At 42.2% G+C, this 72,089-nt stretch overlaps 1 pseudogene; it reads right to left on the bottom strand.

The window, feature by feature from the left end:
• Positions 1-5,294: 5,294 nt before the first annotated feature.
• LOC145076379 (zinc finger BED domain-containing protein RICESLEEPER 2-like) lies at positions 5,295-58,415 on the bottom strand (annotated as a pseudogene).
• Positions 58,416-72,089: the final 13,674 nt, after the last annotated feature.

Genomic DNA, 72,089 nt, shown 5'->3' on the forward strand with positions numbered 1-72,089 from the left:
TTCATACTCTCAATATTTTTAATAAAAATATTTGCAAAATTTGAAAAATCGAACGTTTCAGATAAATTAAATGCAAATCTTTAAACGCGATTTCCTAAAGTTCTACAACACGAAAAATTAATCCGTTTGGGTTTCCAGAATCAGTGTCCTTGGCTCTATTATTCGCCACTTTCAAAAAGAATATTAGATGTCGGGATGTGATCCCACGAATGTAGAATGCTATTTTAAGGCATTTTGATGTCAAAAGTGTAACATCCCTTGGATTGTACTATTAGCGCATGCATGGACTTGAATGGAAAGCCTCAGAACGTCATGCAATCATCCCTCTTTCATCCCCACATTTTCTTCTACTCTATCACACACTCTCAAGTAAACTTGTAATAGAATGGAATAGACTTTTGTTTCTAATTTTCAATTAAGGTACTAGTTATTTGACTTTAAAAGCATAACTATCATGAAAAGAACTTCCTGCACCCTTCCTCACATTCCTACGTTTTCTTTCTCTCTAACACTCCTAAACCCATTCAAACTTAGTATAATGAATGATTAAAGGGATATGACATTACTTCTAGTTTTTAACCAAAGTGCATCAACCTTAGAAGCATAAGTGGCCAGATATTAATGGTCTTTCATTCAGTAGATTTCAGCCCCAAAACACACTCAAAACACCTCCTTTCTTTTCTGCATCAATTCACAACCAAGAACACACCTTGGAGGTGTTGTTTTCTCGGTAAGAAACAAGAGGCAACAGCCTCTTGATCCACCCTCGTTTATCCTTTTGTTTCTGCCAAGCAAAGAAAACAAACCACCCCTACAGGAGGTGGGTTTTTCTTGTAAAATTCAAGAGGCAACAGCCTTTATTTTTTCCCTTCTCCCTCTCGCCGAATGCAACAAGCAAAACATCCCCTTGGACTACTTTTTCAGCCTGCTTTCCTTTTCCCTAGTTGTTCCTACTCAAAATAAAAAAGAAGAAGAAGCAAGGACGCTGCCAGAGTAGCCCCCTACTCTCTTGTTTCATTGCTCCCTTTCTTCCCATCTCTCCTTCGATTGTGCTATTTATAGAATAATAAAAAAAAGAAATCGACAAAGAGGCTGCTAGTGCAGACCCTTCCGCTCACCTGCTGCTGCTGATTGCGTTGCCTCACCGGACCAACCCTCCTCATCCCTTTAAATACACTGTTAGAGCAGAAGAAGAGCAACTCTGCTGCTTCCGTTCCTTTCCTCCTTCGGTCAAGTCGAGAAACTAAGGTCTCCTCTCTCGATGATGATGAATCAACCGTCGGACTTGTGTCCTTGCCGCCTTTGTGTTTTTTTCTGTCTAGTTTCATTTGTGCCCTTTTGCTCGATCAAACAAGGAACCCAAAAAGCCCCGATCCCCTCTTCATTTAATGAGTTTTCGCATAACTAACTCCTCTATTTGTATCTTTTAAATCCAAATAACCCCCATTCGAAAAGATTGATAAAAAAGGTCATTTTTTGTTAATTAATTTACTAAAAAGGACCCTTCAACTATGTGAATTAACTAAAGCAACCCCTTTTTTTGTTAATTCAGTAAGAAAAATAGTCTTGGTGGTTTGGTTTAAACCCAATAAGGTGTAAATTGTGGTTTCTCATGATAAACTTCACAAAAGGGGCTGGTTTGTGTTAATTTGTTGTAGGGATAATCCCCTCCTTGTTATCTTCCACAACTTCCTCATGAAAATTTTTACTGTCAGAAGATTCTACAAATCCATCCACAGTCCCAGAATCAATCGAGGTAGACCTGGAAGGCTGCACAACATCCCGAAGTCGTTAAACATCCTGAACAACTATAAACTGCGCGATAAAGTCCTCATTCCGAAAAGCAAAAGACTCAACACATGCAACAACAATTTAATTCTTTCTCTTTTTTTTTAAAAAAAAGCGGGCGGGGGGGGGGGGGGGGGGGTGTACCTTTCGCCATAACGTAAAAGCAAAAGACGACAACACCCTGTCTACAAGATGCATCTCACGATATCGAAGACTCCCCACCCATTTATTGGCCAACACATCAAGGAAATCAACCCCCTTCTCAACACATGCAACACCAATTTAATTCTTTATTTTTTTAAAAAAAGAAAAGGGGGGGGGTAATAGATAAGGACTAAAGTGGCACTTAAATACCTTTCACCCTAACGTAAAACTCTGACATCTTATCATGAAGCCTCTAGAACATACTCATCCTGGTACCAACAAGCACATACTCCATAAAATCATCGGTTACCACCTAAGAAGAATGAAGAACCCTAGTCATCTGCTCCTTATCAGAATATAGGGAAAACAATTGCTCAGAGACTGAAGTCGTCCTACGAACCATGAAACCCACACGGTCAACATAACGGTTCGGCCAGTTCTTCGGGGGAGTTCTTCTGCTTCGCCACAAGAACATAACTATGCTTACGAACAACAAAGGTGTAACTTTGCCTAGAAGAAAGACGATGCAAAACATAAGAAATGGTGAAATACCCACAAATCTGGAGCGATCCCATGAGCACGATACAACATCTCGAACGAAACTACCCTATTTGTAACATCCGAAATTTCAGGTATTATATTTATTCGTTGAATTTCAATTTTTGTGGAAGAACTCGGCGAGTTGATGCATAGACTCGCCGAGTAGACACGCGAATCATTATCCGGGTGGATGGCTAGACTCGGCGAGTCGCCCCAAGGACTCAGCGAGTCCACGCTGTTTAATGAAACCCTAATTCCTCGGGTTTGGGGCCTATTTAAAGGGCCTTATGACTGTCATTTGCGGCTACCAGACCCCAGAGAGAAACCCTAAGTGAGCTAGAGCGTTTGTGAGAGGAAAGGAGTCATTTCTTGATCATTGTTAGTGTTTTTTCAAATAGAAGAGGATCAAGACAAGAGGAGGCTGAAGAGGGTGCTAACCCAATGATTCCAGGGCTCAGAGACTTCATTTTGAGGTATTCATTCGACCCTTCTTCAGTTTATGGTGTAATTCTTAGAGTTAGGGCTTTTTAGCCCCTTTAGAGGATGGTTATATGGAGTAATTGGTCCCTTCTCGTGTTGGTGCTGTAGATTTGGACCCAAAGAGGTCCAGAGACCCTTTTTCCTTGAGCTTTATGGGTGTTAATGGAGGTTATGAGCTTAGGATGTCATTTTAGAGGCCATATCTTCAAATAAGGCCTTTGAGCCTTTGCATGAGCACCAAGATGTTAGCTTTACGTGATTATAATGCTTTGGGAAGCTAGATCTATGGTTTAGAGGAGCGGATCTGACCTCAAAATGTCAGTTCAGCTTGAGAATGGCATGAACTCGCCGAGTCCAATAGCCGACTCGACGAGTAGGACGAGGGTTTTCCCGATAATCACACAGTTGGTGACTCACTGAGTTGGGGAAGCCACTCGGTGAGTCAGAGGGAATTTAGAGGATAGAGTGCACGATGGTACTCGCCGAGTCAGTAGCTGGACTCAGCGAGTTGGGTCGGGACATTTCACAGATTGTGATCAGTGATGATTTGCAGAGTTGAGGTTGACTCAGTGATTCGAATGAGGATTAGGAGAGTGAAGAACACGTATGGACTCGCCGAGTCACAATTGTGCACTCGGTGAATTTGGTCAAGGTTGACCGTTGACTTTGTTGACTTTTAGGGTTAGTCAATGTTTGGACCTTAGAGTCATCGGAAGGGTAGGATAGTCTTTTACCCTTCCTAGAGGATGTATAGAGAGAAAGAGATTAGCCTAGCCCTGAGGGTTGTATTAATTAGAGTATTTTATTTCATGTGATTAGGCAGGGGCTAGACCAGTGTTTACCGAGTCAGAGATTTACTAAGATATCTGAGGTGAGTCTTCTCAGTATACTTTACCTTGAGTAGGTAACTAGAGTTATGTGATACAGTGTTTGTATGCTATATATGTGTTATGTGTTGCACTGCATTATTCTATGTGATTTATGTTGTGCATGTTTACAGAGTTAGAACCTGAGGATTCACAGAGTTTGGGTGCACGGACCCACAGAGTTATAGCCTCGAGTGGCTAATATGTGTTATATGTGGTATTTTAGGGAACTCACTAAGCTTTGTGCTTACAGTGTTTTATGTTATGTGTTTCAGGTACTAGTGAGGATCGCGGAAAGGCGCTGGCTTGATCAGTACACACACGGGATTTTTATGTTATGAGATCTTGGGATTGATATATGTTATGAATTTAGTTTTAAACAATGATGTTTTTATGAATAATGAATGAATTATGTTTTTATAAAATGCGAAAAAATTGTTTTGGAAATTTGCGGTGTTACAAGTTGGTATCAGAGCCTTGGTTTGAGGGATTCGAGTATACCTTCGGGCGTATTTGAACTCAAACTGAGGATTTGAGAAATATTTTCAAAAGAGAACCAAGTTTTCTAAAAAGAGTAAAAGATTTTTGGAAAACGCAGAGCAGAGTCGTGTGTACAATCAGTCAGCGCCCGATCGGTGATTTCCCAAAATACCCTTATGTTATATGTTTATGAGATTGATATGATGTATTCTCGTGTTAGAGTGGGCTAGGTATTCCTATTAGGACTGGAGTGGCCTGATTTGTGATGCCTTAGCCTAGGGGGAGGTGAGCTGCTATGAGATGCTTGAGAGTAGGGGTGGCAAATCGTGCCATCGTTTCGTGTTTTTAGCTAACACGACATGACACGAATTAATTTTATCCAACCCGAACATGACACGAGATGATGTCGTGTTAGTTTTCATTAACACGAACACGAAAAAATAAAAAACACGAGAAACACGACAACACGATAACACGACAAAATTTAACAAAAAAAACAATTTCCATAATAATGCCATCGATAAGTTCTTGCAAAAATTAAGTTTCAAAACGAAAAACGCAAACTTAATGAAAAAAACAGCAAAAAATCACATCAAATAATGCTAAATATCTTCAAACTTGTCATTCCATCGCTTCATGTGTATCACTTCCCTTGCTATCCAATTCCATAATATCTTCTGTAAGATCTTGTAAACACAACTCTTCATCACCTACAAATAATAATAAACATATTATAATAGTTAAATCACTTTATAAAAATGTTTCAAAAAAAAAACTACCTGAAATCCCAAACAACCAATCTTTTGCACAAATTATAGCTTCAACATTTTTATGTGCCAACGAACTTCGAAATTTATCAAGAACACGACCACCATTACTAAAAGCTGACTCGGATGCTACAGTGGAAACAAGGATGCTTAAAATATCCCGAGCCATGGAAGCGAGTTCCGGATAATGATATTGATGAGCTTTCCAAAAAGAAAGAACATTTATATCTTATGTAATATCACTTCTTGGCTCATCTAGGTACATCTCCAATTGTGATTTTTGAGACAAAGCGAACTCCTTAGTTTCATAAACTGTGAACTCCTATAAAATAGTAAATTAGTTAGTAAATGTAAAAAATCTGAAGCATTAAATTAATAAAAATTAATTAAGTACTAAAAACAGCTTCTTCTTACCTGTAGCATTTCTCTTGTGCTTTTGCTAAGTATTGTGTCATTCTTTTTGTTGACACTCTTGCATGAATCACTTGTTGATATAGTTGATGTTTTGTAAGGCAATCCAGTAACATATTCACTAAAGAGATCATGTAACTTCTCCCGAACACGATCACTATGCTCACGAAAATTACTTCCATAGAGTTTTTTGTAAGTAAACTCAACATATTGCATCTTATATCGTGGATCCAACACCGCAGCCATCGCCAAAATAGGACTATACTCAGACCAATATTTTGAGAACTTTGCATACATTTGGCCAGCCATATTCTTCATAAACTTATCTGAACTTTTCATTTCTTCTCTCAAAGTTCTTTCAACCGTCGAAACCAAAGGAAAATATAAGTTTGATGTGCAATATTTATTTCCAGAGAAAATGCATGTAACTTCATAAAATACTTCCAAGAATCTGAAAATCTTTTCCAATTTACCCCATTCCTCATTACTTGGACAATCCAAATAATTAGAATCCATTAGTGCTAATCGGAAAAAAGCACGACGATAAAAAATAGCACTTTCGATCATAAGAAATGTAGCATTCCATCTAGTGGGAACATCTTGTCGCAAGCCTTTTTTTGGAATCAAATTGACTTGCTTCACAACATTCATAAAGTTAGTTTTTCGTACTTGGGAACCCTTCACGTACTTAATTGATTCTCTCACTTTGACAATGCCTTCATCAATAGCCTTCAATCCATCTTGAACAACTAAATTCAACACATGAGCACAACATCAAACATGAAAATAATCTCCATCACTACGAAGTGCACCTTCATTGCATAATTGACCTTTTAGGAGATTGACAAACGTATCATTACTGGAAGCATTATCTAATGTTATTGTAAACTACTTTTTATCAATCCCCCAATCGGACAATATACTAGATATTGTTTTTGTTAAGCATACACCATTGTGTGGAGGTGGCATATATTGAAAACTTAAAACTCTCTTTTACAACTTCCACTCCATGTCAATGAAGTGAGATGTAACACATAAAAAACCATCTGTATTAATTGAACACCACAAATCAGCAATTAATAAAATCCTACCAGGAAGTAACTCAAACAGATTCTTAAGTTTCAACTTTTCTCTTTTAAACAAATTCAACACATCATCTTTAGAAGTGTTTCTAGTAATGGTGATAACTTTTTCATTCAAGTACTGAAAGATTTCTCTAATTCCCTCATACTCTACAAATTTAAAGGGAAGGTCATGCTTGACAATAGCTTCACTAAGAAGTTCACGAAATCTTTCAGGTTTAAAAACAGTAGAGTTTATTGAAAAAGAACCACCTGACTTTATCCCTTTTAGGACACTTTGTGATGTGTTTTCGCATGCTACCCGTCCCAGTCCTAGTTTCATAGATGTATCCTTTTTTGCACTGATTACATTCCGCCCTTTCCCTGCCATCTTTACTAATTGGAAGTCTAGTAAAAACTTTCCAAACCTCAGACCACCTTTCTCTTTCCACTTTTACATCCTCTTCTTCACCTTCTATTTTAACATCTATCTCCACTACATCAATGTCATCAGATTCTTCAAGTTCAACATCCTAAGATACAAATGCAAGCATATATTAAAAAACTTAGAAGCACAACAAGAAATCAGAAGAGTAATCAGAAAAGAGCTTGTAAACAGAAAGTTAATAAAAAATTAAAATACCTGTGGAGCTACAGCTGCAGAAGCTGTGTCGAGTTTTGGCCTCTTCATATCAAAATTGAACTAATAGCCAAATCCCCTACAATCAGGAAGAAAAGCAAAAAACAAACTATGAAATATAAGTTGTACATTTGTGTAAAAGACAAGAAGCAATCTAGAAAATAAAAGTATGTAACCAATACAGAAGAATAACATTAAACACAACACACAATAACAAAAAAGTGTATAATCATGTAACACCATAAATTTCAAAACAATTTTTCATTTAAAAATAATCGTTTAATTCTTAAAACACTTTTCTTAAAATCTCATTCATAATCGAATTACAAAACATAACTCCATTTTTCACTTGCATAATAAACCAGGATCTTCAAAACATGACTCTTTCTCTGGTGTGTACAATCAAGTCGGTGTCGTCCCGTGATTTTGAGGGAAACCTGAAACACATAACACAAAACACTGTAAGCACGAAGCTTAGTGAGTTCCCCAAAATACCACACATAACACATATTAGCCACACGAGGCTATAACTTTGTGGGTCCATGGACCCTACTCTGTGAACCTTCCGGTTCTAACTCTGGGAACCTTCCGGTTCTAACTCTGTAAACATGCACAACATAAATCACATAGAAATAATGCAGTACAACACATAACATACATAGCATACAAATACTCTGTCACATAACTTTGGTTACCTACTCAAGGTAAAGTATAGTGAGAAGACTCACCTGGCAAGCTGGAAGCAGATATCCTCACGCTTGCATCTCAAACTCGCTACCATCTATCACATAAGGCAAAAGCTCTCTTGAACATAACTCTCGAGACTAGACTCAATCCTCTCTTGGCACCCTCTTAAGGGTAAAAGACCGTTTTACCCCCTTCTTGGTCCAAATGTCACATTGCTGACCAAACCCTAAAAGTCAACAAAAGTCAACGGTCAAACTTTGACCCAACTCGCCGAGTGCACTCCGGTGACTCAGCGAGTACACACATGTCCACTAACTCTTTGTCCCGCTTGGTACGTCGAGTCCCTCCCTATGCTCGACGAGTCATACCAGACAGGAATCGCGGGGCCACCCCGACTCAACACGCCGAGTCTCAAGAACAACTCGGCGAGTACCGCCTTGAACTCCAGTCCTCTAACCCCCTCCTGAATCACTGAGTCATCCCCCAACTCGGCAAGTCTATTCACTAAGCAATTTACGTGAAACCCTAACCTTACTCGTCGAGTCTCAAGAACAACTCGGCGAGTTCATGCCATGCACAAACTCTACTGACCTCCTGAGGTCAGATCTGTTTCCCCAAACCATAGATCTGGCCTCCCCAAGCATGAATGTCACGTAAAGTTCGAAACTTGATGCTTATATAACCACAACAAGGCATCAAAAGGAGATTTAGTCCCAAAAATGGCAACCTAAGGCCAATAACCCTAAAATGGTCCATAAAGCTCCAAGGGTCAAGGTCTCTGGACCTTTTTGAGTCCAGATCCAACGCACAAACTCGAAGAGGGACCATTTGCTCCACATAATCACTCTCCAAAGGGGTTAGAAAACCCTACATCTAATGATCAACACCAAAACTGAAGGAGGTTCGAACCATTACCTCAAAATGATGTCTCTGAACTCTGGAACTGCTTGAATCGCACCTCCTCTTTGCTCTTGTCACCTTCTTCTTGCTAAACCAAGGGTTCAAGGATCAAAAAGTGACTTCTTCTCCCTCACAACGATTTGGCTCACTTAGGGTTCTCTCAAGGGACTGGTAGCCGCAATGGGAGGCTATAAGTGCCCTTAAATAGGCTCCAAACCCGAGGGATTAGGGTTTCATTAAACAGCGTGGACTCGCCGAGTCCACTAATGGACTCGTCGAGTCCGGACGTGAACCCGGATGAACATCCTCGACCCTACTCGGCGAGTCTTGGCTCCAACTCGCCGAGTTCCTCCTCAAACTCCAAAATAATCAAATAAAATGATATACCTGGGAAATCAGGATGTTACAATTCTCCCCCACTAGATTCAGACTTCGCCCTCGAAGTCTCACTCTGGAAACAACTCCGGATGCTGCTGACGCATCTCGCGCTCCGGCTCCCAAGTAAGCTCTGACCCCTCCGGTGTTGCCACTGGACCTGCACCAGAGGCACCTCTTTGTTCCTCAGAACCTTGATCTTTCGATACCGAATAGCCATTGGTCTCTCAACGTAGTTCAGACCCATATCCACCTGAATATCCTTTAATGGCACTACTGCCGACTCCTCGGCTATACACTTTCGCAGCTGCGACACATGGAAAGTGTCATGGATCTGACCTAGCTCTGTAGGTAGCTCCAACCGGTAGGCTACCCTGCCTACCCTCACGATCACCCGAAAAGGACCGATATATCGAGGCCCCAACTTGCCCCTCTTCCTGAATCGGATCACTCCTTCCCAAGGAGAGACGTTCAGGAGTACAAAGTCACCGACCAAAAATTCGAGCTCGGACCGGCGCCTGTCCGCATAACTCTTCTGATGACTCTGAGCGGTCAACAACCTCTGCCTGACCTGATGTATCTTCTCTGACGTCTGAAGCACGATCTCTGTAATTCCCATCACACGTTGCTCTACCTCTCCCCAGCAAATGGGGTCCGATACCCCCTTCCCTACAACAACTCAAAGGGTGGCATACTGATGCACTAATGATGGCTGTTGTTGTAGGAAAACTCTGCCAAGGGCAAATACGGGTCACAATTTCCCCCCGAAATCTAATACACACGCCCGAAACACATCCTCGAGCGTCTGAATCGCTCGCTCGCTATGAAATTTCCACAGACATCACCATGGTAAACTCTAGCTCATTTCTCATATTCATCTTCGATACCGAGCACTAGGTCAGCTTTTGGCCCCATAGCTGAACCCCCAAAGGTCACACATAACATGATCTAAAATATCTCACTAACTTCCTCCCCGTGACCACTATCACGACCCAGTGACACGCAAGTCACGAAATTCCCTTTTCCTCATAAAAAAATACAATCCAATCGAAGATCGACTAAGCTCTAACCTCTGTTGTCTGCTACGCATATTCTCCCATGCGCCTCGCTGACCCTCCCGACAGAGACGGAGACCCCCGTCTCGCCCCGGTTTAACCACTAGGCTCCATAACTCAATGCTAGGGCTACTCAAGCCTAAAACTCTTCTGCATCATGCATTTATCGGAGAACACTCCATCATCACACTCTCTTGCCGTCTAGTGGGTACTATGGCTTCTCGCAACATTACGACAGCCTCTGACTAGTGAGTACTACGGCTCCCCGTAGTATCATAACGCCAACTAACTTGTGAGTACTACGGCTCCCTGTAGTACCACGACTCCCTCCCTCTGACTTGTGAGTACTACGGCTCCCCGTAGCATCACAACACCCTCTGACTGGCGAATACTACGGCTCCCCGTAGCTTCAACCTATACTCTCATTCTCATTACGACGCCACATTATGTTCACTAACTCATGCACCGAAGACTATCATAGATAGTTACACACACACACACTTGCCCCGATATGCATTATAGACTCTGGCGGCAATCGCCATAACACAGAACCTACCTCAGCGGAGATCCACTTCCTTAAATAATCTCTCTTGATGACAATACACGGAGGGCTCCCACTGGAACCGTGGATACATGATACATCACTAGTCATACTGTTGGAATAGTGTCTAAGGCTGTAACTATATTAGTCAAGTATTTGATCCGGTTGTGCATGGTCCTTTTAGGTTGCCTTCACCATAGCAACTTGATAGGATGATTTAATAAGAGAGAGTAAATATTATTAATATATTATGGGAATAATATAATGAATAATATATTGTTATTTGATTAAATAAGTCATAGAATTAATTAGAATTAATTTGGTGACTTAAAGAGATTAATTAAATAAAGGGGTATAAACTGTCAATTGTTTGATAGTTAAACTTTAGACTGTAAATCCATTTGGATATGCTATGGACGGATTCTAAGAGGTTTAGGATAGCTAAAATCGTCCATTAGAGTTATCTAGGAATGGATTTGGATAGCCTTAAGAGAAGATTATCTGTTAGGGACTTATCTGTAATCCTTAAGGAGTCTACAAGTATAAATAGACCCCATGGCATGGAGAATTCGTGACTTAACCTAAAGTAAGGAACCTCTGGTCGAAATTCCTTCCCTCTCCTCTCTCCTAAATCATCCTCCTTGCTATTGGTGTTTGTAAGCCATCAGAGGAGTGACATTTGTGACTCTAGAAGCTCCAAGACAACAAGGTCAACAAGGAATTCAAAGGTATGATTCTAGATCTGTTTCAATATTGTTATTTAGCCTAATTAGTAATTAGAAGTCTTGGATTCAAAGCATGTTTATTAGAAAGCCTAGATCCGAGCATTAGGGTTTTGCATGCGCACATAGGAAAGTTCTTATGGCGAAAACCCATCAGTGGTATCAGAGCCTAGCTTGGTTTTCTGTAAATTGTTGCTTGATTAGCTGAAACAAACCTGCAAAATTCGATTTTTAGGTTTCTGAGTCATGGACTCGGCGAGTTCCAAGGTGGACTCGGCGAGTATGCCTGACTCGGCGAGTCCCTTTGTGCACTCGGCGAGTCCAGGCGTCAGGAATGGCCAGATTCGGGATTTCTTTGTAATTATCTTATCTAATCTTTCCATAAACTAATTAGATCAATATTAATTCGTTTTTCTGATAAATATAACTGTTATCTTGATCTAGTTAAAGGTAATTATCAACTAATTAAATATTTAATTTCCTTATATGATAATTAATTAATTATTTTGATTATTTTGGTAATTATCTTAAAAGAAATCTTGAATAAATCAAATATAGATAATTAGGACATTAATTGTTAATTGGAATTATTTGTTATTTGATCCTCCATGTTTTAAATGTTTAAAACTTGCCCTCAAGTTTTGAAATTTATATTTATGATTAAAAGTTTTAATTTAGATAACTTAAATTTCAAAACCCTAGATTTTAAAAGGTTTAAAATACAACCCTATACTAATATGATATTACTAGTATAATATATATATGTATAACTAAATGCTAGTCTTACCGTTAGTAGGCCTGATTCACGAAGCCAATCTATAAGGTGGGTATAAGGTTGCGGCCTATAAAATGGCGCTTAATGGGTGTACACTCACACCCACCGCTTGCTTGATTGGTGGAGGGTCGTTAGCCGAACGGGTAGGATAGGGCAACCTGATCCTCTCATTAAAAGTATAATAAGAAATATAAAGTAACTACACATATTTTAAAAATTTCCCAATCTTAGTTACTTTAGGAAAAGTGAATTGATGCAATCCCATGAAATTACACTTTGCACCATGCTAAGAAGTTAGTGGAGCGTGTGTGGTTTACCGGCACACTAATTGGTTCTATACGAAGGTGGCAAAGGGTGATTCATTGTATATCATAGGTCGATGGAGCATGTGTGGTTTACCGGCACATCGAATAGGTGATCGTTACAATGAAGGCACCATGTGAATTTGCATGGTTATTCACACCCGCTTTGTGATCCTCGGTATCCCAGTCACAAACAAGAGGGCATATCGGGATTTAAACATGCCATTGAATAGTTTCAATGAATCTCATCCGAACCTAGGAATTCTCAAAAAACACTTAGGACTAATAGTTTAGGTTTTTGTGATGGAGAATTAGTGAATCGTCATTCACTTACCTTCAATGTATTTGCATGTTAGATTACGGCATCCGTTTTCTAATATGTAAATGTCATTGTTGGATCCTAGCCCTAATTTTTCTTATTGGGTGATAATTAGGGATTCTTATTCTAATCTATCTTTGTCCTTTTCTAATTATAGATGTCGAACGCAAACAACGCTGCTGCTAGTTCTTTCACGTTGATGAGCCTTTGCCAAAAGGTCACCTTCGATGGAACGAACTTTAGCGAATGGATAAGATACATTCGCACCATTGCTCGCTATGAGGACAAGGAGTATGTCCTTGATGAGAAGCTCGAGAAAATTAACACCGAAATCGCTACTCCAGCCGAAATCACCGCCTTTGAAACTCACGAGCGAGATGCAACGAAGGTACATTGCATCATGATTGCTACCATGAACTCCGAATTCCAAAAGTCCTACGAGGACATGTACCCGTACGAGATGCACCAAGACTTATTGGAGAGGTACCACCAAAACGCGAGACAAGAGCGGTATGAGATTTTCACTAACATGATTTCCGCGAAGATGGGTCATGGAGAATCTCTTACCGTGCACTTGCAAAAGATGCAAAGGTATGTCGACCGCCTTCGCAAGTTAAATGTTGACTTCGGGGAAGACTTGGCGATCGACATGGTGCTTCACTCTTTGCCTCCGATGTACAACCAATTTAGGATGACCTACCACATGAACAAAGAGGAGGTCACCCTAAGCAAACTCCAAGGTCTCTTGAGAGTCGCTGAGAGCAACTTCAAGGACAAGTCTGTTGCACCTACTCCCAATCCGCCCGCTGCTCCTGTCTTGGCTATTGGTCAAGGAAAGGGAAAGAAGAGGAAAGCTTCATCGAAGAACTATCGCAAGGCGAAAGCCCGAGATGGTGCCTCTTCTAGTGGGACCAAAGTTGATCCCGCTAAGCCCTGTCCTAACTCGAAGGAGGCAGAGTGCCACCACTGCCACAAGATAGGACATTGGAAGAGAAGCTGCCCAGAGTACCTGCAAGCAATCAAAGAAGGAAAGATCAAGCCATCTTTCGCAGGTATATACACAATCAAATCTAACGATTCTAATCATGCTATTTCTTGGGTCCTTGATACCGGTTGTGGTTATCACATTTGTTCTAATGTGCAGGGACTAAGAAGAAGTAGGGATGTGGAGCAAGGAAGGATAAATCTAATCATGGGGAACAGAAGATCGTCGCCTGTGACCAAGATTGGAGTGTATTCTTTAGTGCTTAGGAATAGTTTGGTTTTAGATTTGAACAATTGTTGCTATTCGCCAGAAATGGCTAGAAACATCATTTCATTTCATGGTTTATATAGACAAGGATTTAGATTTTCTTTTAATAATGAGAATGGTTCTATTCTAGCTTATCTAAATGGTGTCTTTTACTTTGAAGCTATACCATGTAATGGAATATATGAAACTGTTATGATTGTTGATAACTTAGGAAATGATGTTTTGAATATTGATTCTTCCACTAGTATGGATAAAGCATCCTTGTGGCATTGTCGTCTTGGACATGTCAACAAGAAACGCATAGCCCAACTCCAAAAGGATGGAGTGTTGGAGTCATTCGACCTTAGGGAAGATGACACATGCGAATCTTGTTTACTTGGAAAGATGACTAAGTCACCCTTCACGAGTACATGTGAAAGGGGCGAGGGTTTATTGGACCTAATACATACAGATGTATGTGGACCATTTAAATCAACCACGAAGGATGGGAACCACTTCTACGTGACTTTTACCGATGACTATAGTAGATATGGGTATATCTACTTAATCAAGCAAAAGTCAGAAACCTTTGAAAAGTTCAAAGAGTTCAAGAATGAAGTGGAGAATCAATTGGGCAGGAAAATCAAGATGCTTCGATCCGATCGAGGAGGAGAGTACCTAAGTCTTGAATTCCACGATTATCTCAAGGAGTGTGGAATAGTTTCGCAATTGACGCCTCCTAGGACAGCGCAGTTGAATGGTGTGGCAGAAAGGCGTAATCGAACCTTATTGGATATGGTTCGCTCTATGATGAGTCGTGCTTCACTACCTATCTCTTTTTGGGGGTATGCCTTAGAGACTGCCGCCCATATCCTTAACCGAGTCCCTACCAAGAAGGTTGCCAAAACACCTCACGAGATGTGGACATGGAAAGCTCCCTCGTTGGCACATATCAAGGTTTGGGGTTGCGAGGCTTTCGTAAGACGAGATACTCACGACAATCTTGAACCTCGAAGTGAGCGATGTATTTTCATCGGCTACCCGCAGACATCCTTTGGATATCTCTTCTATAGACCGAAGGACAATGTGGTCTTCGTTGCGAGGAGAGGAGTTTTCCGAGAGCGAGAACTCATAAGCCAAGGAGACATTGGGAGGCAAATCAAGCTTGAAGAGATTCAAGAGTCGATAGATGAAGGAACCTCTACCGCTGGCACTCAACCCGAGGAGGAAACTCCGGTTGAACCGATTGACGAATCCTTACCTCTTAGACGTTCCGATAGAGTTAGAGTTCTACCCCAGTTTTATGGTTTTCATATTACTACCGAAGGGGACACATATATTAGTGATGGTACACTAATAAATCTTGATGAACCTAATAGCTATAAGGAAGCCATGGCAGGCCCGGAGTCTGCGAAATGGAAAGAGGCAATGGATAGCGAGATCCAATCCACATATGATAACCAAGTTTGGAATTTGGTTGATTATGTGCCCGGACGTAAGACCGTTGGGTGCAAATGGATCTTCAAGAAGAAGACCGACGTGGATGGAAACGTGCACACATATAAAGCGCGATTGGTTGCGAAGGGCTTTACTCAAACTCCTGGAGTTGACTATGATGAGACCTTCTCACCAGTTGCGAAGATTAAATCCATTAGAGTGATGCTAGCAATTGCCGCATTTCATGATTATGAGATTTGGCAAATGGATGTCAAGACCGCTTTCCTTAACGGGAAGTTGGCTGAGGATGTTTACATGGCTCAGCCCGAGGGGTTTGTGGATCCGAAGCATCCGAATAGAGTGTGTAAGCTTGAGAAGTCCATTTATGGACTTAAGCAAGCATCTCGCAGATGGAATCTTTGCTTCGATGAGAAAGTCAAAGAGTTTGGATTTGTACGAAGCGAAGACGAATCTTGTGTATATGTCAAAGCCAGTGGGAGTATAGTAAGCTTCCTCGTTCTATATGTCGATGACATATTACTCATAGGAAACGACATCCCGACTCTGCAGGAAGTTAAGTCCTGGCTCGGGAAGTGCTTCGCTATGAAGGACCTCGGAGAGGCTTCTTACATTTTGGGAAGAAGACATTTTGGGAATAAGGATAGTGAGAGAAAGAAGTAAGAGACTAATTGGACTTAGTCAGAACACTTACTTGGAGAAGGTACTAAAACGTTTTAGTATGGAAAACTCAAAGAAGGGAGAATTACCAATACAAAGTAATGCCAAGTTGAGTAAGACTCAAAGCCCGAGTATCGAAGCTGAGATAGCAGAAATGAGCCGAGTACCATACGCTTCCGCAGTTGGCTCAATTATGTACGCTATGACTTGTACTCGCCCTGATGTAGCCTTCGCTTTGAGCATGGTTAGCAGATATCAAGGGAATCCTGGCAAAGCACATTGGATTGCGGTGAAGAATATCCTTAAGTACCTTCGGAGGACAAAGGAATGGTTCTTAGTCCTCGGAGGGAGTGATGACTTGAAGGTGCGAGGGTATAGTGACGCCAGTTTTCAGACCGACAGGGACAATTACCGTTTGCAGTCGGGCTGGGTCTTTACCCTAAATGGAGGAGCAGTGACATGGACGAGTTCCAAGCAGGAAACCGTAGCTGATTCAACGTGCGAATCAGAGTACATTGCAGCGAGAGAAGCATCGAAGGAGGCAATATGGCTAAAGAACTTCATCGGTGATCTTGGAGTCGTACCTGCCATAAAGGAGCCCATGGAGATTTTCTGTGATAACGAAGGTGCGGTTGCCTTAACCAAGGAACCGAGGGATCATGGTAGATCAAGACATATCGACAGAAAGTATCACTTCATTAGACATCGTGTAGAAGAAGGACAACTCGTAGTGAAGAGGATATCATCAGAAGATAACCCAGCAGATCCGCTTACGAAGGGACTGAGTAGGGTTAAGCACTTGCAGCATGCTAGGAGTATTGGGCTGAAGGATGATATTAGCATAGATTAGATAGTGTTAGAAACGTGTAATAGATAAATGTAGTTAACATTTGATGATTAAATAAAGGAGTTTTATTTATGAGTAATGTTACTGTCTTATGTTAATTGTTTAACTATTGTTTCACTTTGCATGTTTTGACTTCCAGAATTGTTCAAATTGTCCACAATCGTTCATATGTTGGAAGTAGATATGAATGAAGATTGTCATGAATTGGTGTGTAGATTGTCTAAATGGTGTTAGACATAGCAAAGGGTTGCTGCAACGTTCATGAGTGCTTATGAACTAGTTTTGAGCATTGGAACAAACCCGCGCTTGCTGGAATCACCTTATGGAATAAGATATAAAAGGGTGATCGCAAGACGATAATATCATATAGTCTTAAAACCTAGATATATGGTTTGTTATTTGTTAATTGGTTGTACATTGATAATGCGAAAACGCATCAGTAAATCGGTGTTATAAAACGCATTGTTGTGTATAGTTGGTTAATAAATAAGTAAATGCATATAAGTCGAAGTTTATCTGTAACTTTTATCTAAGAAGGTAAAAGCGATATCTCGGCCGCTCGATGATTTGATTTGACTGATGTGCCGGGCCCGGTCAAAACTAAATTGATGTGTTCAATTAAGTTCTATGTCAAATAAATCAGAGATCGAGAAACCTAAATGCTTGACTAACCATTCCATAGGATTGTCAGCATGATATCTAACAGAGGACTGTACGATCCCTTATCTAAAGGACAAGATTGATTAGATCAGAGTTTGACAGCGTCTTTGAGAGCTACGATTGCAAACCGAATTGTACTTGTATAGTTACTAGACTTATCCAAGTGGGAGACTGTTGGAATAGTGTCTAAGGCTGTAACTATATTAGTCAAGTATTTGATCCGGTTGTGCATGGTCCTTTTGGGTTGCCTTCACCATAGCAACTTGATAGGATGATTTAATAAGAGAGAGTAAATATTATTAATATATTATGGGAATAATATAATGAATAATATATTGTTATTTGATTAATATAAGTCATAGAATTAATTAGAATTAATTTGGTGACTTAAAGAGATTAATTAAATAAAGGGGTATAAACTGTCAATTGTTTGATAGTTAAACTTTAGACTGTAAATCCATTTGGATATGCTATGGACGGATTCTAAGAGGTTTAGGATAGCTAAAATCGTCCATTAGAGTTATCTAGGAATGGATTTGGATAGCCTTAAGAGAAGATTATCTGATAGGGACTTATCTGTAATCCTTAAGGAGTCTACAAGTATAAATAGACCCCATGGCATGGAGAATTCGTGACTTAACCTAAATTAAGGAGCCTCTGGTCGAAATTCCTTCCCTCTCCTCTCTCCTAAATCATCCTCCTTGCTATTGGTGTTTGTAAGCCATCAGAGGAGTGACATTTGTGACTCTAGAAGCTCCAAGACAACAAGGTCAACAAGGAATTCAAAGGTATGATTCTAGATCTGTTTCAATATTGTTATTTAGCGTAATTAGTAATTAGAAGTCTTGGATTCAAAGCATGTTTATTAGAAAGCCTAGATCCGAGCATTAGGGTTTTGCATGCGCACATAGGAAAGTTCTTATGGCGAAAACCCATCACTTAAACCCAAGACTCTAAATAACTCCGAAATCGGGACGCTATACGCAGAAACCACGGAACACCCTAACAGAGCATCACAATGTCCTGCCTCTACCACTGATTCCCTTACTCCCAGCACCATACACATACAACAATACATTTCCTCTAAATCCCATAATAATTTCCTATTTCACTCAATGCGCAACTTCAGTGCATCCAAACACTGAATTGGAATACCAGGAATGCGCTAACTCTTCAGAACACACTGATGATCCTCCGAAACCCTTTCCACTACTGCTCAAAATCCAAGCAAGAATACACATCCCAGCCTGGGAGTTGGCTACTCGACAATCTTCTACCCATATTTCAACCCAGAAGTTCTCAACTGTCCATACCATCATTACGAGTCTTCCACTTGAAATGACTCTGACCACCACCAGATTCCTGACCATTGACCACCCGCAGTGGAGACACACATCCTTCTCCTAGACATATACCACATGCATTATCTTGCCCTGCACCTTTCCTTGATCACCAATGACCCTGATCTCATGAATTCAAGCCACAGGTTTCTGTATCCAACCCCTAACCGCTCTTGCACAAATCTCTGGTTCTCTCAATAAACCACCCGGTTCTCCCCCACTTAGGGTTTGAACCATCACTATCTGACACATCAACAACCTCACAAACTATTTTCACCAACAATAACTCACCTGCCCCTGGAAAGTGCTACGCAACGCCCGATAATCCCCTTTAAGGAAATCAATCGATCTCATAACTTTGAACCTCAGATGAAATCCTCAAGAACATCTCGTCACGACTGCCCCTAGTCGTTCCAAGTCTCGTACCAATCCAATACCAAAAAACTCAACTGTCCAAGAACATCACTGACTTATAGAGTGGACCATGAAATCATCATACTCCCCCACCTTGACTCATCAATCGACATTCCAACACATGGATCATCCCAAGAACAGGGACCCACTCCCATATTCAATACCCAACATAGATAGAAAAACCACTGCACTGATTAACTCGACTGGACTCCCCAGTGATACCTCTACAATACGCCCTACTATACTCAAATAGGTGTAACATGATCCTCGACTATCTTAATCCCAACTGACTATCTGCTCTTGGTAAATCACTGCCTCGCGGCACACTTGCTACCTGATACTCTGATGGAAAATCATCATCAATGACAACCTGCAGGGTTTATCCTCAAACCCAAAACTTAAGCATCATGCCTCTCATGTTCCGCACACTAACATAAATAGAACCACCCAGGTCATAGAAGGTGACATCTCCTCTATCGACTGATTGCTCAATTCAGACTGAAATTCTCCCCTCCCTCTGACTCCTTACCAAAATACTCTAAAAGGCTCTCGACCTCCCTCTCAAGGGACGCCTCTTCGAACTCAATCATGGCCCACATGCCTAAAATCCATAGCGTCTAATCTCTACCTCATCAATCGTGACCGGATAACCGGAGAACCACAAGCATCATTCACTACGAACCATGGTACTCATCCCATGACATCTCTTCTCAATATGCTCCAGTGTATGGTACCCAAACCATAACATCACTCCTCCATCTGCTCTGATGTATGGTACTCGAACCATAACATCATTCCTTCATCCGCTCCGATGTATGGTACTCGAACCATAACTTCACCCCTCGATCCGCTCCGATGTATGGTACTCGAACCATAACATCACTCCTCAATCCGCTCCGATGTACGGTACTCGAACCATAGCATCACTCCTCAATCCGCTCTGATGTATGATACTCAAACCATAATATCACTCCTCATCCGCTCATTAGAACCTTCAGAATACTCCCTGTATCAAGTATGGGTCCTCTGCTTTCAGTAGTACGGGCCCATACTACCTGACACATCTACCCTTACTTTCCACACAGACTATCCCGGAGCTCCTAAGTAGCTGCTCGACCTTCTCATTCACCAATTCCGTCGCGCGCTCGCTCCCCAGCGAAATTCTCTACTCTGCCAGCGCACTCATCTGGCTAAGGCTATCCCCTAGATTCCCACACTTCTCTTCCATCAGCTGCTGAAGAGCTCCTAATGATGCCAACCATCTACAACAGAATATTGTCAAATTCGCTTAGTAGCTGACTCCCATCATCGAGAGTTACACAAAGCACGAAGCAAGCAACATTCGAGCATCGAAGAATATATATGAATCACTCTGGGTGATAACTCCGCTTGCTCTGCTCATCCTCGAAAATACCACCGAACTCTGCAACTCTTCCCCTCGCGGGTTCTAACTATTCTTTCGCTAAGTACCACGGTACTTATCTAGGTATCTCCCCTAGATTACTCCTCTACTCAGATCCCCTAAAGGATTCCAACTAAATATTATCACTCATCACATACTCAAAAGCACATCGCATATAATAGCAATTCCTAGGCTAAGGCATCACAAATCAGGCCACTCTAGTCCTAAGATATCGAATACCTAGCCTGTCTCTAGCATGCAATAATATCTCATAAAGTGCATCATAAATATCTCATAGTACAAAAGTAAGGGTATTTTGGGAAATCACCGTTCGGGCTCTGGCTGATTATACACACTGCTCTTTCTCGCTTCCTCTTTGAACTCTTATCCGCTTTAGAAAATTATTTCTTTGAAAACTTTTCTTACTTCCTCAGTTTGAGTCCAGATTTACCCGAAGGTGCATCCGAATCCCTCAAACCAAGGCTCTGATACCAACTTGTAACACCGTAAATTTCAAAACAATTTTTCATTTAAAAATAATCGTTTAATTCTTCAAACACTTTTCTTAAAATCTCATTCATAATCGAATTACAGAACATAACTCCATTTTTCACTTGCATAATAAACCAGGATCTTCAAAACATGATTCTTTCTCTGGTGTGTACAATCAAGTCGGTGTCGTCCCGTGATCCAGAGGGAAACCTGAAACACATAACACAAAACACTATAAGCACGAAGCTTAGTGAGTTCCCCAAAATACCACATATAACACATATTAGCCACTCGAGGCTATAACTCTGTGGGTCCGTGGACCCTACTCTGTGAACCTTCCGGTTCTAACTCTGTGAACCCTTCGGTTCTAACTCTGCAAACATGCACAACATAAATCACATAGAAATAATGCAGTACAACACATAACATACATAGCATACAAATACTCTGTCACATAACTCTGGTTACCTACTCAAGGTAAAGTATAGTGAGAAGACTCACCTGGCAAGCAGGAAGCAGATATCCTCACGCTTGCATCTCGAACTCGCCACCATCTATCACATAAGGCAAAAGCTCTCTTGAACATAACTCTCGAGACTAGACTCAATCCTCTCTTGGCACCCTCTTAAGGGTACAAGACCGTTTTACCCCCTTCTTGGTCTAAAGGCCACATTGCTGACCAAACCCTAAAAGTCAACAAAAGTCAACGGTCAAACTTTGACCCAACTCGTCGAGTGCACTCCGGTGACTCGGCGGGTACACACATGTCCACTAACTCTTTGTCCCGCTTGGTACATCGAGTCCCTCCCTATGCTCAACGAGTCATACCAGACAGGAATCGTGGGGCCACCCCGACTCAACTCGCCGAGTCTCAAGAAGAACTCGGTGAGTTCCGCCTTGAACTCCAGTCCTCTAACCCCCTCCTGACTCACTGAGTCATCCCCCAACTCGGCAAGTCTATTTACTGAGCAATTTACGTGAAACCCTAACCCTACTCGCCGAGTCTCAAGAACAACTCAGTGAGTTCATGCCATGCACAAACTCTACTGACCTCCTGAGGTCAGATCTGTTTCCCCAAACCATAGATCTGGCCTCCCCAAGCATGAATGTCACGTAAAGTTGGAAACTTGATGCTTGTATAACCAGAACAAGGCATCAAAAGGAGATTTAGTCCCAAAAATGGCAACCTAAGGCCAATAATCCTAAACTGGTCCATAAAGCTCCAAGGGTCAAGGTCTCTGGACCTCTTTGAGTCCAGATCCAAGGCACAAACTCGAAGAGGGACCATTTGCTCCACATAATCACTCTCCAAAGGGGTTAGAAAACCCTAGATCTAATGATCAACACCAAAACTGAAGGAGGTTCGAACCATTACCTCAAAATGATGTCTCTGAACTGTGGAACTGCTTGAATCGCACCTCCTCTTTGCTCTTGTCACCTTCTTCTTGTTAAACCAAGGGTTCAAGGATCAAAAAGTGACTTCTTCTCCCTCACAACGATTTGGCTCACTTAGGGTTCTCTCAAGGGACTGGTAGCCGCAATGGGAGGCTACAAGTGCCCTTAAATAGGCTCCAAACCCGGGGGATTAGGGTTTCATTAAACAGCGTGGACTCGCCGAGTCCACTTATGGACTTGCCGAGTCCGGACGTGAACCCGGATGAACATCCGCGACCCTACTCGGCGAGTCTTGGCTCCAACTCGCCGAGTTCCTCCTCAAACTCCAAAATAATTAAATAAAATGATATACCTGGGAAATCAGGATGTTACAAATCAGTAGCTATATCCCCTACAATCAGTAAGAACAGAAAACAAATCTATGAATAATAAGTTGTACATTTGTGTAAACGACAAGAAACATTCTAGAAAAAAGTATGTAATCAGATACAAAAGAAGAATATTAAACACAACACACATTAATAAAAATGTGTACAATCAATAGCTATATCCCATACAATCAGTAAGAACAGGAAAAAAAACTGATAAGTTCTGCAGTTGCAATCAGATATTATGTATAAGTTATACAGCAAAATATACTAAAAAACTATAATCAAGAACGTAAATCAGGAAGAAGAGGAAAAAAACGGAATCAAGAACATGAATCAGGATGAACAGGAAAAAAGGACATAACTTGATTTCTTATTAAACTGTTTAAGAAATCAAATTAAACCCTTGATTAGAAAAATGAGAAGGATAGAGCATCTAATAACTGGAATCAATTATGAATATGTCTCAAGAATCGATTAAGAGGGAAAAAACGAGTTATATAAGCTCTTAGCGGTTTAAGAGCAAACTGAGAATCGATTAAGAAGAAAATTTTAAAGAAGTTATTTTCGATTTAAGAGCACATGAAAAAAATACCTTGATTGCAATCGGTAAGAACTAACAGTGCTTCACGCCTTCACCGTCTTCACTTGTTTCGATCAGCAATGGAGGTCAGCAATGCGATGAGAAGGTATTGGAAAATTAGGGTTGATCACTTGATTGGGATAAATGTTAGAGCATATACGTGTTATTTAAGGGAGAATTGTTGAATTGGAACCCTTTAATACAATCGATTGAGCATAGTGCCGTTAACAAAGCCATCAATACAAGTATGGTGAAGGGAAATTGTCGATTGAGTTTCTAGTGCACGTTCTTTCAATTCTCAAAGGAGCCGGCGAAACTTTTTTATTTGAATACTTATATTATACGCTTAAAATATAAAATTTATTATTTAAATTATTACAAAAATAAATTATCGTGTCAATATCGTGGTTTAATCGTTTTAAAATTGTGTTTATAATCGTGTTATATTCGTGTTTATTTCGTGGTGTTACCGTGTTATTATCGTTTCGAATTACAGACACGAACACGACACGAACACGAATTCGATTTTTTATTTCGTCCCAATTTTGTTTCTTGTCGTGTATTTTTATCGTGTCGTGTCGACTTTTGCCACCCCTACTTGAGAGTGAGTAGGTAGCAGTGAGGAGCTTATGAGAGATCTGTTAGAGAGTGGATTATGCGTAATAGAGTACTTGGGACTTGGGATCCTAGGAGGAGGACTTGGGGTGTATACTGATACGGTGTGGACCGTAGTATTGGGCCCGTACTACTGAAAACACCAGGGCGGTGTACAATTCAAGTAAGAATCTTTGGGATGCCAGGGATCAAGGAGGGATGAGTTATCGAGTGCGAGTATGCTCGAGTGAGTTTCTAAAATATCGTATGTTGTATTTCAGAGGTAGATCATGGTGAGGACACGTCATGCGCCAGAGAGCAGCGGGACTAGTGATGAGGAGATCCGCCAGATCATCCATGAGGAGGTGGCTGCGGCCATCAGGGCAGAGATACTAGAGATGTTCGGGTCTATTAAGACCACGTTGATTGAGACTTTTGACGAGCGTTATGCCGCTCTTTCTGAGGCTGCTGTTGCAGCGGCCACCGCAGCCGTCGCTGCTGCTAGGCCGCAGGGGGGTGACTCGTTGTTGTTTAGGGAGTTCAGCAACACGAAGCCACCAGAGTTTGATGGGACACAGGATCCGATTGCAGCGATGAGATGGGTATCTGAAATTGAGGGGTGTTTCTATACATGCTCGTGCCCGGAGCACTTGAGGGTTCAGTTTGCGCTGAACCAGCTTTGCCTGGGGGCGAAAGACTGGTGGAATTTCGCGACAGCACACTATTCTCCAGCAGAGCTTGCTGCGGTGACCTGGGAGAGGTTCACCACCATGTTTCGTGATGAGTACGTTCCCTCGGTGGAACGGGATCGGTTGGCATAGGAGTTTTTGACCCTCAAGCAGGGTACAAAGTCTGTTACGGTTATTACCAGGATGTTTCATGAAAGGGCGATGTTTTGCCCTGAACACATGTCTACTGAGCAGGCACATATCAGCCGTTATTTGAGTATTTTGAGGAGAGATATTCGGGAGTTCGTGGCGAACTCCTCGTACCGTACATTTGCCGAGCTTCAGGAAAATGCCCGGAAGAGGGAGATCGAGCTAGAGACTCAGGCTAGGGAGGAGGTGGAGTCTCAGGGGAGGGATCGGCGACCGGCACAGTCCCAGCCGGCAGCCAAGTGAGCCAAGCGCACTGATTCCAGAGCAGGGAGCCAGAAGGGCCGCACTTGTGGAAAGTGCGGCAAGGGTCATGATGGAGTTCGTAGAGCTGGAACTTGCTACATGTGTGGCAAGGAGGGGCATATGGCCAAGGACTACCCCAAGGGGTTTGTAATGTGTTTTCACTGCAACCATACCGGACACCGGTAGGCCGAGTGTCCGCTACTACGAGGGTCAGCACAGGGAGCTTCTCAGGGGTCTGCCCCTGCTGCTGTTAAAGCTTCTGATAGTCGTCCGGTGAAGACCGAGACGCCGAAGGCTTGGGGGAGAGCCTTCCAGTTGACTACGGAAGAGGTCCACGCAGCGCCCGATGTCGTGGCTGGTATGTATTCTTTCATGTACTTATTTTAATGTTTGAGATTTTGTGCTTATATTATGATATGCATAGGTACTTTTCTTGTGAGTTTTGTACCTGCTTTGGTGTTATTTGACTCGGGTGCGAGTCGATCTTTTATTTGACTCGGGTGCGAGTCGATCTTTTATATCGTTACGAACTCCATATGCGAGTCGACCTCTGAGAGTCTCCACCACCGACGAGAGAGCAGTGTATGCCACGGAGGTGATTCGAGGATGTGTACTCGAGATTTTCGGTGTAGATTTTCCTATTGATTTGGTCCCGATTGCGATGGGGGACGTCTGTGTCATCGTAGGCATGGATTGGTTGAGCAGATTTGGAGCAGTTATCGACTACGAGCAACAGCTGGTGACTATACGAGACCCTAGTGGGGGAGTTCTTACGGTGTTTGGCGAGGGTACCCGTCCCGATTCAGCGTTTTGTTCGGCTGCTAGAGCGAGGCAGAGTCTACAGCAGGGCTGTAGTGGTTTTGTAGCGTATTTGATGGATATGAGAGTTGGTGCAGAGAGACCGAGTACGGTTGAGGAGGTCCCGATAGTGCGTGAATTCCCAGATGTCTTTCCTGAGGAGTTATCGGGTGTGCCTCCCGAGAGGCAGGTTGAGTTTCGCATTGATTTGATTCCAGGGGCAGCACCTATTGCCAAGGCGTCCTATCGCCTTGCACCTCCAAAGATTCAGGAGTTATCCTCGCAGCTTCAGGAGCTGCTGGGGAAGGGGTTTATATGGCCGAGCAGCTCGCCGTGGGGAGCACCGATCCTTTTTGTGAAGAAAAATGATGGTTCACACCGAATGTGCATAGATTATCGAGAGCTGAATAAGTTAACGGTCAAGAACCGTTATCCTTTGCCGAGGATCGATGATTTGTTCGATCAGCTGCAGGGCACATCTTGGTTTTCCAATATTGATCTGAGATCTGGATATCATCAGATGAGCGTGCGCAAGGAGGATATCCAGAAGACCATATTCAGGACTCGTTATGGGCATTACGAGTTCGTGGTGATGCCATTCGGGATCACCAATGCGCCTGCAGCATTCATGGATCTCATGAACAGGGTATGCAGACCGATGCTGGATCGATCAGTGATTGTGTTCATTGACGACATTTTGGTGTATTCGAAATCCAGGGAGCAGCATGAGGAGCATTTGCGAGAAATCCTCAGCATGCTGAGATCGGAGAGGCTTTACGCGAAATTCTCCAAATGCGATTTTTGGTTACGAGAGGTGCAATTTCTTGGTCACCTCGTTAACTAAAAGGGGATTCTGGTCGATCCGGCCAAGATCAAGGCGGTGATGAGTTGGGAGGTGCCGAAATCTCCTTCTGAGATCAGGAGTTTTCTAGGGTTGGTCGGCTATTATCAAAGGTCCATTAGGGATTTCTCCAAGATTGTTGTTCCTCTCACCAGGTTGACCCGGAAGGGTGTGGTGTTCAGCTGGGGCCCAGAGCAGCAAGACTCATTTGAGACTCTTCGCCAGAGATTGTGCGAAGCCCCGGTGTTGGCTCTTCCAGAGGGGATGGAGGACTTCGTGGTGTATTGTGACGCATCGATATCTGGGTTGGGCGTGGTGTTGATGCAGAGGGGGCATGTGATCACGTACGCATCGAGGCAGCTGAAGCCCCATGAGGCAAGGTATCCCACCCACGATCTAGAGTTGGGAGCTGTGGTGTTCGCCCTCAAGATTTGGCGCCATTATCTGTATGCAGTTCGGTGTACGATATACACGGACCACAAGAGTTTGAAGTATTTGATGGATCAGCTAAACCTAAACATGCGTCAGAGGAGATGGTTGGATGTGGTAAAGGATTATGATTGTGAGATCCTGTACCACCCGGCCAAGGCTAATGTGGTAGCCGACGCCCTGAGTCGTAGGGCAGAGAGCGCCCTGATTCGCGATATTTGTATGAGATTGACTGTGATGAATTCGGTGTTGGACACCATCAGAGGGGCTCAGGCTGAGGTAGTGATACCGAAGAACCATAACAGAGAGCGAGTTATCGGACAGGTGTCGAAGTTCGTGACCGATAGCAGAGGGCTTATGACCTTCCAGGGTCGGATTTGGGTACCGTTTTTTGGAGGAACGCATACCATCTTGATGGAGGAGGCGCATAGATCGAGGTTCTCGATCCATCTCGGGGCCACTAAGATGTTTCTGGATCTTAAAAGAGAGTATTGGTGGCCCTGTATGAAGAGAGATGTAGCGTGGTTTGTTGAGAGGTGCCTAAATTGTCGTAGGGTTAAGGCCGAACATTAGAGATCGCATGGTAAGTTGCAGCCACTAGAAGTCCCAGAGTGGAAATGAGAACAGTTATCCATGGATTTTATCACCAAATTGCCGAGAACGGCGAGGGGTGTCGATGCAATTTGGGTGATAGTAAACCGCTTGACAAAGAGCGCTCACTTTCTCGCCATTAGTGAGAGTTCTTCTACGGAGACGTTAGCAGAGATATATGTGAGAGAGGTGGTATCACAGCATGGGGTGCTGATCTCGATTGTGTCAGATCAAGATGTGCGTTTTACTTCCAGATTTTGGAAGAAATTCCATGAGGAGTTGGGTACGAGGCTGCATTTCAGTACCGCATACCACCCACAGAATGATGGTCAGAGCGAGCGGACGATTCAGACACTCGAGGACATGCTCCGAGCATGTGTGTTGGATTTTGGCGGAAGTTGGGACACGTATTTGCCCTTAGCGGAGTTCTCCTATAACAACAGCCATCATTCGAGCATTGCTATGCCACCCTTTGAGCTGTTGTATGGGATGAGGTGTCGGACTCCCATTTGTTTGGGAGAGGTAGGGCAACGAGTGATGGGTAGAACGGAGATTGTGCTTCAGACGACAGAGCAGATACAGCAAGTCAGGCAGAGATTGTTGACCGCTCAGAGTCGCCAGAAGAGTTATGCGGATAGGTGACGATCCGAGCTTGAGTTCCAGGTCGGTGATTATGTTCTCCTGAAGGTATCTCCTTGGAAAAGAGTGATTCGATTCAGGAAGAGGGGCAAGCTAGGGCCCCGGTATATTGGGCCGTTATGAGTGATCGCGAGGGTGGGCAGGGTAGCGTATCTCTTGGAGCTACCTGCGGAGTTGGAGCAGATTCATAATACCTTCCACGCGTCTCAGTTGAGGAAGTGTATAGCCGACGAGTCGGCAGTAGTGTCGTTAAAGGACATTCAGGTGGATGCGAGCCTGAACTACGTGGAGAGACCAGTTGCGATTGTGGATCGAAAGATCAAGGTTATGAGGAACAAGGAGGTGCCTCTGGTGTAGGTTCAGTGGCAACATCGGAGAGGATCCGAGTTGACTTGGGAGCCAGAGCGTGAGATGCGTGAGCAGCATCTGGAGCTATTTCAGGGATGAGACTTCAAGGGCGAAGTCTGATTCAAGTGGGAGAGAATTGTAACATCCAGAATTTCAGGTATTATATTTATTCATTGAATTTCAATTTTTGTGGAAGAACTCGGCGAGTTGATGCGTAGACTCGCTAAGTAGAGACGCGAATCATTATCCAGGTGGATGGCTGGACTCGGCGAGTCGCCCCAAGGACTCAGCGAGTCCATGTTGTTTAATGAAACCCTAATTCCTCGGGTTTGAGTCCTATTTAAAGGGCCTTATGGCCATCATTTGCGGCTACCAGACCCCAGAGAGAAACCCTAAGTGAGCTAGAGCGTTTGTGAGAGGAAAGGAGTCATTTCTTGATCATTATTAGTGTTTTCGCAAATAAAAGAGGATCAAGACAAGAGGAGGCTGAAGAGGGTGCTAACCCAGTGATTCCAGGGCTCAGAGACTTCATTTTGAGGTATTCATTCGACCCTTCTTCAGTTTATGGTGTAATTCTTAGAGTTAGGGCTTTTTAGCCCCTTTAGAGGATGGTTATATGGAGTAATTGGTCCCTTCTCGTGTTGGTGCTGTAGATTTGGACCCAAAGAGGTCCAGAGACCCTTTTTCCTTGAGCTTTATGGGTGTTAATGGAGGTTATGAGCTTAGGATGTCTTTTTAGAGGCCATATCTTCAAATAAGGCCTTTGAGCCTTTACATGAGCACCAAGATGTTAGCTTTACGTGATTATAATGCTTTGGGAAGCTAGATCTATGGTTTAGAGGAACGGATCTGACCTCAAGATGTTAGTTCAGCTTGAGAATGGCATGAACTCGCCGAGTCCAATAGCCGACTCGACGAGTAGGACGAGGATTTTCCCGATAATCACATAGTTGGTGACTCACTGAGTTGGGGAAGCGACTTAGTGAGTCAGAGGGAATTTAGAGGACAGAGTGCACGATGGTACTCGCCGAGTCAGGAGCCGGACTCGGCGAGTTGGGTCGGGACATTTCACAGATTGTGATCAGTGATGATTTACAGAGTTGAGGTTGACTCAGTGAGTCGAATGAGAACTAGGAGAGTGAAGAACACGTGTGGACTCGCTGAGTCACAGTTGTGCACTCAGCGAGTTTGGTCAAGGTTGACCGTTGACTTCGTTGACTTTTAGGGTTAGTCAATGTTTGGACCTTAGAGTCATCGGAAGGGTAGGATAGTATTTTACCCTTCCTAGAGGATGTATAGAGAGAAAGAGATTAGCCTAGCCCTGAGGGTTGTATTAATTAGAGTATTTATTTCATGTGATTAGGCAGGGGCTAGACCAGAGTTAACCGAGTCAAAGATTTACTGTGATATCCAAGGTGAGTCTTCTCACTATACTTTACCTTTAGTAGGTAACTAGAGTTATGTGATATAGTGTTTGTATGCTATATATGTGTTATGTGTTACACTGCATTATTCTATGTGATTTATGCTGTGCATGTTTACAGAGTTAGAACCTGAGGGTTCACAGAGTTTGGGTGCACGGACCCACAGAGTTATAGCCTTGAGTGGCTAATATGTGTTATATGTGCTATTTTGGGGAACTCACTAAGCTTTGTGCTTACAGTGTTTTATGTTATGTGTTTCAAGTACTAGTGAGGATCGCGGAAAGGCACCGGGTTGATCAGTACACACACGGGATTTTTATGTTATGAGGTCTTGGGATTGATATATGTTATGAATTGAGTTTTAAACAGTGATGCTTTTATGAATAATGAATGAATTATGTTTTTATAAAATGCGAAAAAAATTGTTTTGGAAATTTACGGTGTTACACTATTCACCCTGTTTAGCACCAACTTGTTAATATAAACTTTATGATAATAACTAACCTCTTGGAAAAATTCAGACGTTGGAAGACGATACCTAACATCGAAATGTTGCACATAAATGCCAACATTCCCTTTAGGTGGATTGATGAAACAGACACTCTTACCATGAAATGTCACGTCATCTTCCGGTGGAAAGCCATTCCTCTACTGAAGAAAGAAGAACATGTAACACTATAAAAATTCCAACCAATTTAAAATTTTCGAAAACAACCCGATTCCATTAAAGTTATTACAAAAAGGTTTTCAATACGACTTATTTTAAGTATTCCCAGAATCTCTTCACAACATAAACACGAGGAGCGGTACGATCACGCCTTCGCCATGCCATCGTCTCCTGAAGAACCTGAAAAACATAAAACCACAATTGTAAGCCCGAAAGCTTAGTGAGATATCCCCAAAATACCAACCACACATACCATACACGCATAACATGCCATAACATATCCAATCACAGAACAACCATGCACTTCGGGTCTACTGTGTGACTGGTCCGCCGCACCGGTCAACAGTCCACCTGGTCCACCCTCTGAGTCTAGCCATATACCTCGAGTCTGCAGTGTGATTGGTCCGCCCGCACCGGGCCTTCAATCCACTTGGTCCACTCTCCGAATCTAGCCACATACATCGAGTTTGCAGTGTGATTGGTCCGCCCGCACTGGGCCTTCAATCCACCTGGTCCACTCTCTGAGTCTACAGTATCACTGGTCCGCCCGCACCGGGCCTTCAGTCGGTCTGGTCCACTCTCCGAGCCTCGGCACGTCTGGTCCGTCCTCTTGGGGCCTACAGCCTATCCGGACCGCTCGCTGGGCCTTCAAGACAACCGGTCCGCCCTGGGTATCTTGGCCTACAGCACAAAGCAGGACCCGCCTCAACCCAACTCCAGTCCAAACAACCATGTGCTCATAAACATACAATCATATAAGCATTCATAGTCAACAAGCCGATCAAACAGATCACATAACATATCATCATCCTAACCAGGATACTGACCTACCCGGTCACTAGCATAGCATCACCCTACCTATCAGGGAACCGACCTTACCCAGGTCTCTAACATATACCATCCTAGCTACCAGGATGCAAACATATCAAAGCAATAACATAACAACAATACCCGGATCTCAATCCGATAAAGGGCCGGCCTTGGTGCCTTAGACCCTGTTGATATAGTGAGGATAACTCACCTCGAAACTGCCAACTGAACAGATAACCCAAGCTGCTCCTGTAACAACGTAATTTTTCAAACAAAATTTTCATTTCAAAATAAAGTATTTTCATTGAAAACAAGGCATAAACATTCCAAGTGTCATGTCAGAATACAAATCATATGAATCCCAAGATCACAAAACATCTATTAGTGTGTACAGATCACGCCGGTGCCTTCCCACGGTCCTCGCTAGTACCTTAAACACATACACAACAACTGTAAGCATAATTGCTTAATGAGTTCCCCAAAATACAACTTACGCACATACGCCTTTCTAGGCCCCAACCTTCCGGTCCATGTGTATCAGGGGACTTCCGTCCCTGCTGGGTAAACCTTCCGGTCCTACCCACGCCAACCTTACGGTCCACATTACATGCCTTCCGGCCCATGACATAATGCCTTCCGGACCACATAAACATACATAGCACGCATAACAATTAACTTATCACATATAGCACATATATCACATATCATATCCGACCTTCCGGTCACTCAGTCAAACCCTTCCGGGTACGGTATAGTGAGAAGACTCACCTCGTGAATATCGAAAACTAGCAAATCCCGAAGTCACTCGTGCTCGATCCGCCGAGCTACAATCTCCCTATAACATCATACATCTTTAGTCAATACTTTTATCTTCTAAGTTTGACTATCCCTAAGAAGTCAAACATAGGTCAACTCTGGTCAACGGTCAACGGTCAACTTGACCGGACTCGGCGAGTGCACAAGGGCAACTCGGCGAGTCTAGACGTATTCGTCAACTCCCTAGGATTCCCTTCTTACTCGTCGAGTGCTTCCCCTGACTCAACGAGTTCCACCTGGGAGAGTCGTGGGGCCACCCCGACTCAACTCACCGAGTCTCAAGAACAACTCGGCGAGTCCCAACTCGACTCAGACCACCTGTCGACCCTCTCTAACTCGTCCTGACTCACTGAGTCATCCCGTGACTCGACTGGATCACTCACTGGCCGATCTAAGGCAATCTTCAAGCTACTCGCCGAGTCTGCTCATCGGAATCGGCGAGTCCATGCCATGCAATTACTCAAACTCGTTTCTAAGGTCAGATCTGTTCCATCAATTCATAGATCTAGCCTTACAAAACTGATTCACCACGTAAAGTCCCTATCTTGGTGTCCAAAACACACCCCATGGCTTATAATGAACATTTTGATCTAAAGCATAAGGGTTTCCAACCCAAAACTTCCATTGATTCCCAAAAAGCTTGGGCAAAGGGACACTCTGGACCTTTAAGGGTCCAGTTCTATAGTCTAAATCTCTTAGGGGCCCAAGGGAGCACAAGATCTAGCCACAAATGGGTTCAATAAACCCTAAATCAATGAAAACCCAACATAGAAAAGAATAGCTCGAAATATTACCCCAATAGAGATGCTCTGGACTCCAAATCCTCAGAAGATGGCTCCTCTTGCTTACCCCTTGGCTGATTTCCTCTTTCCTTGCAAAATGACGCCTCCAAGATCAATAATAGCCTCCTTCTATGCTCCAAACGCTCACACTAGGTTAAGGTTTCACTCAAGGGACTGGTGAGCACAAATGATGACCATAAGGCCCTTTAAATAGGTCCCAAACCCGAGAAATTAGGGTTTCATGAAACAGCGCAGACTCGCCGAGTCCATATCCTGGACTCGCCGAGTCCAAACAAATCCCGCGTCCAGAATCGCGACCCTACTCGGCAAGTCTGAGCTCCAACTCGCCGAGTCCCCTCTCAAAACACAAAATAATCAAATCAATAAAGATACCTGGAATTCCGGGCTGTTACAATTCTCCCCACTAGAACTAGACTTCGTCCTCGAAGTCTCGCTCTGGAAATAGCTCCGGATGCTGCTCCCGCATCTCGCGCTCCGGCTCCCAGGTCATCTCCGATCCCTTCCGGTGTTGCCACTGAACCAACACCAGAGGTACCTCCTTGTTGCTCAGAACCTTGATCTTCCGATCCCTGATGGCCACAGGCCTCTCGGCATAATTCAGACTCGTATCCACATGAATATCCTCTAGTGGAACCACTGCCAACTCATCGGCTATACACTTCCTCAATTGCGACACGTGAAAAGTGTCGTGGATCTGTCCCAACTCGGCTGGCAACTCCAAACGATAGGCTACCCGGCCTACCCTAGCAATCACACGAAATGGTCCAATATACCGGGGCCCCAACTTGCCCCTCTTCCTGAATCGAATCACTCCTTTCCAAGGAGAAACTTTCAGGAGAACGAAGTCGCCGACCTGAAACTCAAGCTCGGACCGGCGTCTGTCTGCATAACTCTTCTGTCGGCTCTGGGCGGTCAACAACCTCTGTCTGACCTGATGAATCTGCTCTGTCGTCTGAAGCACGATCTCTGTACTGCCCATCACTCTCTGCCCAACCTCTCCCCAGCAAATGGGGGTCCGACACCTCCTACCATACAACAGCTCAAAGGGTGGCATACCGATGCTCCAATGATGGCTGTTATTGTAGGAAAACTCTGCCAAGGGTAAATACGCATCCCAGCTACCCCCGAAATCCAACACACATGCTCTAAGCATGTCCTCAAGCGTCTGAATCGTCCGCTCGCTCTGGCCGTCTGTCTGGGGATGATATGCGGTACTAAAATGCAATCTAGTACCCAATTCCTCATGAAATTTCTTCCAGAATCTGGAAGTGAAGCGCACATCACGGTCTGAAACAATCGAGATCGGCACCCCATGCCGAGATACCACTTCCCTCACATATAACTCCGCCAACTTCTCCGCTGAAGAGCTCTCGCTGATGGCAAGGAAGTGAGCGCTCTTCGTCAACCTATCCACAATCACCCAAATTGCATCAACTCCTCTGGCAGTCCTCGGCAATTTGGTGATGAAATCCATAGTGATCTGTTCCCACTTCCATTCGGGAACCTCCAATGGCTGCAACTTGCCATGCGGCCTCTGGTGCTCGGCCTTAACCCTGCGGCAGGTCAAACACCTCTCAACAAACCAGGCTACATCCCTCTTCATACAGGGCCACCAATACTCTTTCCTCAAATCCCGATACATCTTCGTAGCCCCCGGATGGATCGAAAACTTCGACCGATGAGCCTCTTCCATCAAAGTAATACGCGTACCACCCACAAACGGTACCCAAATCCGACCCTGAAACGTCATAAGCCCTCGTCCATCCGTAACGAACTCTGAAACCAAACGAACGACCCACTCTCTCTTCTGCATCTCTGGTCTCACAGCCTCGGCCTGTGCCCCACGAATAGCATCCAATACTGGAGCTATCACAGTTAATCTCAAACATACATCTCGCAGTGGAGCGCTCTCCGCCCTGCGGCTCAACGCATCGGCTACCACATTAGCCTTGCCTGGGTGGTACAGGATCTCACAGTCATAATCCTTGACCACATCCAACCACCTCCTCTGACGCATATTTAGGTTGGGCCGATCCATCAAATACTTCAAGCTCTTATGGTCCGTGTATATCGTACATCGAACCCCATACAAGTAGTGACGCCAAATCTTGAGAGCGAACACTACTGCCCCCAACTCTAAATCATGCGTGGGATATCTCGACTCATGAGGCTTCAGCTGCCTCGACGCATAAGCTATCACATGACCCCTCTGCATCAACACTGCACCCAGCCCCAAAATCGATGCATCGCAATATACTACGAAATCCTCCATCCCTTCCGGGAGAGCTAATACCGGGGCTTCGCACAACCTTTGGCGAAGTGTCTCAAAGGAGGTCTGCTGCTCGGGACCCCATGAGAATGCAACACCCTTCCGGGTCAATCTGGTGAGTGGCACTGCGATCTTGGAGAAATCCTTGATAAATCTCCGATAATACCCAGCCAACCCGAGGAAACTCCTGATCTCAGATGCTGACTTCGGCACTTCCCAACTCATCACCGCCTCAACCTTGGCCGGATCGACCAGAATCCCTTCCTGGTTAACGAGATGTCCTAGGAACTGGACCTCCCGCAACCAGAAATCACATTTGGAGAACTTTGCATAAAGCTTCTCCGATCTCAATACCTCAAGGACCTCCCTCAAATGCTCCTCATGCTGCTCTCTAGATCTCGAATACACCAGAATATCATCGATAAATACAATCACTGACCGATCCAACATCGGCCTGCATACCCTGTTCATGAGATCCATGAACACAGCCGGGGCATTGGTGAGCCCAAAAGGCATCACCACAAACTCATAATGCCCATATCGCGTCCTAAACGTTGTCTTCTGGACGTCCCCATCCCGTACTCTCACCTGATGATATCCCGACCTCAGATCGATCTTGGAAAACCAAGATGCTCCCCGCAACTGATCGAATAAATCGTCGATCCTCGGTAACGGGTAACGGTTCTTGACCGTCAACTTGTTCAACTCCCGGTAATCAATGCACATCCGGTGTGAACCATCCTTCTTCTTGACGAACAGAATAGGTGCTCCCCACGGCGAGCTGCTCGGCCGAATGAATCCCTTTCCCAGCAACTCTTGAAGCTGCGAGGACAACTCTTGCATCTCTGGAGGTGCAAGACGATAAGGCACCTTAGCGATGGGCGCAGCCCCCGGAACCAGATCAATACCAAACTCCACTTGCCTCACAGGAGGTACCCCTGGCAGCTCCTCGGGAAAAACATCTGGAAACTCACGCACCACTGGAACCTCCTCAACTGATCTCGGTCTCTCGGAAGCCTCCCGCGTATCCATCACATACTCCACAAAACCCTTACAGCCCTGCTGTAAGCACTGCCTCGCCCTAGCGGCCGAACAAAAAGCTGATCCTGAACGGGTACCCTCGCCGTACACCGAAAGAACTCCCCCACTAGGGTCTCGTATAGTCACCAGCTGACGCTCACAGTCGATGACGGCGCCGGATCGGCTCAGCCAGTCCACGCCCACAATGACACAGACATCACCCATCGCAATAGGAACTAGATCAATCGGAAACTCGACCCCGAATATCTCTAACACACATCCCCGGAGAACCTCCGTGGCACAAATCACCCTCTCGTCAGCTATAGAAACCCTCAGAGGCCGACTCAACGGCTCACGGCCAACGCTGATATGCTGACTAAAGGCCAAAGATACAAAAGACCGACTCGCACCCGAGTCAAATAGCACTAAAGCAGGCACAGAGTTCACAAGGAAAGTACCTACGCATAATATAACATAAGCATAACATCTCAACATCAAAATAAATACATGAAATAAAGCATACCTGCCACAACATCGGGCGCAGCGCGGACCTCCTCCGCAGTCAGCTGAAAGGCTCTCCCACGAGCCCTCGGGGCCTCGACCTTCACCGGTCGAGTCTCAGCAGCCCTGGCAGCAGGTGTAGATCCCTGAAGAAGCTGAGGCACTCGGCCTTCCGATGGCCTGTCTGGTTGCAATGAAAGCAAACCATAAACCCCTTGGGGCAATCCCTGGCGATGTGCCCCTCCTTGCCACACTTGTAGCAAGCACCAGATCGACATGTCCCCTCATGACCCTTACCGCACTTTCCGCAAGTGCGGCCCTTCGGACCTCCCGTCCTCGAATCGGCGGACTTAGTCCGCTTGGCTGCCGGCTGAGACTGAGCCGGCCGCCGGTCCACCCGCTGAGACTCGGCCTCCTCCCCGGCCTGGGTCTCCAACTCGATCTCGCGCTTCCTGGCATTCGCCTGAAGCTCCGCAAAGGTATGATAGGTGGAGTTTGACACAAACTCCCGGATATCCCTCCTCAGAACACTCAAGTACCGGCTCATCCAGGCCTGCTCTGTGGACACCAGCTCGGGGCAGAACATCGCCCTCTCATGAAACTTCCGCGTGATCACCGCGACCAAATCAGTACCCTGCTTGAGGGTCAAGAACTCCTGAACCAATCGTTCCCTCTCCACTGGGGGAATGTACTCGTCTCTGAACATAGAGGTAAACCTCTCCCATGTCACTGCTGAAATCTCTGCCAAAGTGAAGTTCGCCGTCACGAACTTCCACCAATCCTTCGCTCCCAGACGGAGCTGGTTCAAAGCGAACCGTACCCTCAGATGCTCCGGACAAGAACAAGTGTAGAAGCACCCCTCAATATCAGCGACCTACCTCATCGCAGCAATCGGATCCTGCGTCCCATCAAACTCAGGTGGCTTCGTGTTGCTGAACTCCCGAAACAGCAACGAGTCACCCCCCTGTGGCCTGGCAGCGGCCACAGCTGCGGTAGCTACAGCGGCTGCAGCCTCAGTCAACGCGGCGTACCGCTCATCAAAAGTCTCCATCAAGGTGGTCTTAATAGACCCAAACATCTCTGGAATCTCAGCCCGGATCGCTGCAGCCACCTCCTCATGGATCATCCGACGAATCTCCTCGTCACTCACACCGCTCGTACTCGGTCTGTGGCGTGGTCCAACCATGATGTCTCTAAAATACAACATAAAACTATCAGAGACTCCATCGAGTATAAGCGCACTCGATAACGCAACCCTACTCAATCTCCGATATCTAGGGATTCTTACTTGGGCTTCCCCTGACCCGGTGTCTTCGGTAGTACGGGCCCAATACTACCGACCACACCGCATCAGCATTCATCCCAAGTCTTCCTCCCCAAACCCCGGATAGTGAGTACTCTACTTTCGTTATGCACTATCTACCCGCACGCTATCAAAGCATCTCATATCGGCAAATCCTCCCTAGACTAAGGCATCACAAATCAGGCCGCTCTAGTCCTATCATGAATACCTAGTCTTCTAGCATGCATAACAATTCAGATCATATCTTATCTCTTAACATAACATTGTAAGGTATTTTGGGGATCTTTACCGTTCGGGCGCTGACTGATCGTACACACTGCTTCATTCTTGCTTGCCACAAAATCATTTATAAAAGTTTATGCCTTTATTTAAAAAGTTCTCCTCAAATCCTCGGTTTGAGTTCAGTTACGCCCGAAGGTGCACCCGAATCCCTCAAACCAAGGCTCTGATACCAATTTGTAACAACGTAATTTTTCAAACAAATTTTTCATTTCAAGATAAAGTATTTTCATTCAAAACAAGGCATAAACATTCCAAGTGTCATGTCAGAATACAAATCATATGAATCCCAAGATCACAAAACATCTATTAGTGTGTACAGATCACGCCGGCGCCTTCCCACGGTCCTCGCTAGTACCTGAAACACATACACAACAACTGTAAGCATAATTGCTTAGTGAGTTCCCCAAAATACAACTTACGCACATACGCCTTTCCAGGCCCCGACCTTCCGGTCCATGTGTATCAGGGGACTTCCGTCCCTGCTGGGTAAACCTTCCGGTCCTACCCACGCCAACCTTACGGTCCACATTACATGCCTTCCGGCCCATGACATAATGCCTTCCGGCCCACATAAACATACATAGCACGCATAACAATTAACTTATCACATATAGCACATATATCACATATCATATCCGACCTTCCGGTCACTCAGTCAAACCCTTCCGGGTACGGTATAGTGAGAAGACTCACCTCGTGAATATCGAAAACTAGCAAATCCCGAAGTCACTCGTGCTCGATCCGCCGAGCTACAATCTCCCTATAACATCATACATCTTTAGTCAATACTTTTATCTTCTAAGTTTGACTATCCCTAAGAAGTCAAACATAGGTCAACTCTGGTCAACGGTCAACGGTCAACTTGACCGGACTCGGCGAGTGCACAAGGGCAACTCGGCGAGTCTAGACGTATTCATCAACTCCCTAGGATTCCCTTCTTACTCGTCGAGTGCTTCCCCTGACTCGACAAGTTCCACCTGGGAGAGTCGTGGGGCCACCCCGACTCAACTCGCCGAGTCTCAAGAAAAACTCGGCGAGTCCCAACTCGAATCAGACCACCTGTCGACCCTCTCTAACTCGTCCTGACTCACTGAGTCATCCCGTGACTCGACTGGATCACTCACTGGCCGATCTAAGGCAATCTTCAAGCTACTCGCCGAGTCTGCTCATCGGACTCGGCGAGTCCATGCCATGCAATTACTCAAACTCGTTTCTAAGGTCAGATCTGTTCCATCAATTCATAGATCTAGCCTTACAAAACTGATTCACCACGTAAAGTACCTATCTTGGTGTCCAAAACACACCCCATGGCTTATAATGAACATTTTGATCTAAAGCATAAGGGTTTCCAACCCAAAACTTCCATTGATTCCCAAAAAGCCTGGGCAAAGGGACACTCTGGACCTTTAAGGGTCCAGATCTATAGTCTAAATCTCTTAGGGGCCCAAGGGAGCACAAGATCTAGCCACAAATGGGTTCAATAAACCCTAAATCAATGAAAACCCAACATAGAAAAGAATAGCTCGAAATATTACCCCAATAGAGATGCTCTGGACTCCAAATCCTCAGAAGATGGCTCCTCTTGCTTACCCCTTGGCTGATTTCCTCTTTCCTTGCAAAATGACGCCTCCAAGATCAATAATAGCCTCCTTCTATGCTCCAAACGCTCACACTAGGTTAAGGTTTCACTCAAGGGACTGGTGAGCACAAATGACGGCCATAAGGCCCTTTAAATAGGTCCCAAACCCGAGAAATTAGGGTTTCATGAAACAGCGCAGACTCGCCGAGTCCATATCCTGGACTCGCCGAGTCCAAACAAATCCCGCGTCCAGAATCGCGACCCTACTCGGCGAGTCTGAGCTCCAACTCGCCGAGTCCCCTCTCAAAACACAAAATAATCAAATCAATAAAGATACCTGGAATTCCGGGCTGTTACAGCTCCGATCACTGATACGATCTCCACCACTGGACAACCACCAAGGCACTGAACTCAAAACAATATCCAACAATTACCAAAATGCCCCTGGAAACCACTGGTCAACCCTTGGTCAAAGTCAACCCCTGACTGACTCTACTCGTCGAGTCAACCCAATGACTCGCCGAGTCCCCATGCTCAGAAATTCCCCAATCCGCGACTCAACTCGCCGAGTCACCCCGAGACTCGCCGAGTTCACCAACTCTGAGTCCACTCACACACAACTCACCGAGTCATCCCTTGACTCACCGATTCACGGCTCAACCAGAAAAGATTGGGGACTCTTCGACAAGACTCGCCGAGTCCAAGAACAGACTCGTCGAGTCTAAGGCTATCTTCAACCTACTCGCCGAATTGTTCTTCCAACTCGTCGAGTTCCAGGCCATCGTCATCCAACTCGCTGAGTTGTTCTTCCAACTCGTCGAGTCCGAGCCTATCTTCAAGCAACTCGCCGAGTCCACCCATGTGACTCGCCGAGTACCACCGGGTCTGAATCCATACAGGGCTTTCCAAGCCATGCAGATGATCCAAACCATAGATCTACCCTTCCTAAGGCCATCCATCACGTAAAGTGGCAAACTTTACGTGAATCCAAGGAGATTTAGGCACTTTACACTCTAGGGCTAGGGTTTGGGACAAAATAGCTCCTTCAAACACTCATCAACAGGGACTTTATGACATATAGGACCATCACAAGCTTAGATCTGAAGTATCATCCTCAGATCCAAGCTTCTATCTCACTTTAGATGCCATACCAACCACCTCACACGAACCCATGAAGAAAATAGCTTAAGGAAATGGTTCCTTACCCTTGGAATGAGCCCAACCAACTGTAGATTGCTGTTTCCCCCAAGCTTCTTGATACAAGCCTCCAATCTTCAAGCTTAAAGCACCAAATATCCTTCTCCAAGCTCTAATTCACTCAACAATGGGGTTTCCTCACGAAATTAGGGCTTCAGGAACTCAAGGGATGATAAGGAGGCTGGGGAGGAGACATAATGTTCTTTATATAGGGCTCAACCTCCGGATTTAGGGTTTTCTCCACTCAGCACCAACTCGCCGAGTCCACCCATGCTACTCCCCGAGTTGGTCACTTAACACGCTACTAGAGTCACGACTCTACTCGCCGAGTCCACTCGTGGACTCGCCGAGTCGCTCCTTCCCATTTTACTCTTTTAGCCCTTCAACTTTACTCTTGCTATTCCGGGATGTTACAATTCTCCCCCACTTACATTAGGCTTCGTCCTCGAAGCCTGCAACAACTCAACTCTTAGAAATACTCCTGCCACGCATCACCTGGCATTAACCCAACCAGGTTCCTCAAAACACAACCATAGAACCAGAAACTCACTTTCTCCTTCCTTACGGTGTCCTGACCACCGTCTCAAGCCGGCCACCGGCTTTACCCTCTGATAACTCCACTTAACAACTGAGTACTACTCATGATGCAACACTGCTCCAAATCACAACCATCACTCGACCCATATGAGCTAGAAAATAACCATGCATCACCGGATTCCCGATCCGAGTCCAACTCTAATCATTCTGCTGACAGAAAGACACATTCTTCAGAGCAACTCCCATGAGTTCTCCTCTTGCAATCACATACACATGCTGAACTAGCTCTAGCACCCTTAGGTTGGGAAAACCCGATACACTGATGACATCTCCAAACATCCCCCGGTATGAACCACTACTACATACACAATTTCCTGATTAGAATCACACTTAGAGCCCAAGACTCCCTCCCTGCATCCCTTCCGAGCCCCTTGGCTCTACACCCGCGGAATTCCTTCCGCGACCTCAGCAGACATCCCAAACCAGATGTGATTCCATGCCACTGCCGCAATCATGCTGCTCAAAGCCCATAATTGGATCACTATAATCATAACTCTGCTCTGCTGCTTTCACTTCCGTGAATTTGCACTCCCTCTCGGAGTTACACTCCTCTCTCTTTCCTTTGCCAAGGAAATCCACTTGGCCGCCTTGTCACTCCGACAAGTGCCACGGTGCTCGCCCAACGCTACACTACTCCCTCATAGCGTAACCGCACACATGCTCTGACTCTGATTGCAAGGACTCTCAAGCCCATGCACAAACTCCACTACTCAAGATCAAAACCCGGGGCCAGTACATCTAATGGTATCATGCCGCAAAAACACAATCCATATCCTCGAACCGATCTAACAACGCCTGCAGAGTCTTTAGCATGACTGGACCGCCTCACCAGGCCTTCAACCAATCTAGACCACTCTCAGAACCTTCAGCCAATCTGGACCGCTCTCTGTGCCTTCAGTCTGGCTGGACCGTCCTCTGAGCCTTCGGCCTGACTGGTACGCCTACCGGCCTCCAGTCTATCCGGACCGCTCAACAAGCATTCATCATTCCGAGCTATCTCTCCGGGAAATCCTCCCATGCATACTGTTCTAGCCCTCTAGGGGTTTCTAACTCTATCTCCATCACACATAATCAATCCCGGCCTGATCCCAGGCCCTGCATAATCAAATGCTCTAGGTCTGTATCCCGCCCCACATGCCCGACACTTGCTCCTACCAGCCTACACTCTGGGCTGATAGAACACTGTTGAATCCCAAACAGCTAAGCAACCTCACATGCTCATCGATCTTCTAGAGAATTTTCCAATTCTCCCCCACTTATAGCACTGACTATCAAACACCGGTCGCCATTACCGACCACCCAAAACAACCCTGCACAAAACCAACACTTACACGTAGACTGCTTCCCACAAGCATAAACAACCTTAACAAAATCCCGTATCAACACTGATTATCCCGCCCGAAAGAACTCAATCTGCAGCTAACCACTCCTCAGAAAGCAGATGCTACCCGGCCTTCAGACCAATGCCAGGTTTCCACTAACAACCCCCCATAAATGATAACCACGAAACTCCCAAAACTAAACCCATAGCCATGCCATAACCCTCAAAGAACAACGAATACCACACCGAGAACCACACAAAGATACTAGCACATAAACAATACACCATAATAATCACAAGATAACAAGACATCAAGGAAGAAACATACCCGAAGTTGCATTCGGCACTGCTCTGACCTCCTCTGCTGTAAGCTGAAAAGCACGACCCTGAGCCCTTGGGGGCTCCGCTCTACCCTGACCTCCACCCGTGATCCTCAAAGTGGCCGGTGTTGGAGCCTGCACTGGTCCTGCAGCGAGCTGTGGACAGTTGACCCTCAAATGTCCAACCTGATGACAATGATAACAAATCCTCAAATCCCGAACCGGCACTGACTGCCGACAATCCCTCGCATAGTGCCCCTCCTTTCCGCACTTGCGGCATACACCACCAGACCTACAAACTCCGGTGTGACCCCTCCCACACTTCCCACAAGTGTGGCTGCTCAGATCTCCGACTCTAGCATCAACGGTCTTGGACCGTTTCGGCGCCGGCTGCGACTGCACCGGAGCCTGCCTCAGTTCACGCAACTGCAACTCAATCTCTAACTCAGGCCGCCTGGCGGCCTCCTACAACTCCATCAAGGTCTCGCACCTCTGCGTAGACACAAACTGTCTGATATCCCTCTTGAGCATGCTCAGATATCGAGACATCTGAGCTGCTCCGAAGCGAACTATGGGCAGAACATCACCCTCTCAGTGAACATCCTGGTGATCTCAGTCACTGACTTCGAATCTTGCTTCAGCTCAAGGAACTCCTGAGCCAATCTCTCCCTCTCAACTCGCGGAACATAACGAGTGTTGAACATCTCTCTAAACTGATCCCATGAAATCGCAGCCCTCTGCGGATCCAAATATGACCCCGTGGTCAATCTCCACCAATCCTTCGCCCCGAGCCTCAACAGGTTCAAAGCACACCTCACCCTCTGCTCAGCAGGGCATGAACATGTGAAGAAACACCCCTCCACGTCCGATAACCACCTCATAGCAACAATCGGGTCCTGAACTCCATCGAAGGTGGGAGGCTTCGTATTATCGAAGTCCCGATACTGAAAACCCCGACCAGCTCCTCCCCCTGCCGCTGATGTAGCCGCCGTGGCAGCCGTCTCTGTGAGAGCTGCATAGCGCTCATAAAAATACTCAACCATGGCAGTCTTGATCGACCCTAACAGTTTCGGCAACTCGGCCCGGAACAACGCAGCAACCTCATCATGAAGGATCTCACGAATCCTCGCATCCAGCTCGCACGTGCTCATCTGACCAATAACCTCGGGCGGTACTGACCCGCCCGGAACTCCCTCTCCTGCTCCCGATCCTGATCCGGATCCACTCCCAGCATGTCTCGGAATCTTCATACTGAAAAACACCACAAAATCTCAGACACCTCCCACTAATTCGAGAACCAACTCTCTCAACCCAACCCTAGAGGTCATGGTTTCCCTGATACGCGTATGGGTCCTGTGCTTTCAGTAGTACGGGCCCATACTACCTTCCACACCTACCCATATTTGTATGAAGTACTACCACAACACCCTAGTGAAAACATGCATAACAATGCTCAACCCTCACTACTAGAGGAACACTGGAAATCTCTCACAAGGAAACCCTAGGCTACAGGCATCACAAATCAAGCAACATTATCATGAAATCCTGAAGATCCCTAGCCTAGCACTAGCATGTTGTTCTATCAAGGCTCAAAAACAAACATCATGTATGGTATTTTGGGGTTACTTACTGGCTCCGGCTGATCGTACCTCCACGTCCTCCTTTACTCATTTTGAAAACCATTTTAAATTCTCTTTTGAAAACTCTCCTCGATTTGAGACCGGAGTCACACGAGTGTTCCTCCAATTCACTCAAACCAAGGCTCTGATACCAACTTGTAACACTCTAAAAATTCCAACCAATTTAAAAATTTCGAAAACAACCCGATTCCATTAAAGTTATTACAAAAAGGTTTTCAATACGATTTATTTTAAATATTCCCAGAATCTCTTCACAACATAAACACGAGGAGCGGTACGATCACGCCTTCGCCTTGCCACGGTCTCTTGAAGAACCTGAAAAACATAAAACCACAACTGTAAGCCCGAAAGCTTAGTGAGATATCCCCAAAATACCAACCACATATACCATACACGCATAACATGCCATAACATATCCGATCACAGAACAACCATGCACTTCGCGTCTACTGTGTGACTGGTCCGCCGCACCGGCCAACAGTCCACCTGGTCCACCCTCTAAGTCTAGCCATATACCTCGATTCTGCAGTGTGATTGGTCCGCCCGCACCGGGCCTTCAATCCACCTGGTCCACTCTCCGAATCTAGCCACATACATCGAGTCTGTAGTGTGATTGGTCTGCCTGCACTAGGCCTTCAATCCACCTGGTCCACTCTCTGAGTCTACAGTATGACTGGTCCGCCCGCACCGGGCCTTCAGTCGGTCTGGTCCACTCTCCAAGCGTCGGCACGTCTGGTCCGCCCTCTTGGGGCCTACAGCCTATACCGACCGCTCGCTGGGCCTTCGGGACAACCGATCCGCCCTGGGTATCTTGGCCTACAACACAAAGCAGGATCCGCCTCAACCCAACTCCAGTCCAAACAACCATGTGCACATAAACATACAATCATATAAGCATTCATAGTCAACAAGCCGATCAAACATATCACATAACATATCATCATCCTAACCAGGATACCGACCTAACCGGTCACTAGCATAGCATCACCCTACCTATCAGGGAACCGACCTTACCCAGGTCTCTAACATATACCATCCTAGCTACCAGGATGCAAACATATCAAAGCAATAGCTTAACCACAATACCCGGATATCAATCCGATAAAGGGCCAACCTTGGTGCCTTGGACCCTGTTGATATAGTGAGAATAACTCACCTCGAAACTGCCGACTGAACAGATAACCCAAGCTGCTCCGATCACTGATACGATCTCCACCGCTGGACAACCACCAAGGCACTGAACTCAAAACAATATCCAACAATTACCAAACGCCCCTGGAAACCACTGGTCAACCCTTGGTCAAAGTCAACCCCTGACTGACTCTATTCGCCGAGTCAACCCGATGACTCGCCGAGTCCCCATGCTCAGAAATTCCTTAATCCACGACTCAACTCGCCGAATCACCCCGAGACTCGCCGAGTTCAACAACTCTGAGTCCACTCACACACAACTCACCGAGTCATCCCTTGACTCACCGATTCACGGCTCAACCAGAAAAGATTGGGGACTCTTCGACAAGACTCGCCGAGTCCAAGAACAGACTCGTCGAGTCTAAGGCTATCTTCAACCTACTCGCCGAATTGTTCTTCCAACTCGTCGAGTTCCAGGCCATCGTCATCCAACTCGCTGAGTTGTTCTTCCAACTCGTCGAGTCCGAGCCTATCTTCAAGCAACTCGCCGAGTCCACCCATGTGACTCGCCGAGTACCACCGGGTCTGAATCCATACAGGGCTTTCCAAGCCATGCAGATGATCCAAACCATAGATCTACCCTTCCTAAGGAGATCTAGGCACTTTACACTCTAGGGCTAGGGTTTGGGACAAAATAGCTCCTTCAAACACTCATCAACAGGGACTTTATGACATATAGGACCATCACAAGCTTAGATCTGAAGTATCATCCTCAGATCCAAGCTTCTATCTCACTTTAGATGCCATACCAACCACCTCACACGAACCCATGAAGAAAATAGCTTAAGGAAATGGTTCCTTACCCTTGGAATGAGCCCAACCAACTGTAGATTGCTGTTTCCCCCAAGCTTCTTGATACAAGCCTCCAATCTTCAAGCTTAAAGCACCAAATATCCTTCTCCAAGCTCTAATTCACTCAACAATGGGGTTTCCTCACGAAATTAGGGCTTCAGGAACTCAAGGGATGATAAGGAGGTTGGGGAGGAGACATAATGTTCTTTATATAGGGCTCAACCTCCGGATTTAGGGTTTTCTCCACTCAGCACCAACTCGCCGAGTCCACCCATGCTACTCGCCGAGTTGGTCACTTAACACGCGACTAGAGTCGCGACCCTACTCGCCGAGTCCACTCGTGGACTCGCCGAGTCGCTCCTTCCCATTTTACTCTTTTAGCCCTTTAACTTTACTCTTGCTATTCCAGGATGTTACAATTAAAGAAGAATCGAGACAAAGAACAACCAAAATATATGAGAAAAAACTAAAAGGGAAGAATTTATAAAGAGTAACGCCAAACGAGAATTCGAAAACCCTAATTATGGTAGCCCACATCACGACCAAAGAAACTGTTACAATGTTCAAGAAAAAAGAGAGGAACCAAAAATAACGGGACACCACATTCTAGGCTAGTCCCATCCGTTGCAACTAAGCAAGTCTACAGCCCAACATATAAGACTAGGGAGACTTTCTAACGTGTCTTTCAAACACCAAAGGCACTACCCGCATAGCCAGCCAGTCGGCCATCTTGGCCGCCTCATTTCGCTTCCGGCGTGCATTAGACTACCCCGGTGTTCGATTACCATCTTAGAACATGCACAGGAAAGTCAACAGAAGACAAATCGACACTTGCTAACTATAGTGAAGGTGCACACACCACTACCATGGATAAGCCAATCGCAACCAAGATAGGGGTTAAAAGTAGGATCTACCAATCAACACCTCTATCCCGATCGGGGCCTGACACTCATATCTCTACGAGCGAGACTCATGCCCAGGTCCTCACTATAAAATCTCACATGCCTCCAACTCTAAAAGGAATCGAATCCTACACTCTAAGCCTTACACTGCATTCATACACTCATCTACACCGGACACTAACTTGACCATCAGAGCGTTTTTCGGGACCTCCTCCCAGAGAACGACTGACGATCTTCTTTCCTATTATTGTGATTACAGATGTCCACCAAAGCTTACTCAGCTAATTCATTTCAAGTGCCAACCAGAGGTCCGATATCACATCAAATGTATACCCCTAACATGAAACCCGACATGAAAATAAATGGGTTGACACGACATGACACGTTAATTAAACATGTCGGATTAGGGTCAAGCACTTTCAACCAGTTTAGCATTCGACATGACACAAACCCGACACAACAAAACTCGATTGCCACCTCTACTATGTAGCCTTCACAATCTTACCCTACATAGAATGGTTCACAAAAAGCCTCCACAATTAAATGAAAAGTGCTTGGTTAAACGTAAGAAAACTTCCAATCATTAGCCCTAATTCTTAGAATCATTTTAAAATTATTTATGTATCTTTTAGTGTCGTTATTATTGTTATAAGTAAAAGTATGGGCGTTATTCAATCGGCTTTTCGGTTTAATCTGTTTGGTTTTATCGATTTTTTTTATATCTTAAAACTAACAATAATCAAACCTAATAATGTTCGCTTTTATGAGTTTTGGTTTATCCGGTTACGGTTTATTCGATTCGATTTACCGGTTAAATTGAATAAAATTTCATATGTAACAATAAATATTAAAATAAAAGAAAAAACTTAGTAAACTTCTACTAAATAAAAATATGCACTAATACATAATATATTATATTCAATATTTATGTCTTTTATGATACTTTGTTTTGAAGTATTGATATAGCCACACAAGTTGTGGATATAAATTAATATAGCTTTAGTTATATATAAAATAATGAAATGATTGAATGTTAATTGACATTTGGCTAATTAGTTTTTTTTAATACAATATATAAACATAATATATATATATATATATATATATATATATATATATATATATATATATATATAATAGAAAGATAGATCCATCCATCTATCCTATTCGATTTCTATTTTGATATCGAAAAAAGAATCTATTTCATTCAACGTTTGATTCAAAGAACTGTGCTTAGCCCTCCCCCGCTCATGAAAGGGCTCTGTCCGACTCGTAATTCACTTATGACCCCGTGTTCGATAGCCCGACCGTAGTGTCCTAGCTACGCCATGCGTTCAACAAAAAATCTGGAAAGGAAAGCAGTAGGGATGACAAAAAGAGAGCGCTTTCCTGCACTGAAAAAAGATGACCGAAGAGAAGAGCGTCTTCTCTTAGCTTTCTTCCTCCCGCGCCTGCTGCCGTCCGACCCGTGTTAGAGGGGAAGAAAAATGGAGAGAGAAAGAGTAGATGGATTCTATCCCCTATATCGAACACTCATTCCTATCTATTGATAGAAAGATCTTCGTCAAATACCGGACGTCCGACTATTCCACCTGAACCATATTAGTCAAGGGAGTAGGGCAGTCTTAGTGAAATTACCCTGGGGAAGATCTTATTAGCTTCCTCTTCACCATAAATAGCTCCATCCAAGCCTACGACAGCTTATTTCCGATCTCTCCCAATCCCGACGTCAGACCTGAGCCGAACCGAGACAATGAACGGCGAATCTCAACCTTTTTTGTTTCATCCTCTCTGGGCATCTAGACGGAGAAAGAAGGGACGCGTGTATCCGGGCCATGATTCGATCCATATTTTATCTATTATAATTATTAATAATTAAATAATATGTTGTGGAAATGTTGTGTAGTAATTGTCTATAAATTTAAATATAAAATGTTAATTTATAGATAGAAACTACATGAATATATATTAATTAAATAACTTATTTTTTTTCCAAGTTAACCAAAATCATAAAAATTTAACAAAAGCTAAAACCAAATAATGTATCCTTATTCGGTTAACCAAACCGAATTAACCGAATAACCAAATAACCCGTACCAAATAAATCAAACATAATTTGGTTTGTTCCGATGATTTGCCGTGGTTTTTTATCACGTCCCGAACTAAAACGATGGAATGACTTTGGAAGTGTAAGTCATCCATGTTTTCAATTGATGTCTTTCATAAACTCTGATTAAGACGGGTCAAGAAAAGATAAGTAACCAGGGTTCTTTGAATTTGATTTCATTTAAAAACTTCAAACGAAAATTATGTTGAAGTTCAGGGACATCATTGTAAATCTATAAACTTAAGTTTGTTTTTGAGTTTAAAAACAAGACATAACCAAACAACCTCCCAACCCCACACTTCCCCAACGACCACCTACCAACTCTCCGCCTGCGTGTCCTAACCCTATGCCCCGTTCCCCCAATATCCCTTATTAATCTGTTTCTGGTTTTTTTCTTTTTAATATCACAAGTTTATATATTTTTTTTTATGTTTTAGTCATTAAACAATTGTTGAGATATTTTTGGCTGAATTTGATGTAATTAAACGATATATTTTTTTGTCTGTGTTTATCAAAATCAAGATTACAAAATAAAACAATATGAGAATATATTTTAAGAACTTCTGTAACGGTTAAACTATATTAAAACTTAAAATTATTCTCACATCATTATTTTATAAACTTTAATCTCTAATTAAATAACATTTTCAATGGTTAATCTCATCGTATAGTTATTATTATTATTATTATTATTATTATTATTATTTAAATTAATTAATTTACCCATACCTATTTAAAATGTTTTATAAAACCATTTATTTAATAATTTGTTTTTAAACACACATCATATTTTAATTTATTAAAAATATTACAATACGTTGTTTCAAAAGAAATATAATACAAAATACCGTTAAAAAAAATGATACGAAAAAACTATTACGAAATATTCATAAAAAGATTGAAAAAAATTATATAATCGTTATAATTTTATATTTTATAAATGAAATGCCATTAAATATTCAGTAGAAATAATTATTTAGTATAAAAGTAAAAAATCTTTAAAACTAAAATATACTTAAATGGATAAAATGAAATATAACTAAAATATAAAGATGATAAATAACAAAAGATAAAAATACGTGACTAATCAATATATATTGAATAGTAAATAGAAAAAACAAATAAGTTGAAGACTAAAATTGCAAGAAGTATTTATTTAAAAAAAATGAATAATAATAATTTATAAAAAAAAAAAGACATATTTGGAGATGCTTTAAGTAAACAGTTAATAACATAAAAGATCATGATTAGTTTTTTTTAAAAAAACATGTACTTTTTCATTTTCTCTGAAAATCCCCTTAATTATTATATTTTTTTTCAAGAAAAACATGTTTGTTGTTATTATTATTATTATTATTTTGAAAAAACCTCAATTTTTAATTTTTATAAGAAAAAAACTCTTGCATTTGACAAGTCTTTTTAAGGCAAAACTGCAACATTGGTGTATATGATATTTAAAATTTTTTGGATAAGGTCTAAAAAATTTTCATCTTGTGTGGAAGGTCCAAAATCAATACATTTCCGTGATTTTGATCCAAAAAATCTTGAAACGACGATTATGCCATTTTTTTTTTGTATTTCTTATAATTATTTTAATACTATTTTAATTAAAAAATAAAAAGATAATAAAAAAAATTATCCCCCACCCCACTCACCTTTCTTTCTCTCTCTCTCTCTCTCTCTCTCTCTCTCTCTCTCTCATCCTTCTTCACACTCGTCGTTCTCACCAAAATGTGTAACCCTAAAAAATCACAATAATTTAAAATTTCCAAAATCAACCATTCATTACAATTTTTTACAAAAATAGTCATTGTTTCAAAAGTATTATTTTAATTCAGAGTTTTCCCAAGACCTAGTGTCGTAAACAGGAAGTTGTGTACAATCAAGTCTTTGTCTTTCCACGATCATCTGAAGTACCTGAAATGATAAAGTAAAAACTATAAGTCGAAGCTTAGTGAGTTCTCTCAAAGTACCAACACACACACACACACATATAACAACATATATTAGGTCCACATCTAGAAAGATTGGATTACCCCCGAGCCTTCAGTATAAGTCTCACATGTTGTAACGTCCCAAAAATTAAGACTAAAAATTTTCATTTTTAAAATTAATAAAACTATTATCCAAACATCATCATAAAACCATGGAGGAACAAAGTGTATCAAATACATCAAAACATCAAAGTAATCATAAAATGCGGAATGAGGTGGTGTGTGCACTACAATCATCACGGGCTCTTCCCCTTCGAACCAGAAGAACCTAAAAACATAAACTGAAAACCGTAAGCACAAAGCTTAGTGAGTTCCCCAAAATACCACATACCATACATAATAAACACATAATGGGCCATGCCCGACACATAGATCTTTCAATCACCGGTCCCCGCACAGTATACATATAATCATATAACAAATAAACACATAACACATGTAATAATCACAAAGATAAATACCGTAAAAAATGGTCATCGGACCCCACCCGGTAAACATACAAGCACATATTACATGCAAGAGTCACCCAGACATCTAGCATCCTAACATAACAAACCATAAGTCGGCATTTGTGCCTTTGACCCACTAAACACAATGATGAAACTCACCTATAGCTCCTGAATCGCTCAAATGAATCTCTGCCTTTTGGTTCGGAAAATCCCCGCGCTATCATCATCAAAATAATATCCAATTATTAATTGGATTTCGACCCATAAACAAGAATCTAAGCTACTTAGCCCATAACCAGGGTAAAAGACCATTTTACCTTTTGTCTAACTTGGCCCAAAGCCAATGCCTAACTCAACTAATCAAAAAGCCCAAATCTTAAATGGCAACCCAAAGCCCAATTTATGGCCCAATCTTCCAAATTGGGTCCAAAAACACATCATGGGCCTAAATCCAAGGAATTCCAACATACTAATCTGAAGTCCAAAACAAAGTCTAACGGCCCAACAAGACCCAAACTTACAAAACCAAAATATAGCCTAATACCGAGGATTTCCAAGCCTAAAAGCCCACCTGTTGAGTATACGGGGCATACTTCGCTCGTATGTCCAACGAATGGCCTTGACCACTAGTCCTCCTCATTAAGTACTTACAAAGTTAAGATATTTTTCCAAACTCTCAGATTTGGTTCCTATGGGTGACTTATCATGTAAAGTGGGCATCTTTACACTCATGCATGGCTTAATGGGGCTCAAAGCTCAAAAATGAGGTTAATAAAGATCTTAATTCATGCATGGACCAAAATCCTCCATAAAGTTTGCATTTTTATGAACATAGTGCTTAAATGGAGCTAAAATCTTGCATCCATTGCTTCTGGAGTATATGAAAAGCTCATCTTTAACTCAAAAGACTCAAAAATGCACAAATAACACCATAGAGTAGATGTAACACAAATAATCATCAAAGTGAGAACTTTTTACATTAAAAGGCTTGCAAATGTTAATGAAATCTTGGATCTACAAGCTCAATCTATCCCTTCAATCAACCACCAAGAGTTATTCTTCTATATCTTTCAATAAAACACCACCAATATCACACTTACAAGCTCAAAACTCACATGAGGCACTCAGGGTTTCGTTTTCAGGGTAAAGGAAGATGGAGATTGATCATAAGTGTCCAAGAGGTGTTATAATGAGGTTTAAATAGTGTGTAAACCCTAAAAATTAGGGTTTAACCCTACACTACGTTCGCCATGCGTACACCACGTACACCTTGCGTACGTGGGTGGAACCCGCAATCATCAAATGGGCTAGTATGCTAAGTGTAATCATAGAGTACGCCCCTCATACTAGTCAGGGACCAAAATGATAAAAAAATTTGCATTAAGGGATAAAAGAGAAACTTACCAAAACTTGAATCGGATGACACCTTTCCAAGGTGATACCTTGTGGAGAACCATGTCCCTAACCTGAAACTCTAAATCTGATTGGCGCTTCTCGACATAACTCTTCTACCAACTCTAAGCTGTCTGGAGTCTACTTTGAACCTACTGTATCAACTCAGTAGTCTTGAGTACCACCTTGGTACTCTCCATGAATCACTAACTGATCTCACCCCAACAAATCGGGGTCGTGCATTTTCTCTCATAGAGCATCTTAAAAGGAGGTCGATTGATGTTGGCATACTAGCTGTTGTTATACGAAAAAGCTAAAGGAAGATATGTATCCCAACTCCCACCGAAATCCAAAACAAACGCCCAAATCATATCCTCCAAGGTCTGAATAGTCTCCTCGCTCTGACCATCAGTCTGCGGATGGAATGTCGTGCTGAAATAGAGACGAGTACCCAAATTATTATGGAATCTATTCCACAATCTGGAATTGAACTGGACGTCTCTGTCTGACACCACTGAAACCGGCACCCCATGTCGTGCTACGACCTCCCTGATGTATACCTCATGTAACTTCACCGCAGAGATAGTCTCATGTATCAGGAAAAAATGCGCATTCTTGGTCAATCGATCCACGATGAACCAGATCGAACCCACTCTATGCACAGTCTGAGGCAACTTCGTAATGAAATCCATGGTAATCTCCTCCCATTTCGAAACAGGAATATCTAACGGCTACATTTTATTGTGAGGTCGTTGATGCTTGGCCTTGACTTTTCTGCAAGTTAAGCACCTCTCCACATACATAATCAGGACGAAGATCTCTATACATCTTCGTCGCCCTGGGATGAATGGAGAACCTCGATTTGTGCACCTTTTCCATCAGAACCTGATGCACACTGCACCAATATGGAATCCATACTCTCCGATGAAGAGTTAATACCCCTCGACTATCATAATAAAAGGAAGGGACCTGACCCACTATGCACTCAGTCTTTCGATGCTTTTGCTTCATAGCCTTGATCTGAGCCTCATGAATCCGCTCCAAAAACAAAGTAATCACGGTCATCCTCAAACAAATATCCCTGATTGGAACCTCAACCGACTTGCGGGTGAGAGGATCGGTAACCGCATTGGTCTTCCCCGGATTATAAGGATCTCACAATCATAATCATTTACCACATCCAACCATCGATATTGCCTCATATTCAGATTCAAATGATCCATCAAATACACCAGGCTCTTGTGATCTGTGTAAATAGTACATTGGACCCCATATAGGTAATGTCGCCAAATCTTGAGGGCGAAAACCATAGCCCCCAACTGTAAATCATGTGTCAGATAATTCACCTCATGAGGCTTCAATTGCCTCAAAGCATAAGCGATCATGCGACCCCTCTGCATCATAACTGCACCCAAACCCGTGATCGACGCATCACAACAAACCACGAAGTCCTCAACACCCTTTGGTAGGGTCAAAATCAACACCTCACACAATCTCTGTCTCATGGTCTTAAAAGTTGCCTACTGCTCAGGCCCCCAACTAAAAGTGACGGTCTTCTTCGTCAATTGAGTCAGAGGAACTGCTATCTTGGAGAAATCATGGACGAATCTTTGATAGTAACCTGTTGAACCAAGGAAACTCTGAATGTTAGATGAAGACCTCGAAACCTCTCACCTCATCATGGCCTCGACCTTGGTCGGATCGACCACAATACCATTCTGGTTGACAAGTCCCCCAAAAGCTGCACCTTTTGTAGAACTTTGCAAAAAGTCTCTCCCTACTCAGTGTCTCTAAAACCTCTCTCAAGTGCTCCTCATGTAGCTCCTGGGTCTTAGAATAGACCAGGATATCATCAATGAATACAATCAAAGACTGATCCAGCATCATCCTACATACGCGGTTCATAAGGTCCATGAACGCGGCTGGAGCATTAATGAGCCCAAAGGGCATCACTATGAACTCGCAATGACCATAAAAAGTCCGAAAGGCCGTCTTCTGCACATTATCCTCTTTGACCCTTATCTGATGGTAACCTGAACGAGATCAATCTTGGAAAACCAAGACGCACTTTGAACCTGGTCAAAAAAGTCATCAATTCTCATGAGTGGATAATGGTTCATCACCATTAGCTTATTCAACTCCCAGTAATCAATACACATCCATTCAAACCCATCCTTCTTCTTCACAAACAAGATCGGTGCTCCCTGTGGCGAACTGCTCGGTCGAATGAACCCCTTGTCTAACAGCACCTGCAGCTATCTAGACAACTTCAACATCTCTATAGGAGCTAACCGATATGGTGTCAGTCCTAAACTCCACCTGCCTCTCCGGAGGCACCCCAGGCAAATCCCTGGAAACACATCCGGTAGTCCCCTACAATCGGCATATCATCTAGGATCATTTTACCCTTATCTCGGGTATCTATAACATAGGCGACAAATTCAGAACAACCCCAATGAAGATAACGTCTGACCCAAGCCGCTGAACATAGAATCGGCTCACACCGAGCTCTCTCTCCCTGAACTTCCACCATACTCCCCCACTTGGGGTTTGGATATGCACCAACTGATTCTAAAAATTGATCACCACCCCATTAAGGCCTAACCACTCCATCCCTACGATAACCTTGCTCCCGCACAAAGGAATAGGAACCAAATCAATCAGATACTACTCGTTGAACATCAGAAGAACACAACCTTGATGAACCCTCGATACCCGGACAAATCGATCATCTGTAATTTCGACATCTAAAAGAAAATCCAGTTCTCCCCAGAGCTCCAACAAACCTCTTGCTAAGTGCAAGCGATACAAAAGGTCGGGTAGCCCCCAAATCAAGCAATACCAAGGCAGAAATACCACTCACGAGGACTGATCCTAAAATAAAACACATAAATATAAACAGACAATTCAATATAAATAAAGAGATAAGGAGAAGATACATACTCGTCACCACATATGGTGTTGTGCGAACCTCCTCGTTCGTCAGCTGAAAAGCCCTGGTTTTCACCACAGACGCATCCGCCTTGCCCCGGTGGCCATCCGTGATCCTCAATGTCGCTAGAGCGGGTGCTACCACTAGTCTCGCTGCTGCCAAAATCGGACAATAGGCCCTCTTCTAGCCCCTCTAATTGCAATGGATGAAAATCAAATCATATATTGGGGTGGTGGTAGTAGTACTTTCAGTATAATCCATGCTAATACGACCCTTCCGGCCGCACTTGAAGTAGCCATAACCACCCAACCTGCACGCCCCATAGTGCGTCTTGCCGCACTTGCTACAACGGCTCCGACTTTGCTGGCCTCTCGACCTGGAATCAGATACCTTGGGCCCCTTACCTGAACCCCTGAAACCTAAGCCTGATTTGTCTTCCTCTCCCTCCCCATCTCAAGCTCAATTTCCCTCTCTCTGGCTCTCGCAATCATATCCTCTAGTGTCCTACAACTGGTTTGGCTCACAAACTACCGAATATCACTCCTCAACATCTCATGGTATCTCGCCTTCTTCATCTCCTCATTTGCCACATACTGTAGAACCAAAAACGCCTTCTCACAAAACATCATGGTGATCTCCGCCACCGTCTCAGTAGTCTGGCGAAGGTCCTGGAACTCCCTAACCAGCTGCCACACCTCAATCACTGGTGCGAACTCTGCTTAGAATCTAGCCGTAAAAAAATCATCCCATGTCAACGAATGAAAAACCTTATCACCAACGGAGCACCTAACCTCCTTTAACCATTCTTGAGCTCTATCTTTCAGAAGACTGGAAGCAAGTATGAACCTTTCCCCATCGTGACAACTGCTAATGCAAAAGGCATTAACAACATCCGCTAACCAATTCCTACTCGCGATCGGGTCCTTCTCCCCGTAGTAATCTGGAGGCCCATATTCTTGGAACTCCCTGAAGGTTAGTGAGCATGTCCTAGTCAAATCCACCATCTCATAACGAAAAGAACCCAAGTGCTCCTCTAACACCTCCATGATACCCTACTAGATCGTACTAAAGATCACATGAGTATGCTCAAGTATGCTTCGGTTAATCTCAGACGAAATGAATTCCCGCGTCTGATAATCCAACTGCCTGGCTCCAGAACCTAAAACTGAACCCTCACTAGCACCAGGACCACTAACCGGTCTACCTCGAAGAGTCACCATACTAAAAGTAGACCATATAAACCATCAGAATATGCATTAATATATATCGAGACGTCTCATACTCTACAAGTTTCCTGGTTTCATCGCAGTTCTGCTTGACTCGAGTACGGATTCTCTGCTTCCAGTAGGACAGGCCCATACTACCTTCCACATCTATCTATACTTTCCTCAAGGCCTGCTTTTAATCCTCCAAGTTACTCCTTATCCATACAAATAATCCTACACAACACATGGCTCCCATCAATAAATCTCTTTATAGGTTTTTCTAGGGCAATCACCACACCACTCTCCGTCATCAGCTGCAGAAGGAACTCCTACCATTACCCTCTAACTAGCTCATAAATACAGTTACGTATCATTGACCCCAGGCAATTCTTTGAATGAAAGGTCTCACACTACAACAGTTGGACTCAGACAAGAGCTGCACAATAGAGTTAAAACCTAACCTTCTAAAATTATCTACTTGTCGCTATATGTGACTTAGCATATTCGCTTAGTGATAACTCCAAAAAAGCCGAAAGCAAGCAACATATGAGCATTGAGTAATCAGAATCAAGTGTAACCTAATCAGGCCATCCTATCACGGACTGATCAGTACTAGCATGCATGTCTACAAGCTCATTCATTAGGCATATAAAAACATCTCTCCTATCTTAGCCCTAACTAACATGTGATTCATAGATTCATAACTCAAAGTATATTATCAAACATGTATGGGTATTTCGGGAACACTTACTTGAGCTCGGTCGATAGCATGCACCACACCCTTTTCTTTTAATAGAAAACCTTTTTATAAAACATTTCTTTTTGAAAAAAAATTTCTACCCAACCCTCAGTTTGAGTTCATACATACCCGAGAGTACGTCCAAATCCCACAAAGTATATCATCAAACATGTACGGGTATCGGCCCCCGCCCGGTATGCATATAATCATATAACAGATAAACACATAACACATTTAATAATCAAAAACATAAATACCATACAAAATAGTCATCAAGCCTCGCCCGATAAACATAAAAGCACATAACATATACAAGAGTCACGCTAACGTCTAGCGTCCTAACATAACATCCTAACATAACATCCTAACATAACAAACCATGGGTCAACATTGGTGCCTTCGACCCGCTAAACATAGTGAGGAAAATCATCTCTAGCTACTGAATCCATCAAATGAATCTCGTACTTAATATCATCTAAATTTGCTTTGGTACAAAATGCTATCGCATCTGAACTTCAAGAACATTTTGAAGATTGCAGGGAATTAGCTTGGAAGAGGAGTTCCTGAAGTGCAATTTGTCAAGGACAAGCTATGCTCAACATGTGCAAAAGGGAAGAAAACCAAGTCTTCCTTCAAGCTAAACTCATGTTCTTCTATTGTCAAACCTCTCCATCTTCTTCATATGGATGTGTTTGGACCAGTTCTGGTTAAGTCAAGGGCTGGAAAGAAATACACTTTTGTCATTGTGGATGAATTTTCAGGGTTTACATGGGTTTTTTTAAGAAAGAAGAGTCATTCCACAGATGAAATCATAGCCCTCATTAAGCAATTGGAAGTCCTCTATGATCACAAAGTAAGGCAATTACATAGGGATCATAAAACTGAATTCAGAAACTCCTCTATGGAAGATTTTTGCTCAATCTTAGGAATTTCTCAGAACTTTTATGCAGTTAGAACTTTTGATCAAAATGGTATTGCAGTGAGAAGAAAAAGAACTCTCATTGAAGCTAGAAAAACTATTATCATTGAAGCTGGTCTTTCCTTTTCATTTTGGACTGAAACTATCAATACAACTTGCTACACCCAAAACCAGTCAATTATTCTTAAGCCTCATGGGAAAATTGCTTATGAGCTTCTGAATGGAAGGAAACCAGACATCTTTTATTTTCATGTGTTTGGATGTGTTTGATACCTCCTAAATCAAAGAGATCGGCGTTCGAAGTTTTATGCTAAAGCTGATTAAGGAGTGTTTCTAGGTTACTCCAACGTATCCAAGGCTTTCACGGTATTCAATCTTTAAGGGCAAAATGTTGAAGAAATAGTTCTTGTTACCTTTGATGAAGAATCATTCATTCATGGTTAAGTTGATCACCCCTCGTCAATTCTGAATGAACTTACTTATAGTCGCTTTAATCCCGTTCCTGAGCTTTTGCCAAGTGACGTTGAGCATGTTATACCAAAAATTGATTAATTAATTAGTTCACAACCTATCTATGAAGATCTGGTTGCCATCCTTAAAGAATCTGAACCATCAAATTAGGATAACTCTGCTCAAAGTAATACAAAAGAAAGTTCAAATCCAAGAATTCTTCGAGATCATCCCGAATCTCAAATCATTGGAGATGTAAATTCTTGAATTCTCACTCGCAGCAGAGTCAGGATCAACTTTTGCATGTTTTTAAACTTCTTCTTAGTGATTAAACCAAAGAATATTGTTGATTCCTTGAAAGAAGCTGACTGGATCAAGGCCATGTAGGATGAGCTGAATTAATTTGAACATCATCATGTGTGGACTCTTGTTCCTAAACCTCAAGGAAAGACTATCATTGGCACTCACTGGGTTTTTAGGAACAAAATGGATGAAGATGGGATTGTCATAAGAAATAAAGTTAGGTTTGTGGCTCAAGGTTTCTGTCAGCTTGAAGGGTTGCACGATGATCAAACTTTTGCTCCAGTTTCTAGACTTGAAGCAATTCACATGTTTCTTGTTGTTGCTTCTTTCACGAATGTCAATGATTATCAGATGGTTGTCAAGACTGCCTTTCTACATGGTGATGTTCAAGCAGATTTTTTTCTAAAGCATCCTCCAGGGTTCGAAAGTGAAGAGTTTCTAAATCATGTGAATTGTATTGATAAAGATGTCTATGGTTTAAAGCATACGCCTAGGGCATGGTATGACACTTTGGCAAACTATCTTCTTTCAAGTGGATACAAACGAGGGAAGTGTTGGATTAGGTGTCTAAGCCCATAACTATTTTGGTATGTACTTGACCCGATTATGAGCATGGTCCTTTTGGGTTGCCTTCACCATTGCAACTAATATGATGAATTATGGAGAAAGAGAATTAATTATGATTTATTAATATATTATATGAATAATATATTAAAGGAGAAATCATATAGTTTAATTAATATTGATCAAGAATTAATTAGAATGAATTTTATGGTCAAAAGAGATTAATTAAACTTAGGGGACTGGAACTGTAATTATAAGATAATTGCAAGTGGGCTGATGGATCACCTTGGAATATAGGTTGGACGAATTCTATGGGAAGTCCATAAGGAAGTTGTCCAACGGATATTCTAGAAGGAATCCATGGGCTGCTTAAGGCTTAAGTAGTCACATTAGGGTTTTCAACTTAAAACCCTAGCAACCACAAGTATAAATAGACCCCCTAACATCAGGATTTCGACCTATGCTTCCTGGTGTTACCCTAGCCGATTTCCCCCCTCTCCTAAGTCATCTTGTTGCTAGTGGTGTTTGTGACTCCATTAGAGGTGCACCATTTGAGGCACTAAGCTTTCAGAGGTCAAGGATATTCAAGGAGGACTTGTTATTACTACATAACAAGAAAGGTAAGATCCAAACCGAAGTTTATATGTCAATTTGATTGTTGTATGCTAGTTCATAGGATCATTGCTTTGGTATTCAATGTTGTTGTGTTCATAGTAGAAAAACCTATATCAAAGATATTAGGGTTGCTTGAATACCATAGGAACGATGTTATGCTCATAACTCATTAGTGGTATCAGAGCCTAGGTCATTTTTCTAGTGAATAGATGCAAAAGTAAACCACCAAAGATCAAGAAAATCGAAAAATTATGGTTTCTGTATGGTAGAATTGCCGAGTCCATGTATGGACTCGACGAGTAGGTCCTACTCGACGAGTTCCATAGTGGACTCAACGAGTCCAAGGGTCTGTTTCGATTTTCCTATCAGATTTTGTTGATGATTGCTTCCAAAACTTGTTTTTGTTGCCTAAAATCAATTTTTTTATGTTTGGAATGGTTATCCTCATCAAAATTAATGGATTTGGTTAAATATGGATAATATATGGTTATTATTAGTCAAATATTTAACCTAGTAAGATTGAAAAGTGTCAATTTACACCCTTTAGGTTTTATAGTTTAAATTTGAACTAAAAGGTTTTAGTTTTTGAAATTTAAATAGTTAAACCCTAATGTTTTGAATGGTTTCAAAACTTGTCCTCAAGTTTTGGAATTTAAAATTTAATTAAAAGGTATTAATTTCGAAATATTAAATTCTAAGACCCTAATATTTTGAAAAGTTCAAATTACACCCTTATGGTTTTATTAAATTAATTAAGTGTTTAATTAAAGGAGATAATTAATAAATCCATAATAATATGATTTAAATTAATTAAATTAAAAGTTTAATTTAGTAATAGATTAAACCACATAGTATTTTAAAAGTGTAAAAATACGAACTCACTAAACACTTTTATAAATTCCCAAATCTTAGTTACTTTAGGAAAAATGTGGAGCTGGTGCTAATCCATGAAATTGCACATTGCACCTTATTGGTCGTTAGTGGAGCGTGTGTGGTTAACCGCCAAACAAATATGGGACCAATGAAGGATGGAATTCGGTAGATTGATGTTTATCATAGACCAATGGAGCGTGTGTGGTTAACTGGCACATTGATTAGTTGATTTGTAGCATCGAGAGTACCAAGCTAATTTGCATGGTTATCCACACCTTCTTTGTGATCCTTTGCATCACAGTCACAAACTTGAAAGGCACAATCGAGATTTAAACATGCCATTGAAAAGTTTAATGAATCTCAAAAGATCTAGGAATCTCAATTCATTTAAAACTTAAATTTCCTTTTCGTTTTTCATGGTGGAAATTGGTAAATCGTCATTTACCTACCTTCAAATGTTCTGCAATATGGATTAAGGCATCCCTCTTCTAAATTGTAGAATATTTTGTTGGATCCTAGCCTCAATATTTCATTTGGGTGTTGTATTGAGGATTTTATCAACTAACTTGAATTTCTCCTGTTTTGTAGATGTCAAAGTCTATCAAGTATGATCTTCCTGAATCCGTTGGAAAAAGTTTTCTGCTTGAAGATGATGTTCCACGATTGGATTGTGGAAATGGAAATCATTCTTCACTTCCTCCACCTCCTCCAATAATTCTCCCTGACCCATGTGTCCGAATACTTGAAAAGTTCAAGGTCACTCAAGCCCTGTTGGCAATCAAACATGAAGATGGAAAGTCTGTATGTGCTCATGTCTTGGATATGAAGTTACATATTAATAGATTGGGAATGTTGGGTGTTGATGTCTCAAGGAAGTTGACTGTTGACTTGGTTCTTCAGTCACTTCCCGAATCATATAGTGAGTTCATTAGAGAGTACTATATGATGGACCACGACGTGACCCTCATTGATTTGACTTATTTTCTTATTGTTGCTATATCAGTAATGATTTAGCGCACTGGTCGAGAAAATTTGTCTGATAAATCAATATCCCAACCTTCTATGGGAAATGACCACATTGGAAGTCCAGAAAAGTTTTCTCTACGCAAGAGAAATGATGAGTTTGAGATAGTCCCGTATACAATTCCAGAAGAATCCATATGTTTCTACTACCAAAAGAGGGGGCATTGGTTACGAAGCTGCCTTGACTACTCGAGAGATCTAAGAGACGGGAGAGTCAAGATGTATGACTCTGCTTCAGGTAAATTCCACTATCTAACTCTATTAAGTTTTCTATTTTAGATTCTAAATACATGATGTGATAAGATTACATTTTGATGTTTTGTAGGATCGAAGAAAAGAAAGGAAGCTTAAAGGAAGAAGTAAGCTGAGTCTGATCATGAAGAAATGCATTTCGATCGCATGATTCGATGATCGGATTTTTGAGCTGCTTCTTAGAGTTATGATAGATTGCTTAACAAGTTTTCCGCACCTTTTATAAATAAAATAAATTTTGAGTTTTCTCTTATTTATATATCCTTGCAATTTCATTTGTGAAAATTGATGTTTGTGTGTTTCTATTACAAGCAATATTAAGTGGGTGTGATTCTTAGTTATGTTATTTATGGTAGTGTCGAAATTTTCTAAGTAAGGAAAGATTCCCATCGCCCAAGTTTCAAATGGACAGAAGCTTGGAATCATATGATTTGATTCATGTGATGTATGGAAATCTTGGTACCTAGAAAATTAAGATTAATTCCTTGTTGACATAAGTATGTGATTCAAGTGAAAGACTAAGGAGATCTGGTATGCAATGTTGTGCACTGGTCAAGTCCACCACAAATAACAATAAGATTATTCTTCATGATTTACTAAAAGTCTAGTAAATGTGGTTATGCTTACAAGATTAAGTATAATTATGAATCATTGAAAAGTTTCAATGAATTGCAGAATGAATAAGAAGAATCAATTAGGCAGAAAGATAAAAGTTTCTTCAATCTGAAAAGAAGGGAGAGTATATTAGTATCATGTTTTATGACTGTCTTATTGATTATGAAACCATATCACAATTGATCCTCTAAGGACACCTTAGTGCACCAGTGTGGCTTAGAAGAGGAATAGGAAATTGTTGAAATGGTTATATCAAAAGGTGAATCATACTTCATTCCAAAATCGAGTCTTAGAGTCATACTCCAAGATAGTGACTTGAGCGACACATCTTAAGAAGTTCTTAACACACTCATCAAATGTGGAGTAGAAAAATGTTTTTCTTACTCTTGTACGTTTGAAATTGGTAAGTTGTGATGTCTTGGATAAGACAAAGACCAACTAAGACCAATTGTGTGTAGTGTTTGTCTTGATAAGGAATCCTCACTAACTCCTGAATATTTTTTTGTCAAAAAATGTTTCTTGACAAGAGAATATTATATGTCAAGAGGTCAGTGGGAGTCTAAATGATCTTGAAAAGGTTCAAGAACTAATCAAGAGTAAACCTATTAGACACTAGCACACGACTTGAGGTTTGTAACCTATCATGTTGACATATTCTTGTTTATGTGCTATTACAGTAAAGTTACTTTTGCATATGAGTTCTACGAGTTCTTAATAGACTGCATAAAGGCAAGCACCTTGTTCAATGGAAGTACATTGACTAGTATAGGTGAGCTGCTAAATAACTTGAAAGCAATGGTGGGACACTTGATGGCAAGAAATTAAGAATGAACAAGTTCAGTCCATATGAGTTTGGATTTGTCTTAAACATTGTCTTATGATTATGGTTATGACAATTCACATGGATAGGAACACATACACTGTAAAATCTAAGTGGTAAGGTTTCTCTCCGCTTCATGAAAATGATTGTGAGGAAAAGCTTTCACTAAGATAGATTTTAAGGAGATAGAAATTGTGATATTTGCATTCTCGAATTCGATTATGATTATGGCATCCTTCTTCATAGTTCGAATTGTGAGAAATGGCAATAAGTCTGAATATTCGGGACTTACTATTGTAGGTTCTGAAATAGTTTAGACACACATGTAAGCTTTCTAAGGAAAGGTGTATGAGTTTTAGAAGCTTAGATAAAGGCTTATCGAAGCATATCATATTAAAAATATGAACTTTGGAAGTCAATAAGTATTGATTTCTAGAAGTCCAACTGTTTTCTGAATACGTGTCAAAGCTAGTGGGAACATAAATATTATGATGGTATGGATATAATTATCATGTTAGTGGGAGCATGATTATTATTTTATGTGTTGCAAGTTAGCAATATTAATTGTAGAAAACAAAAGTTTTACTTTGCAAAGTTGTAGGGGTTGAAAAGTTGTTTTGCTATAATTAAAGTAAAGAATATTATACTTCATTTCAAATCTAAAAGCTTAGATCGAGAATTTGTAATTGAATTTAGTCAAAAGACATATATGAATGCTATGTTGAAAAGGTTTAACATAGGGGCATTCTATATATGGCTGTATTATAGCAAGAAACTGTTAAAGTATCACGTTTTTCATTATGAATCGTGTCCCATACGCTTTGGGTATAGGATCAATTACATATGCTATAATATTTGAACGTTCTAAATTTCAAAATGCCTAGGGAATTAAGAGGGAAAAAGAACTAGAACCGGATTTGACTAAATTAATCAAGCAACTGTCAAGGAAAATCTAAGGTTCGCCAAGGATTGGTCACTTCTGGGCAGTTGGAAGTATAGTAACGAATTGACCATCAAGGCATTATTATGATTAGATATGATTCTATTAATAACGAGTTGTTGTATGGAAAAAATGGGAATGTTTCCATATTGGGAGTTGTTTATCGAGAATCTATGTCTAGATTAGAAACTTTTATGCAAGAAAGGTGTTCAAAGGATTGTACTTTGAATGTGAGACTTCATATCTATGGAATTGCCTTATAAACAAATCTCCAATAGATAACTTTGTAATATCATTGGAAAAGTCTTGTTGGCTTTGGTGCTGTGACATTACAAAGGGATCGTTGCATAAAATGTTAGAATCTAACATATTCTAGTAGTGGCGAGAATCTTGTATTCTTACACTAACGATAAGGATTAGGAGTTGTGAAATGAGCATCATTGGAAATGTTTTCAATTGATCTATTTCACAAACTATGGGCCATAGGAAAATAGAGTGTGCATGTTTGGAGCATGGGACAACTGTTGTTATAATTCAAGTAATAAGTTGATTATTTGATACATTATACAATGAATAATGAGTAATCAATATGGTGATTAAATAAGGGTGTTTTATTTATACTTAAAAGTTTGGGGTCATATTGGATTCGATTATTCTTGTGTTTCACCTTGCATGTGTTGACTTCCCGAATAATAAGATTATTCAAACCATCCATAGTCGATAAATACTTTGGAAGTAGGTATTGAAGCTAGACTGTCATGAATCCGACTGTACATTGTCTAAAGCATTTTAGACATAGCAAAAGTCTACTCAGTGTTCATGAGTACTCCTGAAATAAGATTTGAGTATTGGATTAAACCCACTCTCACTTGAATGACTTCATGGATTTTATCAAGGGTGATTAGTGAGACGATAATATCTTATATTCTTGAAACGGAGACGTATGAGTTGTAACTTACAAGTCGTTTGGACATTGATAACATGTAAACGCACCAGTAACTTGGTGTTATAAAACATATTGTTGTGTGTGATTTGATGAGTACGTACAAGCGAGCCTTTGAGTCAAATTTTATCTATTCCTTTTACCTAAAGTGGGATAAAAGCGATATTTGTGGGCCCCTTGACGATTTAGTGATGAAACCTTAAGCGCTTGGCCAAGCCGAGCCTAAGTTGATGTGTTTAATTGTAGTCGGTTGTCTGTCTTCATAAATCGGAAATCGGGAAACAACACATGAACAGGGAGTATAATTAAAATCCATGTATTAGTTCATACGATATCTAAAATGGAGGAATATATGATCCCTTATCTAAAGGACGCCTTACTGATAAGATTAGAGTTGACTGCAGCTTTTGAATGCTACGATTGATGGTCGGGTTTTGAAGTCATACTTGCAAAATAGTTATTAGACTTATCCAAGTGGAAGACTGTTAGATAAGGTGTCTAAGACCATAACAATTTTGGTATGTACTTGACCCGATTATGAGTATGGTCCTTTTGTGTTGCCTTCACCATAGCAACCGACAAGATGAATTATCGAGAAAAAGAATTAATTATGATTTATTAATATATTATATGAATAATATATCAAAGGAGAAATCATATTGTTTAATTAATATTGATCAAGAATTAATTAGAATTAATTTTGAGGTCAAAAGAGATTAATTAAACTTAGGGGGACTGGAACTGTAATTATAAGATAATTGCAATTGGGCTGATTGATCACCTTGGAATATAGGTTGGACGAATTCTACGAGAAGCCCATAAGGAAATCGTCCAAGGGATATTCAAGAAGGAGTCCATGGGCTGATTAAGGCTTAGCAGTCACATTAGGGTTTTTGTGCTTAAAACCTTAGCAGCCACAAGTATAAATAGACCCCCTAACATAAGGATTTCGACCTATGCTTCCTGGTGTTGCCCTAGCCGATTTCCTCCCCTCTCCTAAGTCATCTTGTTGCTAGTGGTGTTTGTGACTCCATTAGATGTGCAACATTTGAGGCACTAAGCTTTCAAAGCTCAAAGATATTCAAAGAGGACTTGTTATTACTACATAACAAGAAGGGTAAGATCCAAGCCCAAGTTTATATGTCAATTTGATTGTTGTATGTTAGTTCATAGGATCGTTGTTGTGGTATTTAATGTTGTTGTGTTCATAGTAGAAAAACCTAGTTCAAAGCAATTAGGGTTGCATGAACACCATAGGAATGATGTTATGCTCATAACCCATTAGGAAGACCAAAAAACTTTGTTCATAAAGAATTCAAGATCGCATATCATTCTTGCTCAAGTATATGTGGATGATATCGTCTTTGCTTCCACTGATGAGAAGCTAAGTTCAAAATTCGCAGAGATCATGTCCAAAAATTTTTAGATAAGGATGATGGGTGAACTAAATTTCTTTTTAGGTTTGCAGGTCAAACAACTAATTAATGGTATTTCATTTTCCAAGATAAATATATTGCAGATATGTTGAAGAAGTATGGTTCTCTAACTACGAGCTGGCCTAGACTCTAATGTCCTCATCAACGTCTACTGGTGCTGATCCTAATGGTGCTAATGTGAATGCAACACTGTTTAGAGGAATCATAGGCTCATGACTTTATCTTACTACCAGCCACCCTGACATTATGTTTGCTACTATATTGTGTGCTAATTATCAGGCCAGTCCAAAGGAATCTCTTGTACTCGATGTGTAAAGAATCTTTCGGTATTTAACACATACACCCAATCTTGGGTTGTGGTCTCCTCATGATTCTGAGTTCCACCTAATGGGATATACTGACTTCGATCATGGTGGATGTGGCATCGATTGGAAAAAGTACTTCAAGAGGAGCTCAAATGCTTGGAAATAGATTGGTTTGATGGTTAAGCAAAAAGAAAACATCAGTGGCTTGTTCTACAATTGAAGCTGAATATGTTGATGTTGGAAGGTGTTGTGCTAAGATTTTATGGATTCAGAATCAGCACTTGGATTATAGTCTAAACTTCTCGAAGACACCCATCTATTGTGACAACACCAATGCCATTCAGATATATAGTTCAAGACCAAGACCAAGCACATCGACATTCGTCGTCATTTCATCAGGTATATAGTTCAAAAAGGAAAAATGGAGTTGCTCTACATTCCATCCACTGATCAGTCGGTTGACATTTTCATTAAGGCACTGGATGAAAAGACTTTGAACAAATTGATTGCAGATCTGAAATGCTTTCAATGACTTAATTGTTCTTTAACTTTTCATTTAACATTGCATCTGTTTGCTTGCTGAATACAAAATGATACTTTTATTATGTTTATAGACGTTTACATATTATGTTTAAGATTTGTTTATAATATTTACAAGTATTATTTTCTCTCTTATACATCTTTTTGGCCTATCTAAGATTTATCTATATCTCCTTTCTTCAGATTTTGCAAGAGCTGAAGGATCTTAATGCTCTTGGTGTTAAGAAAAAGAGTGGCATTATGTCCTCTTCTTCTTGAGGATACTTTCTTTCTCCTCCACTCACTTTTATGGATGCAAAGAGGAACCATGAATGCAGTAAGTCTTGTTTTCATATACCGACTTATAATCCGATAAAACCTCGAATTCCCTCATGTTGATCTTGAAGACACGATTTTTTATGGATTCGAGCAAGTCAAATCATTTGTTACAAAGACTTATCTTTACTTTACTCTTGTTTCTGATGAATATGAAGCTTGGAATCCATCTATAACGCTTCAATAATAGAAAGCTTCATCACTTGTGGTATATTGTGATGTTTTTGTGTGATATGGTTGTTCTTGTTTGTTCTCTTTTATAGCTAAAATTTCAAAGGGTATATATCTTGAAAAGGGAAGAGCATTTATGACAATTCAATTCCAAAGATTTGATGGAACGAGTCTTTATCACCTTTCTGACAAAGCTGCACATATTTTGTTGCGTAAACTATTTTCTTATTTGACTAACTCTTTTGTTTATATTCTTATATAATTTATTTATTTTACCTTTCTTTTTATTTTAAAAAAAGGAATCGGACGATGGAAACTCTAAGCCTAGTATGCAACTTTTGACACATCATCATCCCTAGAAGCATGCTGTTGTATGTGATTCAATTTGTCTAAGTTTCTCATCAGCAAGACCATGTGCTAAGAACATTGAGTCACCCCCTCACGCTGACTTTCTAGCATTGTTTAAACTTTCTAGGTAAGATTTCTTTGTCTAAATAGGAAAATTATTGTAAGGCTTGGGTGTTTATTTTTGTTGGTTAATCATCTCTCACCTGACCCTGTCCCTGGAAGCATGCTTGGCGTATGTGTCAATTCTCATGTTCTGTTGAAACATTGAGCAAAACCCAATGGCTTACCCTGATTGCATAGTCATCAACATAAGCGATACTTTTCTGGTCCTTAAATGACGAAGGGTTGTTCATGTCCCTGACCTCATTGTATAAGGTATGACTTGGTACCATCATGAATTAACGGTGAATCTTTTGTTCTAGATTGCAACTTACTATATGATACAAACCACTTCTTGTTGATGAGTTAAAAGTTGAGTCAATTCGACCCTCATAATACCAGTTTCGTGTTTAAATTATTTTCCTTGTAATTGCCTTTCTAGCGAAGCCGTCATTCCAGAACTCCGAGGTACTCATGCATAGAGTACCTTATCTTACGTATCTTTCCCGAAGAAACCTTAGCAAAACTTCCCGGAATACCACTCGTACAGTACATCAAGTTCAATCCGAAAACCCATACGGTTGATCTATCACTGAGGAATGTATACAAAAGGGTGATATATAATCAAGGTTCTACAGGTTTAGAATTAATGATTCCGCTTTAACTTCTTTTCCTTGATTGGATGTGAGCTTAAAGAAGAATCATTTATTCGACTGCCTTTTCAATCTTAATTATATACGACTAGTATATGCGAAGCTGTGATAGATGAACCAAGTATGACCCCTAATATGAACTTCAAGACGGAGACTGCTCAAGACTACGAGTGATCGTGCTGTCATGTGAATAAACTTAGAATCCAATCAAATGCTACCCCTAGAACCAAATCGCCCTATAGTCTAGCACCCACAGAGATGCAAGAACTGTCCGGTCAACTTTACGAACTGCTCAGAAATGGATCTATAAGAACGAGTTTCTCACCGTGGGAAACTCCAGTCTGGTTCGTCAAGAAGAAAGACGGATTAGTTAGTATGTGCATCGACTAATGGGGACCTCGACAAGATTTCCATTAGGGATCTTTACCCTCTGCTTCGCATATATGGATTGTTGACCAACCGCAAGGAACAAATTTCCTTTCGAAGATGGATCTGATATCCCAGGATCGCCAGTTACGAGTGTCAAAGGAGGATGTCCAGAGGATGGCCTTCCGAACTCGATACGGACGCTACAAGTCCGTAGTGATACCTC

Source organism: Lactuca serriola, chromosome 9 (assembly GCF_051521515.1).
Source record: "Lactuca serriola cultivar US96UC23 chromosome 9, Lser_US96UC23_V15, whole genome shotgun sequence".
NCBI classification, from domain to species: Eukaryota; Viridiplantae; Streptophyta; class Magnoliopsida; order Asterales; family Asteraceae; genus Lactuca; species Lactuca serriola.